Raw genomic sequence first — 72,089 nt, 5'->3', positions numbered from 1 at the left:
TAAAGTTTACAATTTATTTCAAATCAGGCGGAGCCCTCTGACCAAGCGACCTTTCAGCTGCGCGCCATAACCGGAACCCCCCTCAATTTTCTATATTTCTGCATAAATATGACCTAAAACAAAATCAGATTTTCACACAAGTCCTAAAAGTAGATAAAGAGAACCCAGTTAAACAAATGAGACAGAAATATTATACTTGGTCATTTATTTATTGACGAAAATGATCCAATATTATATATTTGTAAGTGGAAAAAGTATGTGAACCTCTAGGATTAGCAGTTAAATTGAAGGTGAAATTCGAGTCAGGTGTTTTCAATCAATGGGATGACAATCAGGTGTGAGTGGGCTCCCTGTTTTATTTAAAGAACAGGGATCTATCAAAGTCTGAGCTTCACAACACATGTTTGTGGAAGTGTATCATGGTATGAAGAAAGGAGATTTCTGAGGACCTCAGAAAAAGTGTTGTTGTTGATGCTCATCAGGCTGGAAAAGGTTACAAAACCATCTCTAAAGAGTTTGGACTCCACCAATCCACAGTCAGACAGATTGTGTACAAATGGAGGAAATTCAAGACCACTGTTACCCTCCCCATGAGTGGTCGACCAACAAAGATCACTCCAAGAGCAAGGCGTGTAATAGTCGGCGAGGTCACAAAGGACCCCAGGGTAACTTCTAAGCAACTGAAGGCCTCTCTCACATTGGCTTTGCTTTCAGTATCTGGTGTGACCCCCTTGTGCAGCAATAACCGCAACTAAAGGTTTCCGGTAACTGTTGATCAGTCCTGCACACCGGCTTGGAGGAATTTTAGCCCATTCCTCCATACAGAACAGCTTCAACTCTGGGATGTTGGTGGGTTTCCTCACATGAACTGCTCGCTTCAGGTCCTTCCACAACATTTCGGTTGGATTGTCAGGACTTTGATTTGGCCATTCCAAAACATTAACTTTATTCTTCTTTAACCATTCTTTGGTAGAACGACTTGTGTGCTTAGGGTAGTTGTCTTGCTGCATGACCCACCTTTGCTTGATATTCAGTTCATGGACAGATGTCCTGACATTTTCCTTTAGAATTCACTGGTATAATTCAGAATTCATTGTTCCATCAATGATGGCAAGCCGTCCTGGCCCAGATGCAGCAAAACAGGCCCAAACCATGATAGTACCACCACCATGTTTCATGGATGGGATAAGGTTCTTATGCTAGAATGCAGTGCTTTCCTTTCTCCAAACATAACACTTCTCATTTAAACCAAAAAGTTCTATTTTGGTCTCATCCATCCACAAAACATTTTTCCAATAGCCTTCTGGCTTGTCCATGTGATCTTTAGCAAACTGCAGATGAGCAGCAATGTTCTTTTTGGAAAGCAATGGTTTTCTCCTTGCAACCCTGCCATGCACACCATTGTTGTTCAGTGTCCTCCTGATGGTGGACTCATGAACATTAACATTAGCCAATGTGAGAGAGGCCTTCAGTTGCTTAGAAGTTACCCTGGGGTCCTTTGTGACCTCACTGACTATTACACGCCTTGCTCTTGGAGTGATCTTTGTTGGTCGACCACTCCTGGGGAGGGTAACAATGGTCTTGAATTTCCTCCATTTGTACACAACCTGTCTGACTGTGGATTGGTGGAGTCTAAACTCTTTAGAGATGGTTCTGTAACCTTTTCCAGCCTGATGAGCATCAACAACAACGCTTTTTCTGAGGTCCTCAGAAATCTCCTTTGTTCGTGCCATGATACACTGCCACAAACATGTGTTGTGAAGATCAGACTTTGATAGATCCTTGTTCTTTAAATAAAATAGGGTGCCCACTCACACCTGATTGTCATCCCATTGACTGAAAACACCTGACTCGAATTTCACCTTCAAATTAACTGCTAATCCTAGAGGTTCACATACTTTTGCCACTCACAGATAGGTAATATTGGATCATTTTCCTAAATAAGTAAATGACCAAGTATAATATTTTTGTCTCATTTATTTAACTGGGTTCTCTTTATCTACTTTAAGGACTTGTGTGAAAATCTGATGATGTTTTAGGTCATACTTATGCAGAAATATAGAAAATTCTAAAGCGTTCACAAACTTTCAAACACCACTGTATGTATATATATATATATATATATATATATATATATATATATTTTTTTTTTTTTTTTCTATTTTTTAAACATATATACAGAAGAGATCTAATTTCTTCATACAGCCAGCTGTGAATTCATACACTATCCAAATTAAATTAGATGTCATATGATAAAAAAAGTAGTTTTATGTACACGAGTGTTTTAACAATATACAAGAAGTGGTTTGTAAAACATTAAAAAGTAAAAGGCTATCGTAAGAAAAATGGCAGTGATTCATTCACACGTTCACCAGGCTTGTAGTACTTGAGTCTGACTCGTGTCCTAATTTTAAGGACTCATGACTTGACTTATGTGTTCCAAGATGGCGGCGCGTACACACGCAGTGGCTCCTCTCTGTCCTGACAGAACGGTGTTTTTGTGTTTTTTGTGTTTTAAAACAGTGTGTATTTGTTCGTCTTTGTTGTGTCCATCAGTCTTAAGGCGCACATACTCCCGTGAGTTTCTGCTCGACATCCGCAGAACTATATTCACGGATATAAATCCAGCGGACGCGGAAGTGCTATGCTCTGGAGGCCTGCTCAATCACCGACCCCCACTCCTGCATCCAGCCCACAGTGGAAGCACCACAGACGGAACATGCGGAAGCAGAAGAGGGTCAAGCGCGGAGGTATACTGGCTAGGCTAGCGGCTAGCCCTCACCGGCCAGCTATCCCTACCATCACTCTGGCCAACGTACGCTCGCTGGACAACAAGCTGGATTATGTCCACCTACTCAGCTCATCTTTTAAGTCTGTGAGTGAGTGTTATGTCCTCGTGTTTGTGGAAACATGGCTTAACGACAGCGTCCCAGACTGTGCCATTCAGCTAGCCTGGCTAACATGCTACCGGTCAGACAGAGTGCTAGTCGAGGGGGGGAAGACTCGTGGTGGAGGACTCTGTGTTTACATCAGTGATGCCTGGTGCCGCGATGCTGTTGTGGTCTGCAAACACTGCTCACCACTGGTGGAGTTTATAATTATTAAGTGCTGACCATTCTAACTGCCGAGGGAATTTACAGCCATATTGCTGGTAGCATTATACATCCCTCCCGGCTCCAATAACAACGGGAGTGAAGCACTGAATGAACTCTATCAGCACATCAATGAGCAGCAGACAGCCCACCCAGATGCTTTCCTCATCCTGGCTGGGGATTTCAACCATGTAAACCCCAAGAGTGTGTTTCCAAAACTCTATGGACATATCAACTTTCCCACACGTGGAAACAATACTCTGGACAATGTTTACACCATGCATAAAGATGCCTACAAAGCTCTATCCCTCCCCCACCTTGGGGCCTCAGATCACTCCACTGTTATGCTAATGCCAGCATACAGGCCGCTGGTTAAAGTCACCAAACCAGCTACAAAGCAGATACGTGTGTGGCCAGAGGGGTCCTCAGAGGCACTCCAGGACTGTTTTTCCACCACTGACTGGAGCATGTTCAGACAGGCGGCCACCTACAGCAACATCACAGATCTACAGGAGTGCACGGAGACCGTCACTGCCTACATGAGGAAGTGCATGGATGACGTTATGGTCACCAGAACCATCTCCATTCAGGCCAATCAGAAGCCATGGCTGACAGGGGAAGTCCACAGGCTCCTGTGGGCTCGGAACGCCGCCTTCAGAGCTGGGGACGAGGTGGACCTGAGGACAGCTAGGGCCAACCTGTCATGAGGCATCAGGGTGGCCAAGAGACAGTATTCCAGGTACATTGCTGACTATTTCAACGACAGCAGAGACACCAGGAACCTGTGGCGGGGGATTCAGACCATCACAGACTACAAGTCCTCGCCGCAGACCTGTGACAACTCCACATCTCTGCTGAATCAGTTGAACGACTTTTTCGCTCGCTTTGAGGCAGACAACAGCACCACAGCACAGAAGACCTCACCACCTCCCAGTGACCAGGTGTTGACGCTGTCCCCTGACAGCGTGAGGAGAGCTCTCAGGATGACAAATGCACGAAAAGCCCTGGGTCCTGATAACATTCCTGGTCGTGTCCTGAGAGACTGTGCCGAGGAGCTCACAGATGTCTTTACAGACATCTTCAACATCTCGTTGAGCCAGGCTGTTGTCCCCACATGCCTCAAAGCCACCACCATCATCCCGGTCCCGAAGAAGCCGTCTCCCTCCTGCTTCAATGACTACCACCCTGTTGCACTCACTCCCATCCTCATGAAGTGCTTTGAGCAGCTAGTCATGTGGCATATCAAGTCTCCCCCCACCCTGGACCCTTTCCAGTTTGCATATCAGTCCAACCGTTCGACCGATGACACCATCTCCACTGCCCTCCACTCAGCCCTCACCCACCTGGTGATAAAAGACTCGTATGTCAGAATGCTGTTCATAGACTTTAGCTCAGCATTCAACACAATCATTCCTCAGCAGCTCATTCATAAACTGGACCAGCTGGGACTCAACACCTCCCTGTGCAACTGGCTGCTGGACTTCCTGACAGGGAGACCACAGACTGTATGGGTCGGCAGCAACTCCTCCAGCACCATCACATTGAACACGGGGGCCCCCCAAGGATGTGTGCTGAGCCCCCTCCTCTTCACTCTGCTGACCCACAACTGCACACCAACATCCAACTCTAATCTCTTCATTAAGTTTGCGGATGACACGACTGTGGTGGGTCTCATCAACAATGGCGATGAGACAATCTACAGGAGTGAGGTGAGCCGCTTGGCCATGTGGTGCAAGGACAACAATCTCCGCCTGAACGTGGAGAAGACGAAGGAGATTGTTGTGGACTTCAGGAGAGCGCACACCCAGCATGCTCCACTATCTATCGACGGTGCTGCAGTGGAGAGGGTGAGCAGCACCAAGTTTCTGGGTGTGCACATCTCTGAAGACCTGTCCTGGAGCAACAACACTGCATCACTGGCCAAAAAAGCCCAACAGCATCTGTACTTCCTCTGCAAACTGAGGAGAGCAAGAGTCCCGGCCCCCATCATGCACACCTTCTACAGAGGCACCATCGAGAACATCCTGACCAGCTGCATCACCGTGTGGTACAGCGCCTGCACCGTGTCCTGCTGCAAGACTCTGCAGCGCATCGTGAGAGCAGCTGAAAGGATCATTGGTGTCTCTCTCCCTTCTCTAATGGATATTTATAACTCCCGCCTCACCCGCAAAGCCATCAGGATTGCAGGTGACCCCACCCACCCATCTCACAGCCTCTTCAGTCTGCTGCCGTCAGGGAGGAGACTGCGGAGTCTCCGGGCCAAAACCAGCAGGCTCAAGAACAGTTTCTTTCACCAGGCGGTCAGGAGGCTCAACTCCCTCCCTGTTCTGCCCCTCCTCCCCCCTCTGCCCCCGCCACAGATTCTGCTCGCACACCCCCCTGCCCCCTCTTCAGCATCTGACATGTCACCCTCACAGTTCCTCCCCCCAACACATACTTACACACACACACACACACACACACACACACACACACACACATACATACATGCATACTCTCAACGTTCATTAACACACTGAACTCAGGGACTGCACATTTCACTTTACCTCGCTCATTTGCACTATTCCGCACAACCTCACCTTAACAGCCATTAGTTTATTGTTTATACTGCTTACTTCATGTTTATCTGTTATACCTCAAGTGTCCTTGACTGTTTATTTGCACCAATTTACTTGTGTGTGTGTGTGTGTGTTTAGTCTGTCTAGTTCTTATCTAGAGTGTTTATACTGTTTATATTGTCTGTTTGAGTGTTTAGTCTATGTCTAGTTCTTATCTAGAGTGTTTATACTGTTTGTTTTTTTCAATTATTCTATTTTTATTTATTGCATTGTGTAGGTATCATGCCGCCATCTTGGTCTAAGAACTACAATTCCCAGCCAACTTCCGCGTTGACTACGTCACGCCTGGGCGGGATCACGTACACATTCCTCAGGTTTCAACAAAAGGACTTGGAACTCGGCCATCTTGGCTCTTTCGCGTCGGACTCCAACTGAGACTGACCAGAAGAAGGGTACTCACATCAGACGTCTGAACTGCACGTTTCCTCCTTTATCTAACTCTGATCAAGTTAGATTTCAGAAACACGCGATCATCAACTAAAGCGAGTTATTAACCGGTTTGCAAGTATTACTTGTCTTTTAACGCGTACGCGGCTGCGAGCAAAGGCAGTTTCCTAAAGAGCTCTTCTCTATTCTTTCTTTTAAATTCTTTCTTTTAAATTCTTTCTTTTAAATCTTTTAAAAGATTTTGTCTTATTAACTACGAAGATCACCAAGAAAGCTTCAGAACTCTTCTCCTCTTTCACCGAAGTGCAACCTTCCGCCTCAAATTCCTTCAGACAAAGGCGAGACTTTTTGCAGTAAGAAAAGGCACTGGGCGAAAGATTAGTCTTAGTAATTAATTCACTAAGTGTGAAGTTAGATTCAGGAATAAGTGTGCACACTGTGTATTATTGTTGATTTTCTATTATTTGGTACTATTGATTTTAATTTGGTTAATCAGTAAGTCTTGCATGTTCTCTCTCCTAACATTCTAATTTCATTACTCACACATATCCTGATCTCATTAAGATTTCAGTAACTCGGGTAATACTAGAAAGCTAAGAGGGTTTAGCTGTTTGAAAAGTCTCTGTCTCCAAGGAGGGCTTTCAACACGTGTTCACAGGCCCAAACAGGCCCTGACCGCATGTTTAAGCTAGCAGGGCAGAGCTAAACTCTTTGTTCTAGAAAGGAAACACGTGGTAAACCCCTCCTCCTTCCCCTTTGTTCCAAGAGGTCCTGTATCTCATCTTTGAATTAAATATCATAAGTCCTAAGTTTAATTCAACCTTGATAGCAATTCTCCTGTTTACATTTAAAGCCATATAAACTACAGATGACTGTTTGAATGTATTTTAACCATTAATTTCTGGTTTTGACACACATAGTTTACTAGGCCTGAAGAAAGCACATGGTGTAGCTAGCCTTTTCTTTGTCTAGTTAGCATACCTAGCTAATCACTTGGCTACACACACACACACACACACACACACACACACACGTGCTCACTAAACCTTGAGGATTCCCCTCCTCCAAGATTGCAGATAAGACACCCTGGTCCGTCCTGGCACGGACACACACACACACACACACACACATACCAAGATTGCAGATAGCACGTCCTGGTATGGCCACATTCCAACTTCGAGAGAGAGCCAAGGCCTCTCTCTCTCTTTTCTCTCTCTCTCTCTTTTCTCACACACACACACACACACACACACACACACACACACACACACTCTCTGTTTACAGAAGATTTCAATTCTGTTGCTATTAGATTGTTCAATTTTTCCTTTTCTTTTTATTAAAATTTTTATTATCTTTTTATAATAAACTCCATTATTATTGAAATTGCGTGGTGTCTACCTGCTGTTTTTAAATACTTTTGAAGTCGCCCACATCGAAAAAGAACTCCTAAGGTGTATGAATAATTAGACGCAGTTTGGTAAGTGATAAATTTGAATTATCAAATTTTAAACGGTTCTTCAATTGATTCTTTAAACGATTCACTAAATGATTCACTCGATTCACTAAATGATTCATTGAACGATTCACTAAATGATTCCCCGATTTGATTCACTGACTCGATTCATTGAATGATTCACTTCACACGATTCAAATGAGACTGATTCTATGGTATGATTCAATTCAAATGAGTCAAATTAAACGATTCAATAGGATTGATTCATTTTAACTATTAACCTTCAAATTTAATGAGACTGATTTCATGTAATTATTAAAGAGTGATCACTTACCCAATCTTAAATACACAAAATCATTAATTACACCTACAATTGCCTGTTTGCACCGTGGGTCAGAGAGGACTGAAATTTCATCTGTGCTGTATGTCGAGCATGTGTAGCATATTTGACAATAAAGTTGACTTGACTTGACTTGATTTGACTTGGACTTGAGCACCGATGACTTGGACTCAGACTCGTGCATTATCTGCATTCGGACTTGTAAATTGGAGATGAGGACTCTGATTTTTTCTTTATTTTTTGTAACATGCCATAATAATTCGGCATAAGATATTTATATCTACATTAATTTTTGTACTAATTTTGTGTAAGAGTGTCACACCCGCGTGCCTTGGCGCGTGCATCAGATAGACTCTCGGGCGCACTCCGGACAGTGCACATGCCAAGCGGACTCTTGCACTCGCACCATAAACGACTTGCACCTGCACAGGATTAAGGCACGATAAGTGGACCTATATAAAAACTGTGAAAACACACTTACTTTGCGAAGTATTGAGTTGCATTGCTGACACATTACCAAGCCTTATTTCCTTGCTTGGTTTCCTGATCCCTGATTTCTTGTTTCTCGTCTTTGATTCTGCCGAGTCTACGATAGCCTGTTTGTGTCTCGCTCGACCTATTGTCTGTTTCACCATTTTACGATTTTGCCTGCCGTTCTGCATTGTTTACCGTCTTCACTTGTATTAATAAACACACCTTCTGCATTTACATCCGTCTCCCAACCATCTCTGACAGAATACTTCACACTCCCTGAAAAAGAGAAACACATTCACCTGTTCATACGCCATGTTCAGGAACAAACTAACGTTAATGGTGCTAAAATGGCCACTATCAAATGGTGCAGTTGGAGTCTTGGACTCAGATCAATAGTGGACTCGAAATTTTTTAATGACTTGGACTTGAACACTGGGGACTTGATACTGGACTCGGACTCGAGGTTTAGTGACTCGACTACAACACTGACGTTCACACGCACACACACACACTAGCCAGCTGATTCATTCACTCACTGTCAGAGAACAGATACTGTTAGATGTCTATATCCAGCCTTCAGACAATCCACACTCAAAACCACAGGATTTAAAGTGACACTTGTATTGAACACAAAACAAACAAACAAACAAACAAACAAACAAACAATAACATTTACAGTTACATTCATTAAAAATCTTTTCTCTAACCCACCCAGACCGTAAAAGTGAAAGGGGGAAGAGAAGAGAAGAGCATGGCTGCAACTCCTTCTTGACACTGAAAAAAAGTCGACCTTTATTGCACTGAAAAACAGATCTTTATTGGAGTAGCAATGCAGCAACAACCTGGGCTGAAGTCAGACCTTCCTCAGCCGTCTTTTTACTTTTTTCTCTCAACCATTATCACTACTTTCAGCATTTTCCCTCTCTTATCTTTCAGGCCTAGTGTTTTTCTTTTCTACCAATCTCAGCATTCTTGAGTGCTCTTTTAATTCTTATACTATAAAGAAATATATTGTCTCTAGCCCTGCGATAACCTGGCGACTTGTCCAGGGTGTACCCCGCCTTTCGCCCGTAGTCAGCTGGGATAGGCTCCAGTTTGCCTGCGACCCTGTAGAAGGATAAAGCGGCTAGAGATAATGAGATGAGATTGTCTCTAGCCCTGCGATAACCTGGCGACTTGTCCAGGGTGTACCCCACCTCTCACCCATAGTCAGCTGGGATAGGCTCCAGCTTGCCTGTGACCCTGTAGAACAGGATAAACAGTTACAGATAATGGACGGATGGATGGATGATTGTCCCTTTCTGGAGGTCACTCAGAGGTACATGGTTCTTTACAATTTTCCACCACAGTATGTGCATGAAGCTTTGATAAAACTACTCTCTTCCAAGTTCGTGCCTGCTTGCATCTTTTTATTTAGATGTAAATCAGAAAGTTACTTCACAGTCCAACAAAGCAGCTGTGAGTATAGTATTATATCGGCTTACTGTGCATCTTACCCATAAGACCCAGCAAATAGTCACATTATTAACCCTTATTAGGGAACAGAATAGTGGGCCCATGAAGGGAACAGAGGATGGTAATCTACGTGGACAGAGCCCACCTCACTAGGGGTCTGAACATGGACTAACACAAATGGAGTTCATACAGAACCCATATTTTTATTGGCCCCATTTGGGTAGCTTGATCACTGGCCCATCAGTAACCCATATGGAGGCAAGAATGGGTGTGTTAGTTGGTATGTAGCTGCAGTAAAAATAAACTGGAAGTCAATGGACTACAGACAAACATTAAGCAAATACATTATTTGTTGATAAGTTGACGACTAGTAATTCTGAACATGAAGTACAACATGTAAAGTGTCCCAACCCCCCCAACAACACTTACACAGACAGTTTTGAAATTTCACTCATTTTAAATATATCCTTGCAGACAAACTTACTTCCTCCATCAATTGATTTTAGAGAAGTGAACATCCCTGCAAACTTAACTAAGGCTACTTTAAGGTTAGATACAGTCTTATTTCATTCTTGTATATCCATCAACTAATAAAAACAGATAATAAGGATTTTAAGATTTATTTGTTTATTTTAAGAACATTTAAATGAAGAAATATCATATCTTCATCTCTCTCTTTGAATGAAAACAAATCTTCGTTTCAGTCAGAGTCTACTTTATTTCTTTATTTGTGATTGACAGGTGCATCCAAGTGATAGAAATACAACCATGTGACCATCTTATGTTTTCCCAATTAACCATTTAGCATAGGAAACTGGAATGCAACCAGGACTGCAAACATTAACATTTTAATCAAGACCAATTAAATAATTATAGTTATGGTGATTATAAATGGTGTTAGAAAGTTATATATATAAGTACCATCAATGATTATTGGCACCCCTTGTAAAGATTAGTAAAAAAGGTTCGAAAAAAATCCACCTTTTGGTGAAGTCACTTCATCTCATACTGAAAAAATGAGAAAAATCCAACCTTTAAACATTGTCATGGAAGTCTGTACCTCAAAAGTAGCCAAAAAATATACTTACAATGAAGAAGATGCCTTGAAATGCCTTTATTGTATAAAACAACACAAGCACAAAGCGATACCCAGGATACACACTGATGTTTAAGTTTCTTCCATTACTTTTTAAGTTGTGTTCCTCTTTGGGAGACCCGCTCTAGGACCACCCCAAAACAAAATGGTGGCTCCTATTAAAATCATTGTAAAAGGACTTTCTTTGGGGGCGGCACGGTGGTGTAGTGGTTAGCGCTATCGCCTCACAGCAAGAAGGTCCGGGTTCAAGCCCCGTGGCTGATGAGGGCCTTTCTGTGCGGAGTTTGCATGTTCTCCCCGTGTCCGCGTGGGTTTCCTCCGGGTGCTCCGGTTTCCCCCACAGTCCAAAGACATGCAGGTTAGGTTAACTGGTGACTCTAAATTGACCGTAGGTGTGAATGTGAGTGTGAATGGTTGTCTGTGTCTATGGTGGGGTTTACATTAGACCGTATCAGCGGATCATCAGATTAACGTTTTTAAAAACGATTAGCGTGCACACAGCAACACCAATACACGATTCACGTGCACATAGCAACGCCAATACACGGATACGCTAATCACATGACTAATTCGGCACGTAAGTTGAAATGTGTCAGTGCGGCTCATCGCTTCCTCCTCAGCGGCTGCGCTCCAAATCACTCCGCCCTGAACAGCGAGTGCCCTCTGGAGGGTGCGCACTCCGGCCCTGCGCAGCTCACAGAGCGCGCGAGTGTAGTGCACGAACAGTGATTCGGGACTGAGCCGCTGTGCACAAGTCACTTACCACTTGCAAGTGGAAGGATGGCAAGCCTAAAGACCATCATAACTACACAATGGGCAGTATTTGCATCAGTATTTGCAGTATTTTCATACTTTTATACTCTTTAATGAAAGGTGATACAAGGCGGAAGTCCGCGCCGTTTTTCAGCAGTCGCGTCACATGACCAACGCCAGCGAATCAGGAAGGTGGATGTCACAGTGACGTTGTCCAATGACGACGCCAGCTAGAGCTCAGCACAGCGTATCCGCGTATTCTCAATGTTTACACAGCACCGGACCAGACACAATCTGGATTGAATACATGGACCCTGGCGGATTCCCGTTTCCCGGCGTTTCCAGGCGTTTTAATGTAAACGGACAGTGCATCCGTGAAGAAAACGAGACAGATATGGTCTAATGTAAACTTGGCCTATGTGTCAGCCCTGTGATGACCTGGCGACTTGTCCAGGGTGTACCCCGCCTTTCACCTGTAGTCAGCTGGGATAGGCTCCAGCTTGCCTGCGACCCTGTAGGACAGGATAAAGCGGCTACAGATAATGAGATGAGGACTTTCTTTGTCTGAACATAGACTTGTGATTGGCTGCACAATTCAAGCTTCTCATTGGCTAAAACATACTTTCTGCTATCTTCAAAAGAAAACCAGACCTACTCATTTCTTATCATATGGCATTTTAAGGGTTTTACTACTTAATGGGGCGGCACGGTGGTGTAGTGATTAGCACCGTCACCTCATAGCAAGAAGGTTCTGGGTTCAAGCCCAGCGGCCAATGAGAGCCTTTCTGTGTGGAGTTTGCATGTTCTCCCCGTGTCTGTGTGGGTTTCCTCCGGGTGCTCAGTTTCTCCCCAGTCCAAAGACATACAGGTTAGGCTAATTGGTGGCTCTAAATTGACCATAGGTGTGGATCGTTGTGTGTCTCTGTGTGTCAGCCCTGAGATGACATGGGAACTTGTCCAGGATGTACCCTGCCTCTTGCCCATAGTCAGCTGGGATAGGCTCCAGCTTGTCCATGACCCTGCACAGGATAAGCGGTTATGGATAATGGATGGATGCTCAATTCAGGATTCTCATTGGCTAAAACATATTTTCCGCTATTTTCAAAAGAAAACCAGACCTACTCATATTTCTTATCATCTGGCATTTTAAGGATTTTATTACTTAATGGGGTGGCATGGTGGTGCAATGGTTAACACTGCCAACTCACAGCAAGAAGGTTTTGTGTTCGAGCCAAGTAGCCAATAGGAGCCTTTCTATGTGGAGTTTGCATATTCTCCCCGTCTTTGCATGGGTTTCTCCAGGTGCTTCAGTTTCCCCCACAGTTCAAAGACATGCAGCCAGCTTAACTGGCTACTCTAATAAACAGTTACAGATAATGGATGGATGGATGGATGGATGGATGATTGTCCCTTTCTGGAGGTCACTCAGAGGTACAAGGTTCTTTACAATTTTCCACCACAGTATGTGCATGAAGCTTTGATAAAACTACTCTCTTCCAAGTTCGTGCCTGCTTGCATCTTTTTATTTAGATGTAAATCAGAAAGTTACTTCACAGTCCAACAAAGCAGCTGTGAGTATAGTATTATATCGGCTTACTGTGCATCTTACCCATAAGACCCAGCAAATAGTCACATTATTAACCCTTATTAGGGAACAGAATAGTGGGCCCATGAAGGGAACAGAGGATGGTAGTCTACGTGGACAGAGCCCACCTCACTAGGGGTCTGAACATGGACTAACACAAATGGAGTTCATACAGAACCCATATTTTTATTGGCCCCATTTGGGTAGCTTGATCACTGGCCCATCAGTAACCCATATGGAGGCAAGAATGGGTGTGTTAGTTGGTATGTAGCTGCAGTAAAAATAAACTGGAAGTCAATGGACTACAGACAAACATTAAGCAAATACATTATTTGTTGATAAGTTGACGACTAGTAATTCTGAACATGAAGTACAACATGTAAAGTGTCCCAACCCCCCCAACAACACTTACACAGACAGTTTTGAAATTTCACACATTTTAAATATATCCTTGCAGACAAACTTACTTCCTCCATCAACTGATTTTAGAGAAGTGAACATCCCTGCAAACTTAACTAAGGCTACTTTAAGGTTAGATACAGTCTTATTTCATTCTTGTATATCCATCAACTAATAAAAACAGATAATAAGGATTTTAAGATTTATTTGTTTATTTTAAGAACATTTAAATGAAGAAATATCATATCTTCATCTCTCTCTTTGAATGAAAACAAATCTTCGTTTCAGTCAGAGTCTACTTTATTTCTTTATTTGTGATTGACAGGTGCATCCAAGTGATAGAAATACAACCATGTGACCATCTTATGTTTTCCCAATTAACCATTTAGCATAGGAAACTGGAATGCAACCAGGACTGCAAACATTAACATTTTAATCAAGACCAATTAAATAATTATAGTTATGGTGATTATAAATGGTGTTAGAAAGTTATATATATAAGTACCATCAATGATTATTGGCACCCCTTGTAAAGATTAGTAAAAAAGGTTCGAAAAAAATCCACCTTTTGGTGAAGTCACTTCATCTCATACTGAAAAAATGAGAAAAATCCAACCTTTAAACATTGTCATGGAAGTCTGTACCTCAAAAGAAGCCAAAAAATATACTTACAATCAGGGCCGTAACCAGGATTTTTCAAATACCGAGGTCAAACATGGCTGACAGCACCGAAGGCCCCCCACGGCACAACTTAAATAAATAAATAACAAACCAAGGATAGATTTGGTGGTGGACACATTTATTTTAACAATTCTACAACTGTGGCACCATAACTGTGGTGTTTTATCTGACATAAAAGTAGAAAGGTAGTGAACTCTTGAACTGAGTATCCATACCTAAAGTACCAGTTACCTAAAGTATTGGCATTATTTACATTGCAGCATACACATGACAGAAAGGGTGTGAACTGCTGAATTGTAAGCTTTAGTATTACACCTTATAATAAGTGTGTGTGTGAGAGAGAGAGAGAGAGAGAGAGAGAGAGAGAGAGTTTGTGTGTTATTTGTGGGTGTCTGTATGTGTAGAGACATTCTGAGCAGTAATGTAAAGGCATCAGTCTATCTGGCTGTCTTGAATTGAGATCCATTTGCATGCATTCTCTGAAGCAGAGTGTTCTCACCATTGCCTGTAATGTAAGTTTGGCTCATAACACATTTACTTCAACAATTCTAAAACTGTGCCATCATAACTGTGGAGTTTTGTCTGACATACAAGTCAAAACTGAACTGAACTGAGTGTATTGCTCAGGGTCCGTGTATCATCCGATCATTCAAGTATTCCACCAATCCCTCATTTTTTGGTCATACAGAAAAACAGGAAAAAAGAAATATTGAGTGTTTTTTTTTTCATTTTCCAGATTGAATGAAATACAAACGAAAAAACAAAAAAACACTCAATATTTCGTTTTCCTGTTTTTCTCATCTCATCTCATCTCATTATCTCTAGCCGCTTTATCCTTCTACAGGGTCGCAGGCAAGCTGGAGCCTATCCCAGCTGACTACGGGCGAAAGGCGGGGTACACCCTGGACAAGTCGCCAGGTCATCACAGGGCTGACACATAGACACAGACAACCATTCACACTCACATTCACACCTACGGTCAATTTAGAGTCACCAGTTAACCTAACCTGCATGTCTTTGGACTGTGGGGGAAACCGGAGCACCCGGAGGAAACCCACGCGGACACGGGGAGAACATGCAAACTCCACACAGAAAGGCCCTCGCCGGCCACGGGGCTCGAACCCAGGACCTTCTTGCTGTGAGGCGACAGCGCTAACCACTACACCACCGTGCCGCCCACATTAACAACTTAATATATTAAATGAATAGGATGTACGTATAAATTACTTGATATATACATGCACATGCAATTTTTCTGTTTCATAGACGCAGAGATGATGATGGACTGTCGCTGAGGATCATGGGAAGGCTAATGTAGCGTGGGGAATAGAGAAAATCAATAATCGTAAATTAGAGTTATTATTTCGTTTTGGTTTCCCTGTTTATTATTTGTTCTGTTTTGAGTTGAAAAAAGGAAAACAAACACCAATCCCCCATTTTTTGGTCATACAGAAAAACAGGAAAATGAAATATTGAGTAGTTTTTTTTTTGTTTGTTTTTTCATTTTCCAGATTGAATGGAATACTTGAATGATCGGATGATACACGGACCGCTCAGCTACCTGAAGTATTGGCATTATTTACATTTCATTATCTTAAATTACATTAGAATGTAGGGCTATTAGTTCTGTGTGAAGACTCGTTTAGAGAGAGTGTGTGAGAGTGTATTGTTTGTGTGTCTGTGTGAGTGAGTGAGAGAGAAAGAGAGAGTTATGAGAGAACAAACAAACAAGCCCGTTTAGTCAGCCCTGCACAGGGCTGCCTGTGACAACGTAGTTTTGAATGTTTTTCGAAATGCTAACTAAAATGTAATAGGCAATGACAATGAAACGTTTCCCCTTGGAAAGTTGGCATGACACCGCTGAACGGTCTGCCACTGCACTGACAATATTTTCTCACCTTCCCTCCTTCTGTTGGCTGTCTGTTGCAACGTTTTCATTTTGCGCTCAGGTAAAGCTCTATAATGCGATGTGACTATTAGCCTACGTTAGGTTAGGTAGGCATATGTGATAGAGCGTAGACTACACCCTGCCCGTTTTATCCAAAACCCAACTTCCCCGGCCGACACGAGTATAGGCAACGTCGCGTGACGCTGCGTTAGACACGGCAACGATAGAGGTAGAGGCTGAGAGATTTCAGATGACATTAGACAAATGTGAATTTTATTGGGGGGAAATGCAGATGACATGTGGATGTGGACGTTGCGTTTTACATTGATCACTGCTCGAATTCAGCGTAGACCAATTTTAAATTTCTGAAAAAATACCGAGGACATGACCTCGGTGTCCTCAATGGTAGTTACGGCCATGCTTACAATGAAGAAGATGCCTTGAAATGCCTTTATTGTATAAAACAACACAAGCACAAAGCGATACCCAGGATACACACTGATGTCTAAGTTTCTTCCATTACTTTTTAAGTTGTGTTCCTCTTTGGGAGATCCGCTCTAGGACCACCCCAAAACAAAATGGCGGCTCCTATTAAAATCATTGTAAAAGGACTTTCTTTGGGGGCGGCACGGTGGTGTAGTGGTTAGCGCTATCGCCTCACAGCAAGAAGGTCCGGGTTCAAGCCCCGTGGCTGACGAGGGCCTTTCTGTGCGGAGTTTGCATGTTCTCCCCGTGTCCGCGTGGGTTTCCTCCGGGTGCTCCGGTTTCCCCCACAGTCCAAAGACATGCAGGTTAGGTTAACTGGTGACTCTAAATTGACCGTAGGTGTGAATGTGAGTGTGAATGGTTGTCTGTGTCTATGGTGGGGTTTACATTAGACCGTATCAGCGGATCATCAGATTAACGTTTTTAAAAACGATTAGCGTGCACACAGCAACGCCAATACATGATTCACGTGCACATAGCAACGCCAATACACGGATACGCTAATCACATGACTAATTCGGCACGTAAGTTGAAATGTGTCAGTGCGGCTCATCGCTTCCTCCTCAGCGGCTGCGCTCCAAATCACTCCGCCCTGAACAGCGAGTGCCCTCTGGAGGGTGCGCACTCCGGCCCTGCGCAGCTCACAGAGCGCGCGAGTGTAGTGCACAAGCAGTGATTCGGGACTGAGCCGCTGTGCGCAAGTCACTTACCACTTGCAAGTGGAAGGATGGCAAGCCTAAAGACCATCATAACTACACAATGGGCAGTATTTGCATCAGTATTTGCAGTATTTTCATACTTTTATACTCTTTAATGAAAGGTGATACAAGGCGGAAGTCCGCGCCGTTTTTCAGCAGTCGCGTCACATGACCAACGCCAGCGAATCAGGAAGGTGGATGTCACAGTGACGTTGTCCAATGACGACGCCAGCTAGAGCTCAGCACAGCGTATCCGCGTATTCTCAATGTTTACACAGCACCGGACCAGACACGATCTGGATTGAATACATGGACCCTGGCGGATTCCCGTTTCCCGGCGTTTCCAGGCGTTTTAATGTAAACGGACAGTGCATCCGTGAAGAAAACGAGACAGATACGGTCTAATGTAAACTTGGCCTATGTGTCAGCCCTGTGATGACCTGGCGACTTGTCCAGGGTGTACCCCGCCTTTCACCTGTAGTCAGCTGGGATAGGCTCCAGCTTGCCTGCGACCCTGTAGGACAGGATAAAGCGGCTACAGATAATGAGATGAGATGAGGACTTTCTTTGTCTGAACATAGACTTGTGATTGGCTGCACAATTCAAGCTTCTCATTGGCTAAAACATACTTTCTGCTATCTTCAAAAGAAAACCAGACCTACTCATTTCTTATCATATGGCATTTTAAGGGTTTTACTACTTAATGGGGTGGCACGGTGGTGTAGTGATTAGCACCGTCACCTCACAGCAAGAAGGTTCTGGGTTCAAGCCCAGCGGCCAATGAGAGCCTTTCTGTGTGGAGTTTGCATGTTCTCCCCGTGTCTGTGTGGGTTTCCTCCGGGTGCTCAGTTTCTCCCCAGTCCAAAGACATACAGGTTAGGCTAATTGGTGGCTCTAAATTGACCATAGGTGTGGATCGTTGTGTGTCTCTGTGTGTCAGCCCTGTGATGACATGGGAACTTGTCCAGGATGTACCCTGCCTCTTGCCCATAGTCAGCTGGGATAGGCTCCAGCTTGTCCATGACCCTGCACAGGATAAGCAGTTATGGATAATGGATGGATGCTCAATTCAGGCTTCTCATTGGCTAAAACATATTTTCCGCTATTTTCAAAAGAAAACCAGACCTACTCATATTTCTTATCATCTGGCATTTTAAGGATTTTATTACTTAATGGGGTGGCATGGTGGTGCAGTGGTTAACACTGCCAACTCACAGCAAGAAGGTTTTGTGTTCGAGCCAAGTGGCCAATAGGAGCCTTTCTATGTGGAGTTTGCATATTCTCCCCGTGTTTGCATGGGTTTCTCCAGGTGCTTCAGTTTCCCCCACAGTTCAAAGACATGCAGCCAGCTTAACTGGCTACTCTAATTTGTCCATTGCTTGATTTCATGTGACGTCACATCTGCCTCATTAGTTATTCAAAACTAGCTGGTGGTCTACCAAAGCTCAGTTGACAAAGCATTTGTACGGAGAAGGTGCATTGTTTGCATGAAAAATGCCTTACACTAGCGTTGTTTTAGGTTGTTCGAATCAATCAAACCGTGAAACTGAAAAGTTTCTTCAGGGTTCCCCGTGAACTAATAAAAAAGGGTGAATGAACAAAGAATTTCACAAAAAGAAGTCGAGAAAGGTGGCTTTTGAACCTCTCACTGAAATCGAAGGGAGCTGAGTCGAAGCGTGCTTGAGTTTGCAGTGATCACATGGTGAAAGGTTTGTATTTCCCGCTCAGCTCTGTCCTTAGTGTTTTCCAATTACTTTTCTTGCTACGTGTTGTTGTTTTACAGTACTTTTTTTAGTCACAAAGCGCTAAAGTCCCCAGTTGTTTCTTTGTTTACTCCTCACTCCTCACAAAGTCCATATGCATGAAGGTCGCAACAAAATTCTTCCCCAGCCGTACAGTTACAATGCGCTGTGATCACTTCTCTGTCTTGTTTAACTAAGATCCAGGTCTTTAAAGGGGTTTCTGATGATCTTTGTGAATTATTTACCTGAGAGATAAGAGCCAATACAAGTGAGAATCAAGTGAACTTCAACTTGCAGCGCTTCGTTGTAAAGACGCAACCGAAAAGCTTAAAAAAAACATACTTACACTAGCAAAATCAAAACAGGATTCATTCAGTAGTGACTTGATACTGAGGTCCTTTACCCAGCCACATACAAAAAGTTGTAAGCCTCCATACTCTTCCACACTTTCATCTGTTTTGTGGTGTAGAAGGACGTCTGCAACACCAGATAGTTCGAGATGTCGGGGAACTCGACTGAAGGGTAGTTTTCGAGATCATATGGCAAATCCTCCTTTCCCAGACTGTAGGGGTCGATTCCATTGCACATAGCAATCTTCTGAATATATCTAAATCCAGCAATGGCTTCTAGATTATGAGCGTACTCTGATAAGTTATCGCTAGTTGTTTGCACTATGGCAGCCATTTAGACCACCAGCTATTTCACTTCCAGTAAAACCGCTAAGAAAAGTCACGTGACTGAAACCCAGCAATAGGTGTGAATATATATGTGTGTGTGTGTGTGTGTACAGAATGAACTGGCTGGCTACCCTACTGCTGCAATTCTGGCAAAGTCAACCAAAACATGGTTCACCTCAAGCCCAGATCGGGTTCAGCAGTGAGGACGATGGTGACTACTTAAAGGAGATACGCAGAACTTTTATTTTTACATACATTTCTGAGTGGATAATATCTCCATTCTTGACTCTTGTATGCTGCATAAATGGGCATTTAAAAAATATTATATATATATATATATATATATATATATATATTTGAGAGTTAAAATTGGAGCTGCCCCGCTGAGCCAGCCAGCCCTGAGTGCATGACATCACTGTGGTAACCAGTTTTAAAGCCAAGGCCTTTGACAACTATAGACCAAAGTCAAAGTCATCTAAATAAAAATTTATAGTGAAAGTAAGAAATACCGTTACCGACTTGCTCAACTAAGACTGATTTGACTTCATTGATTGTGGGTTGATTCTCATTAAAACAGGATGGGTGTTATAACTTATGCAACATACATGTACATGCATGCATTTTCACTGATAAAATGTAAAAGGCTAATTAAATAATCAGATGAACTGAGACAATCACATTCTGAAGCAAATTAAGTAAATCTTATATTGGTAACTTAAATACACAATACAAGTTACATGTATTAAATCTAAACGCAGGTAAACAACGAGTGTTGTTGTTTTTGTTGTTTTGTATCCAAATGAGAGTCGCATCTTACCCGTCTGTGTTCTTGCTTCTTGAAGGCCGAGCTTGTGGCTGATTGTTCTGAAACAATCTGACTCAGTTGTTCTTTCAGTTCTCCCTTCATTCGCTTCTTCCACGTAAGGGCGAGATATTGCTGCTGAGGAAAGCATATCCAGCGGAGAAATCAGACGGCTGCTCCACTCATTCTCCATTTTCTCCAAACTGAGTACTCCGCCATTACTGCTCGGCTCAGGCAATTACTAAAACCTGGGACGGGACGTCACAGGTTTTAGCAACAACCCTCGGTTCACACTCCGGGAGAACTGTTGCAACTGAACTTACTTTCCTTTTCTTGTAGTTTTCTTTTCCTTTAATTGTTGGTACTGCACCCTCTTTCAATACGGGCTTTTAGCCAATGCTCCTCAACAGATCAGAGGTCTTGTACGAGTCTTCAGTAAAATGTGTGCCACTTCGTAGCCGCCCAATGTGCCTGTGAACTTCTCACAAAACGCGTGGCCATGAGGCCATGATTTTGCAGTTTGAACATTCTTGGGCCATGAATGCAATGTAAATCCACCTTCTGTTGTGTTGCTGCACCCACCAGCAACACATCTATGTGGCATGGCATAGCATTAGCTCAAAATGGAGGATCGGAGTTGCAGTCAGCTCTGTGTTTTAGTATAGCGGAAATGGTGATGAGACCGATAGACTTCCTGCAGTGACGTCACAGATGTCAAGGTCATTCACTCAGACCGCTACCTATATGAATAATTTTAATCGTAAAAATTACTGTATTAGATTTATTGTTAACGCCTAAAACTATTCCTGTGCCATTCTTGAGGTCTCAAGGCATTTATAAACAAAAAGTGAGGCCATGATTTTGCGTATCTGCTTTAAGGACAAGTCTGTGTTTGTCACATGAAATGCCCTTACAGTGATCACAATCAGTGGTGAAGAATACAAGATGATCTCACACACACAAGGTCATGTAATAAACATTTAAACTCAAAGTGTACCTAGCCTCAGCTTAAAGGAGCTTGGTGTTAAAATACCTCCTAAGTAGAACATGATCATAAATTCATGCTAAATAATACACCAATTTCAGCATGATCTCAGAAAAAAAAAATTGATCCAAGTAATTCAGTTGTGTGTGTGTGTGTGTGTGTGTGTGTGTGTGTGTGTGTGTGTGTGTGTGTGAGAGAGAGAGGACCATAAAATATTGAAATGAGAGAGTAGTCTTTCTAAACTAGCTAAAAAAGGATAAAAGCTTGACCTAACAAAAGGTATTTCACAGTCTGCTGCTCATGAAACATGGCGCTTTTTCATCAAGATAAGAAATAACTGTAACCACAAAGATGGGAATCCTCACACATTCTGATGCTCCAGAGACAGAAAGACTACAGGAGTCCTGACACATTCTGATGCTCTAAACAGCAAGCTGGAATCGTAAAATAATCTCACACCATCAAGAAAATTATTTTCAACGAAAACACATCTGCCACTATTATTGGCACCCCTGGAAATGATAGCGAACACAATGCAACTGAAGCATGTTTCCCGTTTAAAGGAACAGTCCACCGTACTTCCATAATGAAATATGCTCTTATCTGAATTGAGACGAGCTGCTCCGTACCTCTCCGAGCTTTGCGCGACCTCCCAGTCAGTCAGACGCAGTCAGACGCGCTGTCACTCCTGTTAGCAATGTAGCTAGGCTCAGCATGGCCAATGGTATTTTTTGGGGCTGTAGTTAGATGCGACCAAACTCTTCTGCGTTTTTCCTGTTTACATAGGTTTATATGACCAGTGATATGAAACAAGTTCAGTTACACAAATTGAAACGTAGCGATTTTCTATGCTATGGAAAGTCCGCACTATAATGACAGGCGTACTAACACCTTCTGCGCGCTTCGGCAGCACATTGATATCTGAGCTCCGTATCAGTGCGCTGCCGAAGCGCGCAGAAGGTGTTAGTACGCCTGTCATTATAGTGCGGACTTTTCATAGCATAGAAAATCGCTACGTTTCAATTTGTGTAACTGACCTTGTTTCATATCACTGGTCATATAAACCTATGTAAACAGGAAAAATGCGGAAGAGTTTGGTCACATCTAACTACAGCCCTAAAAAATACCATTGGCCATACTGAGCCTAGCTACATTGCTAACAGGAGTGACAGCACGTCTGACTGTGTCTGACTGACTGGGAGGTCGCGCAAAGCTCGGAGAGGTATGGAGCAGCTCGTCTCAATTCAGATAAGAGCATATTTCATTATGGAAGTACAGTGGACTGTTCCTTTAAATTGCACATTTTTGAGTTGATTGTAGTGTGTAGGAACTTTCAAGCTGTAATCCATGACTTCCTGATTAACTGGGATACAGATATGAGGTGACTCATCCAGAGGCTAAATTCTCTCAACATCAACATGGGAAAGATAAAAGAACATACAAACCAAACAAGGGAGAAGTGTGCTGATGATAATAGTGGTGCATGTGTATTTATTGAAAATAATTATTTCTTGATGAGGGATTTGTTTTTCTCTGAATAAATTTATTTCAATTAAAGGTTGGATTTTTCTCATTTTTTCAGTGTGAAATGAAGCGACTTCACCAAAAGATGGATTTTTTCTAACCCTTTTTATTAATCTTTACAAGGGGTGCCAATAATCGTGGAGGGACAGGCCTTTGGATTACATGAAACCTGCGACGGATAACATTGTAGGCGTCCAAATTAAAAAGGCACCCAAATTAAGGTCAAGCGCCCAAAATATGCTACCAAAAGTAAAAAAACCCGAAATGCTGATTAAATAAACTTGGCTGCATAAAACCCAATGTCTTGACTTTCTTCTTTAAAAACACCGAAATTGGCGAAAATTAGCATGTATTTCTCGTAATTGATGCGAAATCCACACCATTCCCATGTTGTTCCGGGTTTGTTGAACTAGACGTAAGTCTCGCGCAGAGCACGAATTCTCCATCAACGGCAATTGGCACGCCATGAATTCGTGGAGGAGCAAGACTTGCGTACCAATGACCAGAGCGGGATTTCCACATTAGGTAAATCAGGTAAAAGACTGAATAAAAGAGAGCTATTCAGGACACAACTGTGTGTATTTAAGATACATCTTGCATCTTAAATACACACAGTTGTGTAAGTGTGGGTGGAATCAGTGACTTGGAGCTTGGCCCCCTTGTTGATGATCGTCTTAGACACTGGCCTTTCATTTAAACTAAGATCTTTTACTTGACTACATGCTGTGAATTGCACTGCCGATTCTTGTGATGTGACTGAAAAACCTTGTGTGTCGCAGGTCTGCTACAGGTTTGTGTCTTTAATGGCAACAGTGCATAACTTGCTTTTTCATTCACGGGCTCCTTTCCTCCAGGTTCTCCTCAGGCCCCAACACATCTTTTAAATACTAACTAACTGTATTCTAATTATTTTTGTCATGTACATGTACATCGAGAGGGATTAACGCCGTAGACATTTTGCAATAAAGGTAAAAATAACATTCATAGATTTCTTTATTTATTCATAACTTTGTAGCTAAAAAAAAGCAGCAGCAGGAGCAGGTTTAAACACAGAGCACTGGGAAAACAACACTTTGCGCGTGCAGAAAAGCCCAAATTACCCTGTATCACGATGGAAAAAGCCCAAATTCAGAAATACAGGGTGTAGCCCAAATTATGTAATTGAAAGGCCTGAGGGAACTGTAACTATTATTGTCTTTACATCTGAACCTCCAACAATGGATCTAGTCATGGTGTGCTTGTGATTGTCAAATTAACCATTTAAAATCTGAAACTCTGCACTTTGCAGTAGCTCACCAACACATTTTATGAAAGTGACATATCAGCGTCAGATTGTTAGGCTTATATCTGATCTATCTCTGCTGATTCATCTGAAATCAAGATGCTGATTTGTCTCAGACAGTTGGGGAAATGCTTTTAACAAAATGGTGAATTGTCGCAATCAACAGCTTTGAGATAACACGAGTCAGGAACAAAATGAAAAAAAAATTGCTTTAATAGCAAAACAATCCATTTCTTGGTGGTAAAAGTAACTTTACTTTGCATTAGGTTACATCACACCACCCTGTCATAAATTATTTTACTCGACACCCCCCCCCCCCCCAATGTTATATTCCTTCCTTAACTGACTGATGACCTGTTTATATTGAGAATTTGTCAGGGACAAATCTTTCCTCAGTCCAGTCAAAAGCATATTAGAACATTGAGAGATTGAGTAGATTATGAACTGTGAGTGGGTTTTTTTCCCTTCACAAAATGCCTTCATTGAGGGAGTTAGGCGGGACACAGTCAGGCAGACACAGACCCCTGACACCCCTTGCACCATCACCAGCATGCTCATATTGAAAAGCTGGCATAGCTTCATGAAGCTAGAGCCAATTGTACCACCAACAAAACCCAAGCAATAGATGGTAGCAGGACACCACCAGCCCTCTGTCATTTGGAAAGCCCTTAACTGCCAAGCGTGACTGTGGAGAAGTCCAGACAATGGCCATCTGTTGACGTGTGATAGAGAAGAAGAGGAGTACACCGAGGATGACCTGCGTGAGGGGAGCGACGTGGCACTGGTTGTGGCAAGGTGATAGCGGGATGTCATCTAGGAGTCTAACACATGAACAAACGATGAGAGAGTTATGAACTGCACTCTGCTTTCTATCCACTTGATGAAGCTGGGTTAAATCTAATTCTATGTTTTAATCATTTTAAGTCTTTCTTTTTCTTTGACCCTTGTCCACTGTGTGTCGTGGAGACAAGATGGTGTGTCTGATGCACTCTTGCTCTTACTCTATGATTACGATCAATTCAATTATTTAATCAAATAATAAAAGTTAAACTATTTACTGAAACAAAAGTAAGGTGAAGTTTTCTTAGTGGCAGGAAAAAATAGCTTTATTGCCGCAGCCAGAATTCAAAGTACAAAAAAAAAAATACCCTCAATGAGGTTGGATCTCATACCGGCCAAGACGCCCATAAAATCATAACTATGATAGGTGGTGCCACCATCTTGACAACTTTTATGCACACCCACCTGAGGAACATTGTATGTGAGTTTGATCGAAAGCCAATTAATCCCGTAGGAGGAGTAGAGATTTTTGTAAATTGTGGATGGACAACAACGACGGATGACGATGGATGATGGATGGACGAAGCGTGCATTCATCTGGATGAAGGCTTGTGCTGAGAATTACCAAAAGCAGACAAAGACGAACAACAACAAAAACAAACTGCCTAACAGTGGCTGGTTGCCTTCTTTTTATACATTTTTAGGTGGCCCCTCCTATTTCCTGGGCGCTGTTTCAGCAGGTCCTAATCAACATCCCCTTTTCTGCTTCACTTGTTTCGCACCATTATCTAGCATTTTTATCTCTTGTCCCACGCTCGTGATTCAAGCTTTTTCGACTGTTACAATGTTCACAGAGGTATTTGCCATCACACCTGCTTGTATACATTTTTCCCCATGAGAAACAACTTTCCCCTCCTTCCATTATAACTCATTCCCATGTGAACTATGCTTCTTTTTCTTCCCTTATGATTTCTTGATATCTAATGCACAACCCCAGTTCCAAAAAACTTGGGACGCTGTGTAAACTGAAAATAAAAACAGAATGAGATAATTTGCAAATTATGGAAGCCCAATATTTCATTGAAAATAGTACAAAGACAACATATCAAATGTTGAAACTGAGAAATTTTGCTTTTTGAAAAATATATGCTCATTCTGAATTTGATGTCAGCAACACATTTCAAAAAAGTTAGGACAGGGGCATGTTTACCATTGTGTTGCATCATCTCTACTTTTAACAACATTCTACAACCCTGATTCCAAAAAAGTTGGGACAAAGTACAAATTGTAAATAAAAACGGAATGCAATAATTTACAAATCTCAAAAACTGATATTGTATTCACAACAGAACATAGACAACATATCAAATGTCGAAAGTGAGACTGTGGCAGCGGGGGCGTGGTCAAGCGTCGGTCTGTGACCGGAGGGCGGAGTCAGGGAAGGTAAGTGGCAGAATCACTGCACCTGATGTTAATTAATGTGTGTTTGTGTGTCTTCCCCAGTGACCGCGCCCTATTTAAGGAGAGAGCGAGAGCAGAGGAGAGCTCTCTCCCAAACCAGACACCAGATGTGTGTGCGTGCGCGAGTGTCTGTGTGTTACTGAAAGACCACTGAAAAGTGTATAAAATAAAAAGGGTTTCAAAACTGAGTTCTGTCCTGCCGTCTTCTGTGCTCCGCCCACTCTTATGAACTGCCACAGTGGTGCCAAAACCCAGGATGTGGAGCGCAGAAGAAGAACAGCCCCATGGAGTCCTCCCCTTTCGCCGACCTGGTCCATGCCCTCACCACGGCCCAGCAGAGCCAGTACCAGGCGCTAGTCGCCCTCCGGAAGGAGCAGGAGCAATGGTTCGAGGCCCTGGTGTTGGCTTAGCAGGAAGATCGACAGGCGTTCCGGCACCTCCTTGCGTCGGCGGGGCCCTTCCCACCTCACCCTAATGAAGATGGGCCCGCAGGACGACCCTGAGGCCTTCCTCACGCTCTTTGAGCAGGTAGCAGAGACCTCAGGATGGCCGGTGGAACAGCGTGCGGCGCGCCTCCTCCCCCTGCTAATGGGCGAGGCACAGCTGGCTGCGCTACAGCTCCCCGCCGACCGCCGGCTGGCCTACACGGACCTTCGCCGGGCCGTCCTCCAGTGTGTGGGGCGCACCCCTGAGCAACAACGACAGCGCTTCCGCGCTTTGTGCTTGGAGGAAGTCGGCCGGCCATTCGCATTTGGCCAGCAATTCCGGGATGCCTGCTGGCGGTGGTTGAGGGCCGACAACCGCGACGCCGAGGGAATCATCGATCAGGTGGTACTGGAGCAGTTCATTGCTTGCTTACCAGCAGGAACCACAGAGTGGGTCCAGTGCCACCGCCCGGCGTCACTGAATCAGCAATCGAGCTGGCGGAGGACCATTTGGCGGCTGTCCCGATGGCAGGACAGCAGACAACCTCTTCTCCCCTCTCCTCTCTCTCTCTCCTCCTGTGTCTCATCCTTGCCCCGTTCCCCCACCATGGAGGCAGGGGCCAGCGCCACCCCAGCCAGCCTGCTGCACCTGCGGTGCCCTCCCGTTTCTCCCTTCTGTGTCTGTCTCTCCCCCCTCCCTCAGGTGAGTGAGCCCCAGAGCACCAGTGCAGAGAAGAAGCCCGGGCCGGTTTGCTGGCGCTGCGGGGAGCCGGGCCACCTCCAACAGCAGTGCTCGGTAATGGAGGTGGGCGCGGTGGTTCGGATCCCTGATGCGCCAGGAGCCGCCCTCGATTGGGTCGGAGCGTATCGCATACCAGTGAGTGTCCAAGGGGATACATATCAGGCATTGGTGGATTCTGGCTGTAATCAGACCTCAATCCACCAAAGCCTGGTGCAAGACGAGGCATTGGGGGGAACACAATTGGTGAAGGTGTTGTGTGTGCACGGGGATGTTCACAACTACCCTTTGGTGTTGGTCCACATTCTTTTTTGAGGGGAAAAATTTAGAGTAAAGGCAGCGGTTAATCCTCGCCTTACCCACTCAATAATTTTGGGAACTGATTGGCCAAGATTTGGGGAATTAATGAGTCATTTAGTGAAGAGTGGGTCCTGCCGTAGTTTAGCAGGGGGAGGTCCTGGTGTCGCGTTGGTGGGAGCAGCTGTCACAGAGCCGTCTACGTCATCTCCACATCAGAGTGAGGAGCCGCCGGCTCCTCCTCTCTAGAGCAGTTGTGAGACGAGACAAGTGAAAGTAATCGATGGTCAAATGCTCCAGCCAAACGCCACCCCGTCCTTCCCCTACTACGCAATTATGAAGGATAGATTATACCGAGTGACGAAAGACACTCAGACTAAAGAGCAAGTCACGCAGCTTTTGATTCCGAAGAGCCGCCGGGAATTGGTATTCCAGGCGGCTCACTTTAATCCCATGGCTGGACACTTAGGGCAGGATAAGACACTAGTCCGAATAATGGCCCAGTTCTATTGGCCAGGGATTCGCGGCGATGTCCGTAGGTGGTGTATGGCGTGCCGCGAATGCCAGTTAGTAAATCCAGCAGCCATTCCAAAAGCACCTTTGCGCCCTCTCCCATTAATCGAGACCCCATTCGAAAGAATTGGGATGGATCTCGTCGGGCCATTAGATTGGTCAACGCGAGGGTACCGCTTTATTTTAGTTCTGGTGGACTATACAACGCGATACCCGGAAGCGGTGCCTCTTCGCAATATCTCAGCACGCAGTATTGCGGAAGCGCTCTTCCGCGTCATCTCCCGAATTGGAATCCCGAAAGAGATTCTGACTGACCGAGACACCTCGTTTATGTCACGTACACTGAACAAACTGTATGGGTTGTTGGGTATTAAGCCGATCCGCACCAGCGTGTATCACCCACAAACGGACGGTTTAGTTGAACGGTTCAATCGCACCCTCAAGAATATAATTTAAAAATTCATAAATGAGGACGCACGTAATTGGGATAAATGGCTCGAACCCTTGTTATTTGCAGTGCGAGAGGTCCCCCAAGCCTCCACGGGGTTCTCCCCATTTGAATTCTTATATGGGCGTAAGCCGCGCGGCATTCTAGATGTGCTGCGAGAAAATTGGGAGGAGGGACCTTCACCAAGTAAAAAATGAAATTCAATACGTTATTGACCTGCGTGCAAAACTCCACACACTCACACACCTAACCCAGGAGAATTTGCGGCAGGCCCAAGAACGGCAAACCCACCTGTACGACAGGGGTACACGCCTTAGGGAGTTCGCACTGGGAGATAAAGTACTCGTACTGTTGCCCACATCGAGCTCCAAATTGATCACCAAGTGGCAAGGACCCTTTGAGGTCACATGATGAGTCATGGACGTTGACTATGAGGTGAAGCAAATGGACGGGGGGGGCTACAGATTTACCACCTCAATCTGCTCAAACTCTGGAAAGAGGAGGTCCCTGCGGCGTTGGTGTCGGTGGTTCTGGAGAAGGCGGAGTTGGGGCTGGAGGTTCAAAAGGGAGCATTGGCATCACGTACCTCTCCGGTCCCCTGTGGAGACCACCTCTCCCCGACCCAACTCGCGGAGGTTGCCCAGTTGCAGACCGAGTTTTCGGACGTGTTCTCGCCCCTGCCCGGCCGCACCAACCTCATAGAGCACCACATTGAGACGCCCCCGGGGGTGGTAGTGCGTAGCCGCCCTTACAGGCTACCCGAACACAAGAAAAAAATGGTTCGGGAAGAACTCGAGGCCATGCTCGAAATGGGCATCGTTGAGGAGTCCCACAGTGACTGGAGCAGCCCGGTGGTCTTGGTACCCAAGGCCAACGGGTCGATCCGGTTCTGTGTAGACTATAGAAAAGTCAACGCGGCGTCTAAATTCAACGCCTACCCAATGCCTCGTATTGATGAGTTGCTCGATCGACTAGGCATGGCTCGCTTTTACTCGACACTGGATTTGACAAAGGGTTATTGGCAGATCCCCTTGACTCCATTATCCAGGGAAAAAATGGCCTTTTCCACACCGTTTGGCTTACACCAGTTTGTCACACTTCCTTTTGGGCTGTTTGGGGCACCCACTACGTTTCAGCGGCTGATGGATAGGGTCCTCCGCCCCCACGCCACCTATGCGGCCGCTTACCTCGACAACATCATTATTTATAGTAATGACTGGCCGCGGCACCTACAACACCTGAGGGCCATCCTTAGTTCGCTGAGGTGAGCGGGTCTCACAGCCAACCCGAAGAAGTGTGCGATTGGGCGGGTGGAAGTACAGTATCTGGGTTTCCACTTGGGCAATGGGCAGGTGCGTCCCCAAATTAACAAGGCAGCAGCAATTACGGCCTGCCCGAGGCCCAAGACCAAAAAGGGGGTGAGACAGTTCCTGGGGCTGGCTGGCTATTATCGTAGGTTTATACCTAATTATTCGGACGTCACCAGCCCGCTGACTGATCTGACTAAAAAGGGGGCACCAGATCTGGTCCAGTGGACAGAGCAATGCCAGCGGGCTTTTTCTGAGGTAAAGGCTGCACTGTGTGGGGGGCCACTGTTACACTCCCCTGACTTTTCTCTCCCCTTTATGTTACAGATGGATGCGTTGGACAGAGGGCTGGGGGCTGTTTTGTCCCAGGAGGGGGAGGGGGAGGACCGCCCCATGCTGTATATTAGTAGGAAGCTGTCGGTGCGTGAGGGGAGCTACAGCACTATTGAGAAGGAGTGCCTGGCAATCAAGTGGGCGGTCCTCGCCCTCCGTTACTACTTGCTGGGACGCCCTTTCACCCTCTGTTCGGACCACGCGCCCCTCCAGTGTGCTCCACCGCATGAAGGATGCCAACGCGCGGATCACCCATTGGTTTTTTATTTATTTATTTATATTTCAAACATGTATAAAAAAATGTATGTAACTATTTGTACATACAAAAGAAAGAAAACGAGAAATTAAAAAAAAAAAAATAAAATAAAATAACATAAAGAGCTAAGACATTACAAAACACCGCACATTGTATCTGGCACTCCAACCCTTTAACTTCAAGGTGATCCACAGGCCAGGGGCGCAGATGGTCATGGCGGACTTCCTCTCCTGTCGGGGGGGGGGGGAGTCGGCTGCAGGCCGGATAGCCGCCCGGCCTGAGTCGGGCGGTGGGGGTATGTGGCAGCTGGGGCGTGGTCAAGCGTCGGTCTGTGACCGGAGGGCGGAGTCAGGGAAGGTAAGTGGCAGAATCACTGCACCTGATGTTAATTAATGTGTTTGTGTGTCTTCCCTAGTGACCGCGCCCTATTTAAGGAGAGAGCGAGAGCAGAGGAGAGCTCTCTCCCGAACCAGACACCAGATGTGTGTGTGTGTGTGTGCGCGCGAGTGTCTGTGTGTTACTGAAAGACCACTGAAAAGTGTATAAAATAAAAAGGGTTTCAAAACTGAGTTCTGTCCTGCCGTCTTCTGTGCTCCGCCCACTCTTACGAACTGCCACAGAGACATTTTGAAATTTCATGCCAAATATTGGCTCATTTGAAATTTCATGACAGCAACACATCTCAAAAAAGTTGGGACAGGGGCAATAAGAGGCTGGAAAAGTTAAAGGTACAAAAATGGAACAGCTGGAGGACCAAATTGCAACTCATTAGGTCAATTGGCAATAGGTCATTAACATGTGCTAGGACCACTGCTATTTACTATATATATAAATTGTGTGTGGGAAAATGTTCAGAATGCAACTTTTCATTTTTATGCAGATGATACAGTCATCTACTGTTGTGCGGCTACTGTGAGGAAGGCCTTTGAGTATCTGCAAACTGCTTTTGATAGAGTGCAAGCACAGTTACATCAACTAAAGCTGGTTCTTAATGCTGATAAGACCAAATTAATGGTTTTCTCAAACTCAAGAAGGAAAGAGTCTGACCTTATTATTTCTACTACTCAGGGTCACTCAATTGAAGCAGTTACATCATACAAATATCTTGGATTTTTAATTGATGAATACCTTTCTTTTAAGTCTCACATACAGAACCTAGTTAAGAAGCTAAAACTAAAATTAGGGTTTTATTATAGGAATAAGTCCTGTTTTACTGCATGTGCCAGAAGAAGGCTAGTTGATGCAATGTTTTTACCCATCATCGATTATGGTGATCTGCTCTATATGAATGCCCCAACTCAGTCTCTCCATATGTTAGATGCGGTGTATCATGGTGCCTTAAGATTCATTACAAACTCCAGACCTCTCACTCATCGCTGCACACTTTATTCCAATGTAAACTTGCCCTCACTGTCAACTCGCAGGCTCTCTCACCTTTATATCTTTTTGTACAAGGCCTTAATTGGCAGACTCCCGTGTTACATTTCTGAGCTTCTTTCTTTTAAACAGAGCTCACGTTGTTTGAGGTCTCATGATTTTATTTTATTGAATGTACCTCGGCGGCACGGTGGTGTAGTGGTTAGCGCTGTCGCCTCACAGCAAGAAGGTCCTGGGTTCGAGCCCCGGGGCCGGCGAGGGCCTTTCTGTGTGGAGTTTGCATGTTCTCCCCGTGTCCGCGTGGGTTTCCTCCGGGTGCTCCGGTTTCCCCCACAGTCCAAAGACATGCAGGTTAGGTTAACTGGTGACTCTAAATTGAGCGTAGGTGTGAATGTGAGTGTGAATGGTTGTCTGTGTCTATGTGGCAGCCCTGTGATGACCTGGCAACTTGTCCAGGGTGTACCCCGCCTTTCGCCCGTAGTCAGCTGGGATAGGCTCCAGCTTGCCTGCGACCCTGTAGAACAGGATAAAGCGGCTAGAGATAATGAGATGAGATGAGATGAATGTACCTCAAGCCCGGACAGAGTTGTTCAAAAAAGCATTTATGTTTGCTGCACCCACCGCTTGGAATGATCTGCAAAAAGATCTGAAATTACAGCGTTTCATTCCCTTGCATGATTTTATAGGTTATGTAAAAGCCTTAGAGCACAAGTCCACTCATAATTGCACATGTTTTAATTAGATGTTTTAGGTGATGCCTTTTAATGTTTGTAATGTTCTTTATTTGTTTTATGTCTTTTGTGTTTTTTTTTTAGGGTTTGATTATTTTATGTTTTTATGTTTTTTATGAAAATATTTGTACTGCCATCTTGGCCAGGTCTCTCTTGGAAAAGAGATTTATATCTCAAGAGACTAACCTGGTAAAATAAAGGTTAAATAAAATAAAATAAAATAAAATGACTGGGTATAAAAAGAGCATCTTGGAGTGGCAGCGGCTCTCAGAAGTAAAGATGGGAAGAGGATCACCAATCCCCCCAATTCTGCGCCGACAAATAGTGGAGCAATATCAGAAAGGAGTTCGACAGTGTAAAATTGCAAAGAGTTTGAACATATCATCATCTACAGTGCATAATATCATCAAAAGATTCAGAGAATCTGGAAGAATCTCTGTGCGTAAGGGTCAAGGCCGGAAAACCATACTGGGTGCCCGTGATCTTCGGGCCCTTAGACGGCACTGCATCACATACAGGCATGCTTCTGTATTGGAAATCACAAAATGGGCTCAGGAATATTTCCAGAGAACATTATCTGTGAACACAATTCACCGTGCCATCCGCCGTTGCCAGCTAAAACTCTATAGTTCAAAGAAGAAGCCGTATCTAAACATGATCCAGAAGCGCAGACGTCTTCTCTGGGCCAAGGCTCATTTAAAATGGACTGTGGCAAAGTGGAAAACTGTTCTGTGGTCAGACGAATCAAAATTTGAAGTTCTTTATGGAAATCAGGGACGCCGTGTCATTCGGACTAAAGAGGAGAAGGACGACCCAAGTTGTTATCAGCGCTCAGTTCAGAAGCCTGCATCTCTGATGGTATGGGGTTGCATTAGTGCATGTGGCATGGGCAGCTTACACATCTGGAAAGACACCATCAATGCTGAAAGGTATATCCAGGTTCTAGAGCAACATATGCTCCCATCCAGACGACGTCTCTTTCAGGGAAGACCTTGCATTTTCCAACATGACAATGCCAAACCACATACTGCATCAATTACAGCATCATGGCTGCGTAGAAGAAGGGTCCGGGTACTGAACTGGCCAGCCTGCAGTCCAGATCTTTCACCCATAGAAAACATTTGGCGCATCACAAAACGGAAGATACGACAAAAAAAACCTAAGACAGTTGAGCAACTAGAATCCTACATTAGACAAGAATGGGTTAACATTCCTATCCCTAAACTTGAGCAACTTGTTTCCTCAGTCCCCAGACGTTTACAGACTGTTGTAAAGAGAAAAGGGGATGTCTCACAGTGGTAAACATGGCCTTGTCCCAACTTTTTTGAGATGTGTTGTTGTCATGAAATTTAAAATCACCTAATTTTTCTCTTTAAATTATACATTTTCTCAGTTTAAACATTTGATATGTCATCTATGTTCTATTCTAAATAAAATATGGAATTTTGAAACTTCCACATCATTGCATTCCGTTTTCATTTACAATTTGTACTTTGTCCCAACTTTTTTGGAATTGGGGTTGTATAAGCATTTGGGAACCGAGGAGACCGACTGGTGTAGTTTGGAAAGAGAAATATCGTTCCATTCTTGCCTGATATACGATTTCAGTTGCTCAACAGTTTGGGGTCTCCTTTGTCATATTTTGTGTTTCATAATGCGCCAAATGCTTTACATAGGAGACAGGTCTGGACTGCAGGCAGGCCAGTTTAGCACTCGGACTCTTTTACTACGGAGCCATGGAGTTTTAATATGTGCAGAATGTGGTTTGGCATTGTCTGCCTGAAAGAAGGAAGAACTTCCCTGAAAAAGATTTTGTCTGGATGGCAGCATATTGCTCTGAAACGTGTATATATCATTCAGCATTAATGATGCCTTCCCAGATGTACAAGCTACCCATGTCATGTGCACTAATGCCCCCTCATACTATCATAGATGCTGGGTTTTGAACTGTACACTGGTAACAAGCCGGATGGTCCCTCTCCTCTTTAGCCTGGAGAGCGTGGTGTCCATGATTTCTAAAAAGAATTTCTACTTTTGATTTGTCAGACCTCAGGACAATTTTCCACTTTGCCTCAGTCCATCGTAAAAGAGCTCGGGCCCAGAGAAGGTTGTGGTGTTTCTGGATATTGTTTATATCTGGTTTTAACTTGCATTTGTGGATGCAGTAATGAAGTGTTTTCACAGATGATGGTTTTCTGAAGTGTTCCTGAGCCCATACAGTGATTTCCACTACAGACACGTCTGCTTTTTAATGTAGTGTCGCCTGAGGGCCTGAAGCTCACAGGCATCCAATGTCAGTTTTCAGCCTTGTCTCTTGCATACAGAGATTTCTCCAGATTCTCTGAATCTTTTAATGATAATTATGGACCATACATGCTATGATCCCCAAACTCTTTGCAATTTTACATTGAGGAACATTATTCTTAAATTGTTGCACTGTTTGCCCATGCAGTCTTTCACAGAGTGGCAAACCTGTCCCCATCTTTGCTTCTCAAGAGACTCTGCCTCTCTGGTTATAAAAAGAGCATCTCAAGCATGTCACTGACCTGTTGCCAATTTATCAAATTAGTCTTTTTTAAAGCATTACATGACTTTTTCAGTCTTTTGTTGCCCGTCCCAACTTTTCTGAAATGTTTTGCCGACATCAAATTCAAAATGAACATATATTTTACATTTTTTTCTCAGTTTCAACATTTGATTTGTTGTCTTTGCACTATTTTCAATGAAATATAGGGCTTCCATGACTTACAAATCTTCACATTCTGTTTTTATTTGTTTTACAGTGTCCCAACAGTTTTGGAATTGGTGTTGTATATAATCTAAATGACCTGTAACAGGATTCTCATTGTGGTGTTGTATTCCTACCCAATTTCCTTAAACATGTGTATACATAGATGATTGTTTACACTTTCTGTACATGTTCATAATTTGTTCAAAACAATTGAAAGGTATCATAACTAATTTATTCAGTAACATGACATTTTCAAACAGATTTTCTTGGAAAAATTTCTACAAGAATACAGATAAGACACTGCAAAATGTCAAGAATATAAAAAAGATAAAAAAAAAAATTCTCAATGGCCATCAACAAAACCACGAAAAATTTGGTGAATTAAAATGGTAATACACAGTATAATATCAATTAGACAAAACAACCATTCCAAGTAGTTTATGTAACTGGAGTTGGAAATAAAATAAAAGAGAACCTTCTCTTTCACTTTCATCAAACAAATAAAAAGAAATGACCAGAGTCTGGATTCAGCACCGACATCAGCCATAAGATCAAATTTTACAATTTACCAGAAAGCAGTGAGTTACTTGACACTAAGAAGCATACAGTACAAGCTTACTTTCTAATCCAACATATTACTTAAGAACTGGTAGTTTGTGTTCGCATGCTTATAAGTTTTCATCACTAATGGTACACTTAAATTTTTTTTCTTCTTGTGGAGCAACAAAATCTTCCACATTTTGTTTACGCTTTGCACCATCTGTGAACTGCTTTTCTTTTATAGCTAATCTGTCTTTAACAAGGCATTTGAGTGCGTGTCCCCTGGATTTCAATTCTTTTTTCACATGCTTTGGACATTTCTTATGTGAAGAGGTACTCTTTTTTGTTTCCACAAATGTGCTACTCCACTGGCTATAGACCTTTTGCTTAGCTGAAAGTGCATCTGTGTAGCTGTTGGAAATTTCAGGTTTGTTTGAAACGGTGATGTAAACAGGAGCTGTGGACAACTTTGTCATGTTGTGGTCCTGGGACTGAATAACTCTGTTCCGGTTGGTATTATTGAATCCATACAATGCAAATTGCAGTTTTTTCATTTCTTTGTTTTGTCCAGTTTGTTTTGTTGTACCAAGCACCTTCTCTTTGTTCGTGTCAGAATTTGCCACAACAGCTGTTTTTTTCGGCTGAGGTGTAACAACTGGCGCTTGGAACTTAAGAGATGGCTTTGTCAATTTCCCACGTGGATGTGTTTTAGTTTGGCCAGAATGTTCATCAAGTTCAGTTTTCAACATGATTGGAGACTTGCTGTCTTCTACTGAAGATGGCCAGCAGACAGAAAGAGGAGAAGTAACATCGAGGTTATATGGATGTGGTTTTGTGGAGCTAGCCATTTTAACCACAATATCAGGGGTGAAAAGGTAATCTTCAGCAGGTATTGATGTAGCTTTGGTAACATTTACCTTTTTACGTGGTGGAGAAACTTTTTTTCTTAATGTTTTGCTCTGTGACAAAATAACTGGCTTCCTCTTTTCAACATTTTGTGTGAGCGATAAAGCCTTGGGTAACCCTGCCGCTGACAAAATATTAGCCTCACAAACTTGTTCTTCAATTGGCATAATGACTGTCATATTCTCTAAGCACACTTGTCCATGTGCTTCTTTATCTGTTGATTTACTAGACTGTGAACTACAGCTTGGTTCTGAATCACCTAGATTAGGGTCTGGTTCTGTGACAATCATATTAACTCCATAGGTTGAGGAATTTGAAAAGTCACTGCTACTCTCTGAGCATACGTTCATGGTTGGGTCTGGTTTGCCAGATTGTGAACATTGAGTATTAACTGGAATTTTCAGTCTGATTGGAGACTTACTTTCGTCTCCCCCTTCTGTTCTTTCATCTTTACAATTCTGGCCATATTCAGCTGGAGTAACGTTAAAGTCACTTGGATGTGGTTTTGTGGAGTTAGCTTTTTTGGTCACAAGATCAGTGGTAAAAAGGTCATCTTCTGCAGGCATTTCTGTAGTTTTGGTTAGTTTTAACTTTTTGCATGGTGGAGAAACTTCATCTTTTGGGGTTTTGGTCTGCTTTGGAATTTTGAGGTTTTCAATGTTTTGTGCACAAGATAGGGGTTTGGGTAACTCTGCTCCCATTGAACTGCTGGTCTCATAGACTTGTTTATCAACTGGCACAGTGAAGCTAACAGTTTCAGTGCGAATGGATGCCTGTGGTTCTTTAACTGGTGATTTTCCAGACAGTGATGTACAGCTCTCTACTGCATCACTTGCATAAGGATCTGGTTCTGAGATGGTCACTTCAAATACATCAACTACGGGAGTTGGTGAGTCAGCTATGCTGCTACTCTCTGACAATACAGTACAATTTGAGTCTGGTTTACCAAACTCAGGGCTACCCCCTGTTGGGCTGAGCAGAGCTTCTTCCAGATCTAGATGCAGTAAAGGTGTCTGTTCCCAGCATCTGGGGCAGAAATGGTCACCATCCCAGTTGATGCCAGTCACATGAGGGCAAGTGAATTTGATACGATTGGCTGATTTGCAGAAATTACTAGACTCATGGTCTCGGGTGGCTGAAGCCTTAGTTGCATCTTGGCACAACTGAGAAGGCTTTTTCTGCAAGTCACAACCAGAGTATTCCTTAAAAATGATTCTTGCATCATCAGATGACAGAAGTGAGAGTTCGATTAGTTGGGAATCATTGCTGGAATCATCATCATCATCATCATCAGTACAAAGATCTCTCTGCTCAACAAGTTCAACAGAAGAAATGATATCCTCACTTGCATCTCTGCAGACTTGTTCACATTCTGTTTTGCTTTTGCTCTCATTCAGTGTGTCCATTTCTTTTGAGTCTGCAGATTCTTCAGGATTCAAGTTTACATCTTGCTGCTGATGCTTCTCAAGGTTCTCATCTTCTTGCTTCTCTGATGCTTCTTGTGTGTTGGAGACTTGTTCAGTGGGTTTACTTTCACACACCTGCGAGTTTGCAAGCTCTTTGTTAATCATCTTGTCAATCTGGCAGTCAGTTTGTGCAGGGATTACCTTTGTAGAAGATTCAAACTCTGAATAAATGTTAGTGCTGAAATTTCTGTATAAAGTATAATCAGTGAAGTCCATATTTTGTTCTGCAAGAACTTTTTCTATATCAGCTGGCTGTTCATCAATGTTCAACCATGAGGATCTAAATTCCTCAGTTGGGAAGTCTGTGTCATTTTTCAGAATGCGGTAACCATCTTCCAGCATCTTTAAGTCTTTGGGTTGAATGTATTGAAAAATTGCTGTCTGTACTTCTTTTATTGACACTTTGGAAAAGAAGTCAGATATATATGCAGGGAATATATTCATTTGTTTTACTAAGTTTTCTGTGTTTCCATTCCAAAAGAGATCCAAGAGACACTTCTTAACATCTGCTACTGGCTCTTTTACACTTCCTTCTGGTGGGACTTCTAACAACTTCACCCAGTTATGAAACTTCTCCTGTGTAAATCTAAGCACTTGAACCTTGGACAAATCAACTACATTGCCATTTGATTTGCCAGTTTTGACTTTATGATCCTCTGGACATTTTGATGTCAAGACAGTAGAGCAAACAGGGCCCCGAGATGTGGTAGAGCCAGTTTTAGACTGAGGAATGTCAGTGCTTTGTGTATCCGATATTAGGCTGTCAACTATAGAGCCATCTTCATGTTTGTCAAGTTCCTGCATTTCAGGGTCTGGTACTGACAACTGCAGTAATTCCTCAATGGTTTCTTTGGGTAGACTCTGTGCATTTGACTCTTGCTCCACATTCTTGCCCTCTTTAACAAGAGTACAGACAGCACTGATCTTGAAGGGCAGGCTGTCATCAGGACTTGTGTTCTCATGATCATTCTTTTCTGGACTCGGGGTCTGCTGAGAAATGGGTGGAACTACAGCTACTGCCTTATGGGATTGTCGAAGTACTTTCTGCAGTGCCAATACCAGCTCTAGAGATTCAGCTACATCCTCACAGTACTGTACCTCTCCATATCTGTTATTGCCCTTACATTCATCTGTTCCCTTGGTGTTTGAATCTGTCTGCAATTTTCTGTTCTCCATCCCTTCAAAACTTTGAACATCTGGTGCTTTCAATTGATTACCAAGCACATGTTCATCTTCTGTTCTTCTGACAGCTGTCTGGTACTTGCTCACCCTTTGGAGTTCTTTACAGCGGAGGGCTGCAGGAACACTACAATATGGGGCAGATTCTGGTATCTGTTGTAGGTTCATCAGAGTAGAGTAGCTTGCCTTAGTGGTAATGTGGCTTGGTGTTTGCCCTTGTGTGGTAAAGCTGGTGTTGTGGCAAGACATAGGACTAGTGCCATGCCTTTGAGCAAGCACTTGTGTATTGCCCTTTGCTACCAGAAAATCCATTAGCTGGGAGTAGTTGCGAGTAGATTCTCTATAGCTGGGAGGTGGTGCTTCACTGATAGGAGTGCTAGAAGATTGCAAAATTTGTGGCTGTGTTTTTCCTTGAATGGCAGGTACAGTAGGGTGGCATGTCTTGCTGTGATTGCCAGAAACCAGTATAGTGTTGTATTGTTGCAGTGGAGTCTGGGGCTGGACATTGTCCTGAGGTAAACTTAATGATAAACTTTGATTTATCCTCTGATCTGGCTGTCTTTGAATGATAAAATTCTGCCTTGTGTATGATAGGGGATGAGGTAGGTTTGATAAACTTTGATGCTGATTTCTGCTGTGTTTTAAATCACTGGAACTATCAGAATTGCTCTCCATTCCGTAGGGTGAAGGTTGATGCTGGATTTGTGATGAAGGTTGACCAGTCTGATGACTGTAGTTTGAAGGCTGGGATGGCATGATGAGTCTTTGTGATGCAACAGGGAATTGGTTAACAGAGCTATATAAAGCACCATTTCCTTTTCCTCCACTGATCTGACATTGATTACCATGAATTTTCTGTGGTGCCTGATTAGGCAAACTCTGAACAGACAGATCTGGTTGTTGCAGCCGAGATGCAGGTTGATGGGCAATCTGCATTCTGTTATGAGGTCCATTCAAAGACTGGTACTGAGGTAGAACTGAATGATGTATCAGGTTATTCTGATCAGTTGCAGAACCTGCATTGCTATCAACCAAAGGGAAACAAGAACCAGTAGATGTACTACTGACACTGTGCAAGGGTGGCATATTATGGTTCTGCTGAGGAACAGTATTTCTATTCAAGGTCTGGGGATAATGACTGAGGTTTTGAGTGGGGGTCCCATGCGGAGCAGCTAGCAATGGTCCAAACTGTCTATTTGGTAAAATAGATCTCATCAAAGTGGAATTTCTGAGAAGCAACGGATTCTGCAAGTCAGAAAACGACACTTGAGGCATCTGTCTCGACTGCAAATTAGATGAACTTGAAACAGGCTGGGAGGACGACTGGCAGTTCCATAACCAATGAAACCGTTGATTATTTTGTTGATTTGACCTCCATTTTTGTGCAATATAATATTGCCCCTGTGCTGTAGGCCTAGGCATCCTGCTACAGGAAGTCTGTTGTGGAGCCTCCAGTTGAAGTCCATGAGGTGGCGTCCAAGTATTTGCTTGAATTGCGACCGATGACTGATGGTTCTTCAGTGATAATGTAGATTCTGACTGTTACAAAAGAAAAAAAAAAAAAAAAAAAGGTGTCTTAAAACATAATAGAACATAAATACATTGAGTAATAAACAGCAATAAGTTATGGATTAATGATCTATAACAGCAGTTCTGACAGTAGCCCCCAAAGGACAGAGATGTTTGCACATTCTGATTTCTTCATAATATGATAGCTGTGTACTTTTGTACTTTTCTTAAGATCAAGAGAGAGAGTGTAAGGGAACAACTGCTTACAGCTGCGATATCATAATTGGTAACAGGAACCAACTTGTCTAAAGGAAGTTCCACAACATTAAATGGCTTGTGTTTGGCCCCGTGGCCGGTGAGGGCCTTTCTGTGCGGAGTTTGCATGTTCTCCCCGTGTCCGTGTGGAAGTTTTATTTAACTAATTACTCATTTATAAGTGTTTTGATAAGACATTCTGAGATTTGATGCTGTTGTTGTACAACCCCGATTCCAAAAAAGTTGGGACAAAGTACAAATTGTAAATAAAAACGGAATGCAATGATGCGGAAGTTTCAGAATTCCATATTTTATTCAGAATAGAACATAGATGACATATCAAATGTTTAAACTGAGAAAATGTATCATTTAAAGAGAAAAATTAGGTGATTTTAAATTTCATGACAACAACACATCTCAAAAAAGTGGGGACAAGGCCATGTTTACCACTGTGAGACATCCCCTTTTCTCTTTACAACAGTCTGTAAACGTCTGGGGACTGAGGAGACAAGTTGCTCAAGTTTAGGGATAGGAATGTTAACCCATTCTTGTCTAATGTAGGATTCTAGTTGCTCAACTGTCTTAGGTCTTTTTTGTCATATCTTCCGTTTTATGATGCGCCAAATGTTTTCTATGGGTGAAAGATCTGGACTGCAGGCTGGCCAGTTCAGGACCCGGACCCTTCTTCTACGCAGCCATGATGCTGTAATTGATGCAGTATGTGGTTTGGCATTGTCATGTTGGAAAATGCAAGGTCTTCCTTGAAAGAGACGTCGTCTGAATGGGAGCATAGGTTGCTCTAGAACCTGGATATACCTTTCAGCATTGATGGTGTCTTTCCAGATGTGTAAGGTGCCCATGCCACACGCACTAATGCAACCCCATACCATCAGAGATGCAGGCTTCTGAACCGAGCACTGATAACTCGGGTCGTCCTTCTTCTCTTTAGTCCGAATGACACAGTGTCCCTGATTTCCATAAAGAACTTCAAATTTTGATTCGTCTGACCACAGAACAGTTTTCCACTTTGCCACAGTCAATTTAAATGAGCCTTGGCCCAGAGAAGACGTCTGCGCTTCTGGATCATGTTTAGATACAGCTTCTTCTTTGAACTATAGAGTTTTAGCTGGTAATAGTGGATGGCACGGTGAATTGTGTTCACAGATAATGTTCTCTGGAAATATTCCTGAGCCCATTTTGTGATTTCCAATACAGAAGCATGCCTGTATGTGATGCAGTGCCGTCTAAGGGCCTGAAGATCACGGGCACCCAGTATGGTTTTCCGGCCTTGACCCTTATGCACAGAGATTCTTCCAGATTCTCTGAATCTTTTGATGATATTATGTACTGTAGATGATATGTTCAAACTCTTTGCAATTTTACACTGTCGAACTCCTTTCTGATATTGCTCTGCTATTTGTCGGCGCAGAATTAGGGGGATTGGTGATCCTCTTCCCATCTTGACTTCTGAGAGCCGCTGCCACTCCAAGATACTCTTTTTATACCCAGTCATGTTAATGACTTATTGCCAATTGACCTAATTAGTTGCAATTTGGTCCTCCAGCTGTTCCTTTTTTTGTACCTTTAACTTTTCCAGCCTCTTATTGCCCCTGTCCCAACTTTTTTGAGATGTGTTACGGTCATGAAATTTCAAATGAGCCAATATTTGGCATGACATTTCAAAATGTCTCACTTTCGACATTTGATATGTTGTCTATGTTCTATTGTGAATACAATATCAGTTTTTGAGATTTGTAAATTATTGCATTCCGGTTTTATTTACAATTCGTACTTTGTCCCAACTTTTTTGGAATCGGGGTTGTACAGTGTGATAGACTCGGCCAATCTCTAGGTTGTACGAATTCTTGTCACTTATGTCTTACCTTCTCACCAAGCTTGATTTGGATTCAGATTTTCCTGCTGTAAACCCTCAACGTTATCCACCTATTTAAAATCACCAATTTCATTGTCTTCCATGATAGAGCACAGTAAAATTGCTCCTCTTACATCGGTCTCACATAAAATTAATCTAACATCCACTTCCCATGATTCATAGTGGCTGTTATGAACTTCAGCACCCACACACACCTCATCACTCAGTCACCCGAGTTTGAATTACACGTCCAAAGACACGCAGTTAGGTTAACATGGGACGGCCTCAGGCTGAAGTGCCCAAGAGTGGCGGTGCACATGTACGCAGCGGCTTTCCTCTCCTATGATGAGCTAAATTTCATTGTACATTTGTGCAGCGACAATAAAGGCATTCTATTCTTCTATACTGCACAGCTACCAACCCTGGCTATTCCCCATAATGCATTGCGATAAAAAAGTGATGACGTAGATATGCTTGGGGGGGCTATTGCAGCAGTAGGATGGCCAGCTCCTTTCTGAGCGTGCACACACACCCCTATGGACAATTTCAAATAGCCAGTTAACCTAACTGCACGTCTTTGGACTGTGGGGGGAAACCAGAGCACCCAGAGGAAACTCCACACAGAAAGGCCCCTGCCAACCACTTGGCTTGAGCCCAGAACCTTCTTGCTGTGAGGCGACAGTGCTAACCACTACATCACCGTGAAAACAAGGGTGCATGGTTAATGCTGTAGAATTAGCATGTGTGGGAATTGTAGGGTCATGCTTGTATGCTCGAGTGAGTGAGTGGATATGCGGCACGTGTGACTTTACCAAGCCTTTGTATTCTGCAAAGTTTATCTGGTTTTGACTTTGTTTGTATTTTGCGTCCGACTTTTATATCCTGTTTATGCCTTGTCTGAACCTTGCCTGCCTATCGATTCTGCTCTTATCACACACTTTGGATTTGTCTGCATCAATTCATGAATAAACTGTTTTTACATCCATCTCTCACCTGCATACCTGACAGATTACTTTGCCATCATCATGGATGTACTGAGTGAAGACAGCAGGCCTTTAAACATAGCCGCTGTGGACTACAGCACCCACACGCACCTCACCACTCACAATCACCTGAGTTCTACTCACATACACCTGCTCACTATTTAAGAACTTCAGTTCTCACAGTTCATCACAAAGTAAACATTCGGTTGGTTTAAGAGCCCACACAGGATCTTCTCTTAGGGGAAGAGCAGTGATATCTGGGTGAACTTGACACCATACCCAAGACTACTGATGCATTTTTAAAAAGCAAATGTTTTCACACCAAATATTAGCTTTGTCCATTTTTGAAATCACCTTTGCTTTACAGCATGCCTTGCATGTACCTAGGGCTTTTATACAGGAAAATTACGTAAAGATACACAAAGGTGGTTGTGTACCAGATGGATGGTAAGCACAGATTAAACAGAGGTGTGAATATTGTGTGACATAGATCATTACTGTATATACAGTACAAGTACAGCTCAGAGGAAGAGATTGGTAGTTTTGTTGATATTACAGTCAGGTCCAGTCACCTAACAATTATTTCAACAGACAGTTGTGTGGCAGCAATGCAAAAGATAAAATTATTCCAATATGAGCCAGCAGCTTCGGGTAAATGTTCATGTCAAGCATCCGAATGGGGGAAAATGTGATCTCAGTGATAAACAGTGCAGAATACAAAGGCTTGGTAAAAAGTCAGACCAACCGAATGTTTACTTTGTGATGAACTGTGAGAACTGAAGTTCTTAAATAGTGAGCAAGTGTATGTGAGTAGAACTCAGGTGATTGTGAGTGGTGAGGTGCGTGTGGGTGCTGTAGTCCACAGCGGCTATGTTTAAAGGCCGCTGTGAAAAGCGGTGCCTTGACAAACAGGTACAGACGTGATAATACGGAGGTTCCACCATGTAAGCAAAATTGTTACAAATAGCCTTTGCTTGAACAAAACAAATGTTCAGAAACAGGAAGATATGTGATACTGCTCGACTTGTGCCATGTTGCTAACTAGAAAATGTCTAAGCTTTTTAAACAACAACAATAACAAGGGGCCGTTCACAATTATCAACATTTTCATGAGCGTACAAAATGTACGCTGGGGGGAGGGGGTTAATCAGCCGTGTACACTTTTAAAATAGTTATAAAAATGTTGATCCCTCTTTGTATCAACGGCTATACCTCCTTGTATTGACGGCTCTTGATCCGTGGCTATCTCAAGAGAAGATCGTCAATACAGCCCTCTCTCACTCCAATGGCTCTAATTGCCGTGTTTGTACACAGCATGAATGCACAATACAGACGTTCCCTGGGCGTCCGACGGTGGCGCTGGCTGATACACACGTTCTGACGTTGCAGAACAATGGCGTCCCAGTGTGAGTGGTTCAATGAGCTGGAGATTTATGTGCAAAATAGGCCAGACACAATACATCGGTCCCCGAACAATGAATACTGCCACTTCATCAATGTGTTCCATTTCGTCAACCACAATTTAAAACGGTCTGAGGCAGTCAGCGCTGGGCAAAACCTTTGGAAAAGGTTGAAAACTGATGGTCTGAATGCCAGCCGATGTGCACTGTATCAACAAGGTCGTGAAAGGATGGAAAAACTCAAAGTGCGGCCAAAGAAAACTATTGTGGACCTATTTCAAAAGGTTAGTTTGACTTTTCTTGGCTTCTGAGGGTAATTTTGGAAGGCTGGCCACGTCAGTGTGGAAAGCTATGGCGTGTAGCTAGGCCGTAGCTAGTAGAGATGCGCGGATGGCGGTTGCAGCCGCGGAGTCCGCAGATAATCCGCGGATCGGGCGGGTGAACTAGCGAAAAATAAAAATTTAATTAAATTCGGGCGGGTGGCAGTTGAAGCACTGAAATAAATATAAATAATACATTTTTACATAGCAAAATAAATAATCTGTACAATGTCATGGACTATTCAAGCACTGTGTATTATGGGCAAACTGAAACAATAGTATCAGCCGAAATCTTGATGGCTACTTTCAGTCCACCCCTAGGCCTATGCCTGGCCCCATGCCTGGCCCCAGTTCAACTCCAGAGACTGAGAGTAGGCCTTCTCCAGTACTCAGCACTGATCCAGCAGAGGATATGGTGGTACTACAAGACAGACCAGCACAAGGAAGCTCAGGCTCTTCTGCAATGGATGGGAAGATCAGGATTACAGCATTTCTTTGTCAAAAACTTGGCATAGATTTGAAGGAGCTGCTTACTGCTGACATTGTATCTCATCCTGAGTTCATGACAGCACTTACCTCTATTGCAGCTTCATGCAAGGAGTACTATACTTTGTGCTCTACTCGTCAGACAATAGCATCATTTCTCAAAGGCGAACTCTCTGTTGTCACAAAAAGTACACTTTGCAGATGTGAAATTGGCAGACTTAAAACGTGATCTCATTGACCTTGCATCTCTGAAAATTGTTGCAGGGAACCTTTCAGTTGAAACTTAAATGCTCCTGTGGTTTCTATTTTTTTGTGAATAAACAAGATCTTTTTTTAATACAGAAAAATCAACATTTTATTTCGTACAATTTGGGGAGGGGGGGGGGAGGTTAAAAAGTGTACGTTTTGTACACTCATGAAAATGTTGACAATTGTGAATGGCCCCCAACAACAATGCACTTGCCACCTCACGAATTTTACACAATATCCAGTCTCACATGGTTCACACTCCATAGCATTCCGTTAAATACAGTTGGGAGGAAGGATACACAATATCCATGACTTTTCTATTATGGAAGACTGAGTGGGAATGAAAATTTCTTTTCCAGATTTTTTTTACCTCATGCAATTAACTGATTTCATATGTGAAAGGGGCTTGAGTTTCAAATAAACTCTCCTAGCACTTACATCTGTCCATCACCCATTCATGCGACACTACTTTCTCTCGAGAAACTTCCTCCAGCACTGTGCCTACCTTCTATCCAGAAAGATTTTTAAAAATTATTTAAGTAAATAAATGGTCACGAACAGCTTCCTAGTGAAACACAAGGGCTGCCATTTGCAATATGCACTGTGACCAATCGTGGGTGAGATGACAAAAATGGGAAATGAAATGCACCAAGCATGGTAATAAATATGTGGAACATGATTGTCTCTCTCACAATCTCATTCATAAATGTAGTTTATTTACACAAGCAAATGCTGTCTATATACACAAGGATAATTAATATCAAGATGCTTAATGTATATACACAATATTTAAAAACCACCCAACCCGTCCAGATGGGTTTGCAACTTGAAACTTCTGCTGGTCTAAGATTATTTTATACCTCAAGATTGCTGTTTGGAGCATCAGAATGTGTTAGGATTTCTGTTTCTCTGGCCACAGTTATCTTTGTGCCAGGCTTTGTTTTACAAGGGTCAGTAGATCAGACTGTGGAATGTACCTTTGTTAACCAGTTTAGAAAAAGTCTCTCATTTCAATATTTTATGCCCCCCACCACACACACACACGTTAGTTTGCTCCAATTACGTTTATCAGATCATGGAGAAATTGTGTTATACTATTTAGCCTGAATTTATATTATACTTAGGAGGTTTTCTGACACGAGGCTCCATTAAGCTGTCCAGGTACACCCTGGACAAGTCGCCAGGTCATCACAGGGCTGACACATAGACACAGACAACCATTCACACTCACATTCACACCTACGGTCAATTTTAGAGTCACCAGTTAACCTAACATGCATGTCTTTGGACTGTGGGGGAAACCGGAGCACCCGGAGGAAACCCACGCGGACACGGGGAGAACATGCAAACTCCACACAGAAGGGCCCTCGCCGGCCCCGGGGCTCGAACCCAGGACCTTCTTGCTGTGAGGCGACAGCGCTAACCACTACACCACCGTGCCGCCCTTTTATAAGTGGTAAGTTGTTTAAATAAACAATCGATTATGTCCAAGTTTGTTTTTGGAAACCAAAACATCGTGTAAACAATCTCTAGAGAATGCCTAACTGGAGCCGCTGAGTGTACGTTTACATTGTAATGTACACTAATATCGCTCACGCAAGGGTCATTTTTGAAAAACATTTTAGGTCTATTCTGTATGATTTGATTTGTGTTTAATCAACTTATTACGGTTGCATAACATTCAACAGTCTATTTAATGCTAGAATATATAAAGTTGTATATATCAGACAGCCTTTAAAGTTTGATGAAGTCAGTTTCAGGCTTTGGAGTTTGGTTAGGCTAAATCATATTAAACCATAGAGAAATATAGGCCTTCTACTCAGCCACCAGATGCAAAGTAATATTGCACAGTATTCATAATAGTAGTAAGACAGTTTCAGTAAGTAAAATACACGAGTGTGCCAAGTGATTGATAATTAAAAAAAAAAAAAAAAAAACATGGTCCGTTTTGTTTGCCCACCAAGATGGCGGCTGGGGGCGTTCCCCGGGATGCCGTGACGTCAGTGAAAACTATCTATAGAGGAAGTAGAATCAGCTCTAAAACTTACAAAGAACAACAAAGCCCCAGGGCTTGATGACATTCCTATTGAAACGGTAAAGGCAGGAGGAGAAACTATGAAATACATGTTACTAGACATCTTTAACCATGCATGGAAATCAGGAACAGTGCCGGCAGAATGGAACAGGTCTGTAATTTGTCCCATCTTTAAGAACAAAGGAGACCCCCTTGAGTGCAAAAACTACAGGGGTATATCCCTCATGAGCCACATTGGCAAACTATATGAAAGAATCCTCGAAAGAAGACTGAGACAAAAAGCAGAGAGCCTGCTCAGTGAAAGCCAGTGCGGTTTTAGACCTGGCAGGGGAACAGTAGATCATATAGCAGCACTGATGCCCCTTTTCCACCAAAGCAGTTCCAGGGCTGGTTCGGGGCCAGTGCCTAGTTTGGAACCGGGTTTTCTGTTTCCACTGACAAAGAACTGGCTCTGGGGCCAGAAAAACCGGTTCCAGGCTAGCACCAGCTCTCTGCTAGTCACCATATCACATATGGTCTGGAATCCGCCTATTGAATTTCTCGTAGGGGAGGTGTGGTTTACGATTGTCAACGGCCGTTTATTGGACATTGCGAATGTCTATCATTTGGCGTATACATAGCCCATGGCCAATCGTGGCAGTTGTACCCGGTGACGTAGTTAGAGCAACGAAGACGACAAGGAAATATGTCTTTTCAGATCGGAACGATTGTGCAAAGCAGCATGGGATTTCCCAGGCTAATTCAGAACAGTGTCTAAAGCTTGATTGAAAGTTTGGTTCGTATTGCTTGCCGCCATGTTAAATGTGATCCGTAAACAGTCCCAAATAAACTACAAGCTTCCGTTTGCCGAGTAGTACGCATCACCATCTTTCCACCCCTCCCCACTCTCTGATTGGCTCCCTAACTCAGGCGAACCTTTAGACCATAGTTTCCATGCTGTCTTTTCAGATCGGAACGATTGTGCAAAGCAGCATGGGATTTCCCAGGCTAGCTCTCTGCTGGGCCAGAGGAAAGAACTGCTTACGTCAGCGGGGGGGCGGGCGGGGGGGGGGGGGGGGGAGTTGTTAAGACCAACAACAATAACAAGACCTTGAAAGATCGCCATTTTTAAGCGACGAGAAGCAGCAGCTGTACAAACGCGAAGTCATCCATTATTATTATTGTTGCTGCTGCTTCTTCCATGCTGTTTTTGCTTCGATATTCGCACCAAGGTTTATGCAAACGCAGCGATGTAACTGACGTATACAACGACGTAATGACATGACTTCCCTTAGCACCGCGAGCTATGGAAAAGCAAACTGGTTCTCAGCTGGCTCGCAAGTTGAACGAGTTGTGAACCAGCACCAGCCCCGAACCAGCCCTGGAACCGATTTGGTGGAAAAGGGGTATGAGACTTTTCCTAGAGAAGAGCTGGGAATACTCCATTGAACAGCATGTTTCTTTGACTTGGAAAAAGCGTTCGATCGCATACCGAGAGGAAAAATGTGGAAAGTGATAGGAGAAACCGGCATTAGTAATAGACTCCTTAAAGCTATAAGAAGCACATATGAGAACCAGTGCAGTACTGTACTGGACTACTTACTTTGAAACCAACACCGGTGTACGCCAAGGAAGGTGTTCTCTCTCTACTTCTGTTCATTATCTACTTTAACCGTACTATACAAAATATAGAACGGAAAGACTTCGAAATCAAACGCTTTGGGTATGCAGATGACATTGCACAAACCGGAAACAGCACACGAAAGCTACAAAGAGTTATGACCCAGTGGGACCAAGAGCTGACTACAGCAGGATTAAAACTTAGCTACGAGAAGACGGAGTATATGAGAGTGGGTCGAAAACAAGGTGGAGGTAGCATTTCCATAAATAACCACATCCTCAAAAAAAAAAAACGACTAGTTTTAACTACCTAGGTAGCAAAATGACTTCGGATCACTTGACCGAGGAAGAAATTAACAGGATCACAAAATTCACGAAAAATTTGTGTGCCCTGTATCCCTCTCCTGAAGGAGAAGAGTATACCCAAAGACGTGAAAATTTGTATATACACAACCATTTTAAGACCAGTCCTTCTGTACGGGAGCGAAGTCTGGACTCTAATAGGGCTGCACGATATCAGAAAAATATGCGATATTCGATAACATGACTGAATATCTCGATATCGATATGTATCACGATAATTAAATATATACTGTTTTTCTTACCTCTACTCGCCGTTCTGCCCTGTATCTAGCATTTAAAAAAAACACCCAATGCATCGCTTCCATTCCAACATTATTTTTTATTGGAAAAACATGGCTACACCTGCAATGGTGTCCATCAATCATCTTTAAATCTCTTAATTTTTGTGAACGCAGCAGAAAATGTCTTAAGTTGAAATAAACAAAAAACTGAAAACTACATTACATTAACATAAAGCATTCAAAATGGCAATTTCAGCGGCTCCCGGGAGATAAAGGTGAGCGACACAGATTCACCATAAACTCAAACACAATCTGTTAATAACACATGCGGGTGAGAGAGCGGTAGTGTGTGTGTGAGAGTGAGAGGTAGTGTGTGTGTGTGAGAGAGAGAGAGCACGGTTTTATGCTGCTGTACATCAGTGTTTGTCCCAGTGAGCCACCCCACCACTGTTTTACATGTCTTGCAAAGTACCTGAGTTTGCAGTACGTCACCCCTCCTGAATCCAAAGTACTTCCAAATAGCAGACGTGCATTTTTTTTTTGGAAACCAGTTCCTCCTCACACAAGTTTGTCTCACCACACTTGCTACCGCCTTCCGCCATCACCACGAGGCTTCTACTTGTTTTGCAATAGGGGGCGGAGTTATCCCGCGGCGCTTGTTGACATTCAAATGTGATTGTACGGCACAGAAAAATGCGCCTTTTATCGAAATTTAAGTAATTTTTGCGGTATGTGTATTGCAAACTATGATATCGCGATATCGATACTTTTTCGATATACTGTGCAGCCCTAGACTCTAACTAAAAAAAACGAAAAGTAGGGTACAAGCCACCGAGATGAGAGTGCTGCGACTCATCTTTGGGGTTACCAGAAAAGACAGAATCAGAAATGAAGTCATCCGCCAAACGCTGTCTGTTGAGTCCATACTGGCATTAGTTGAAAGAAATCAATTGAGGTGGTTTGGACACCTGCACAGGATGCCAGAGGACAGAGATGTAAAGAGAATCTTTAACTGGACACCCAAAAAGAAAAGGCCAGCAGGTAGACCAAGAAAAAGATGGCTGGATCAGATCACGGAGATAACCAGAAGAGAGGAACCAGACTTCCAAGCAGTCAAGAAAATGGCTGAGGATAGAACAGTATGGAGAGCATTCATAAAGAGGCTGACAACTTACAGGCCGTTGGCCTAAAGGCGTCAGGGTGAGGTGAGGTGTGATTATTTCTGCAATATCTAAAAAGTAAATAAAAATAAATCAGACCATTCTGTGTCTGGGAAGTTATTTAATTTGATTGGCTTCCCTAGCAAATAATGTGCATGAAATCGCTGGCTTTGCACAGTCAAGCAGACAGAGGAAGTCCGTGTGTGCAAATTTATCTGCTTCTTTTTCTTTTGGATTTTACGGCAGCTGGCATCCACAGTGTTGCATTACTGCCATCTACAGGTTTACCTTTGAGCGTGCACTGACAGTTCCATCATTCTGTCACTAAACGAACAGCTGATCACACCGAGGTGCTCGCTGAGCGCCGATATTTGTTAGTTTGGTCCTGCGCTTCCTTTCTTTTGCAACATAATGTCTTTTCTTCTCGCTTTCCGTTACTGTAGTCGGTCTTTCACATTTCATTTGCACACTCATGTCCTCCATTTTTCTCTCCTGTTTCAAATTTGTATCCCACAATGCCTCACGCGAACAAGGAAAGCCCACCATGTGATTCAAGACGTAGTATCTTGAATTGGGTCATGGTGAAGCAGGAAAAAATAGCAGAGAATTTAGGGCCACACAGAGATCCATGCGTTATCTGTAGCCGCTTATCCTGTTCTACAGGGTCGCAGGCAAGCTGGAGCCTATCCCAGCTGACTATGGGCGAGAGGCGGGGTACACCCTGGACAAGTCGCCTGATCATTGCAGGGCTGACACAGACAGCCATTCACACTCACATTCGCACCTACGGTCAATTTGGAGCCACCAATTAGCCTAACCTGCATGTCCTTGGACTGTGGGGGAAACCGAAGCACCCAGAGGAAACCCACATGGACAACATGCAAACTCCGCACAGAAAGGCCCTTGTCCGCCGCTGGGCTCGAACCCAGGACCTTCTTGCTGTGAGGCGACAGTGCTAACCACTACACCACTGCCACACGGAGATAAATTCATTAATTGTTCTCTTTAAAAAAAACGAATAAAATTGGAAGTCTGTGATTTGAATTCAGTAGCTTTCGGGCCACTAAACAAAAATGACTGGGTGTCGGGGAAAATTCTTTTTATGACTTACACTACCGTTCAAAAGTTTGGGGTCACTTTGAAATTTCCTTATTTTTGAAAGAAAAGCACTGTTCTTTTCAATGAAGATCACTTTAAACTAATCAGAAATACACTCTATACATTGCTAATGTGGTAAATGACTATTCTAGCTAAATTCTACTAAATGTCTGGTTTTTGGTGCAATATCTACATAGGTGTATAGAGGCCCATTTCCAGCAACTATCACTCCAGTGTTCTAATGGTACAATGTGTTTGCTCATTGCCTCAGAAGGCTAATGGATGATTAGAAAACCCTTGTACAATCATGTTAGCACAGCTGAAAACAGTTGAGCTCTTTAGAGAAGCTATAAAACTGACCTTCCTTTGAGAAGACTGAGTTTCTGGAGCATCACATTTGTGGGGTCGATTAAATGCTCAAAATGGCCAGAAAAATGTCTTGACTATATTTTCTATTCATTTTACAACTTATGGTGGTAAATAAAAGTGTGACTTTTCATGGAAAACACAAAATTGTCTGGGTGACCCTAAACTTTTGAACGGTAGTGTACACTTGAAAAATCTAAAAGGCAGTCTAGCTTTAAAGTGCATATCCTGGACCAAATTCGGGGTTTTTTTTTTTTATATGAAAGTATGTCCCTTTACACGCTCACCAGAAGGGTAATTTTGCACAAGGCCATCTGTCTACAGCAGAAAAAAATAAAATAACAAAACGCAATAACTGGGTGTCAGGGAAAATTCTTTTTATGACTTACACTACCGTTCAAAAGTTTGGGGTCACTTTGAAATTTCCTTATTTTTGAAAGAAAAGCACTGTTCTTTTCAATGAAGATCACTTTACTAATCACTGTACTAATCCCATCAAGATTGGTGTTGCTACACCCTCCTACGATACATCTGTTAACCATTTTAATAATTACGTGATTATTCACGTTGAAGAAATTTGCAGAAAACCACTAGGTCGTTTTCTCAAACAAACCAGCGCTGACGTAGGATTCAGAAGGAGGCGTCCCGCCAAGGGCGTAAAAACGGTGTTGATATTGGTGGGGACATAATTTGGCCAAGCGCCCCAGTGCGCCACGGTTGTTGCACGAAATGTGGCCTACACTGTACAAATGATTGGTTGTCCATTCCTTTGTGTTATTTTGATTTTTAGCACCAGGTACACTTATGGCCCTTTTCCACTACCCTTTTTCAGCTCACTTCAGCTCGCTTCAGCTCACTTCAGCCCGACACGGCTCGCGTTTCGACTACCAAAAAACAGCACGACTCAGCTCGTTTCAGCCCTGCTTAGCCCCTAAAACTCGCACCGTTTTGGAGTGGGGCTGAAGCGAGCCAAGCCGTGCCGAGTGAGGCTGGGGGCGTGAGCAGACACTCCCCTGTGCACTGATTGGTGAGGAGGAGTGTCCTCACATGCCCACACACGCCCCGCGAGCGCGCTGGGATCTGTAAACACTGTAAACCCGGAAGAAGAAGAATTACGAATTACGAGAATTTCTGAAGCCTTATGCGCCTCGCCTCATCTATACGCTCTTGCCAGTATCTGTTGGCGTTGTCGGTGACAACAAGCCACAGCACCAAGACCAGCAACACTAACGACTCCATGTCCTCCATGTTTATTGTTTACTATTCGGGTCGTGAGACTACTGCTTAAAAGATCACTGAATCAGTGACATACAGAGCATCGTGGACGAGTTCGCGGAGCGCAAGGCTCGTCGTATGCCCTTCAAATAATGCGCGCAGTAGGCTATTGATGTTTTATTATGAGCCATGTACAGTATGTCGCCTAATGTTTTTTTGTTTCTGAGTTACATGTTCGTTTGAAGGACTTAATGTACAAAATAACATAGTTGCACCCCGTAGTGTTGAAATTGGTAAACACAGTGCATTCAGTGAGGTTTGCACCGCCCTCCTTTTATTTCTGACTCTTCCTGTCACCGTTGCAACCTCTGAGCGCTCATTCGTATGCCCTTCAAATAATGTGCGCAGTATAGGCTATTGATGTTTTATTATGAGCCATGTACAGTATCCTAATGTTTTTTGTTTCTGAGTTACATGTTCGTTTGAAGGACTTGATGTACTAAATAACATAGTTGCACCCGGTAGTGTTGAAATTGGTAAACACCGCAGTTGCGGACATTTTGTAGCCTAAAATGATGTTATGATAAGCTTTAATAAAGGGCCCGGTCATTTGCCCCGCCCCCGGCCCGGCTCTGACTTGTTCCGCCACTGTCACTGATGTCACTGTTTGCGCTGCTTAACGACATCACGTGATGTCCACCCACTTTCGCTAACTCCACCCAATGTGTCCACCCACTTCCAGCCAGCACGGTTCAGCGCGGTTGTAGTCGAAATGCAACTCCAACAGCCCCACTCAGCTCGACTCGGCACGGCTCAGCCGCGTTTGTAGTGGAAAAGCGGCATTAGTCTTAGGCCAACATCTGCATGTATACGGGCAATACATTATCACACAGAGAAAGTGGACATTGAAGTTGCTGTGAATTTCGCTGTAGTGGATGACCTACCCAAAATACAACAACACAATCAATCAAAATTATGTGCTGCTGCTTCATTTTCACACAACTTTTACTATTCTCACACATTTGAAACATCATGTGCTTCCTTTTGAGTTACTGCAATTTCAGAATCTGGAAGTAATGTAGGTATGGGTGGTAGAAGTGTGAAGAGTTTTGGTAGTTGTAGTGCATTTTGCAAAAATGTTTATTCATTAAGTTAAAAGGGTTAAGTGACAATTGTTTCACATTTTTGTATTTTCACATTTTATTGCAGAGGTTACATACATACGCATATACACACGCATATACATGCAAACAATGAGCAAGAAAAAAGTAAATATAAGTAAACATTTAGCATTACCTACAAGCATTTATTTGTGTGTGTGTGTGTGTGTGTGTGTGTGAGTGAGAGAGAGAGAGAGAGATTGCAAACAGAAACTCCTTGCTGTTACAGTAAATATAAGTAAACATTTAGCATTACCTACAAGCAGTGGTGTAGTGGGGATTTTTAAAGTGGGGGTACGCGATTCGTGACGTCATCGATTTGATATCATGTCAGAAGCGGTAGCCTTTGTTTGGTCTGAATGATTTGTATAAATGTTACGTTCTTTTAACAACACAAGAGGGCACAAGAAGACACTTTTTTTCAGACATTTTTATGTGTGCAATTTTCATTCGTGTTTGTCAGTACAGCCCAACTGTTATGGCGAAAAGCCGCGGTTTATTTTGTCTCCAATAAATATGCCGAAATGGCTAAAGAGGAACAAATTCGCCTTCTCCTTCCGAATGCATCGTCGTAGACAGCACCACTCTGCTGCTGGAACTCAACATAAACCTTGCATAGGTTTAACATGGACTATCAGGAGTGAAGCCAAAATATTGGAAATTATGATACACAAACACCTTTGTTCATGTTCGATTCATGTTCATTTGAGCCGAGCTGCATTCGGAATTCGATATTTTTACTAGCCTACTTACTGCCGTGGCAACAGCTGCAACATGTGTCCAGAAGTTCAAAAAAAAAAGTCACGTCACTCACTCACATCGCATACAAACCAGCAATGGGCTGAAATTTATTATAAAAGGCACCAATCGAATAAATCAAGCATTTAGTCTGGCGCGATCGAGGCACCTGCGTATACAAAATACATGACATGCAGCCATTGGGTTAAGCCCTACCATGCACTCCTTCTTAAAGACTTGAGTATTTCTTTAAATTTATTGTCATTTCACATTTTTGGATGTACAACTAAACAGGAAGGCCACAAAGATTATGAATTTAAAATCATATATATAATACAGTATGTGGTGAAATTATCCGCGTAAGGATGACCAGGCAGGCGATTATATCAGTTCTGTTGCCCTCTCGGTGCTGCTACCATGAACGCCCGAAAATCACACACACAACTTTTTTTTTTTTTGAATCTCACCTCGGGAGAAGTGGGTGGACGGCGTACCCCCGCGTACCACGCCCACTACACCCCTGCCTACAAGCATTTATTGGTGGGTGTGTGTGTGTGTGTGTGTGTATATACAACTGCTAGATGTTAAGGTGTTTTAGCCTTCTGAGGCAGAAGCTAAACAATTGGAGTCGAGCGCTTGGCAGAAGAAAACGTCACTATCTGAAGAGGTTCTCTAACAAGGCTATTTTGTTTTGAATAGCTTACCGTTGACTGGATAAAATAATGTCTCATGTCCTCCTTACGTTTTCTTTTATTGCCCGACATTACTGCCTGTGTGCTGTTTTGCTGTAGCAGCGAGCTGAATGCTGATTTTACCGCTTGCTACTGCTTACAGCCAATGACAACAAAAAACCATAGCAACGTCAAGGCAACAGGAGGTGGGCCAATCAAAAACCATAGCAACGTCAAGGCAACGGGAGGTGGGCCAATCAAAAACCATAGCAACGTCAAGGCAACGGGAGGTGGGCCAATCAAAAACCATAGCAACGTCAAGGCAACGGGAGGTGGGCCAATCAAAAACCATAGCAACGTCAAGGCAACGGTGGGCCAATCAAAAACCATAGCAACGTCAAGGCAACGGTGGGCCAATCAAAACTTCATAAAGCTTTTTTACCTGCTGTCCCCACCAATAGTCAGCCGTCTTTGAGAGGTCTGTTCACAACTGAAAATCAGCTGGAAGCGATACCGCGTTTGGTGTTTTTATTCAACGTTTCCCGCATCGCGGCTTCTCCATTCAAAAATGGTATGGACATTTTAAACTCAGCTGAGTATTGGTATGGACGCGTCCCGCACGCGATGTCATGAAAATCAATGTTTGCTGGGAAATCCAAATGGCAAGTTTCTTCAGAGGCGGACCAATTCGCCTCAAATGGCTTGATTTCAACTGAATTTTTCTGGTATTGCGCAAGGAAAAAAATTGCACAAAATGCAACAGATATTTGACCAAAGTTTAATATAAAATAGAAGAATTACATTGATCTTGCTCCTGAATTTACCCGTGATATGCACTTTAAAGGTTGATATCTGGGCCACTGAACTAAATCTGCTATTGATTGGGGGTGCTGAAGGGGCGGGAGGAGGAGCGCTGCGGGGAAATATGCATAACGATTAACTCACAGACTCGAAATAGGCGGATCTCTGAGTTACACGCATGCGCTGTATTCCTCTTGGCTGCATTGTCTCTGTGCTGGCATTAATTGGGACGTGATGATGAGAACGTGAATATAAAAGTATTTCGATTTACTTGTGCACGGGAGAAAAAAAAGGGGACTCAGACAGCTTTATAGAAATTAACCGGTAATAATAAGTGGGAATGTATCCATATCAGGAGAAATGCAAATGAAGCACAGACAGCAGGAAGCAATGGCAAACTGCTTATTGTAGATGTTCATACACATTTCTATAGACATGCTGGTTTTAATATGATTTAAATCTATTTTAAAATAATGCAATGCAAAGTAATATTTTGTTAACAAGAAGGTCGAGGAAGACTTTGTGAAATAAAATCCGCCAAAGAAAATAGATTTTTTTTTTAAATTAGGTCTAAATCGCAAAATAGCAATGAGCAGTTTATGAACAGGAAGAGTCGACTCTTATTGGTGAGCCGAGTCACATGATCTCTCACTGAAGCGAACCAGAAAAACGCTTCGATATTTTATTTCACTTTATTCAGAAGCAAATTAATTCCATTGCAAGTGTATATACAGATATAAAATTAGAGTAGGTAGGTCTTTTCTTTAAAATAGGACCAGAATGTATGCAACCGTGTCGTTCATTCAGAATGAATCGAGTGACTCGCGTGAATCTGATTCTTTCCAGATCTCCAGAACGGAGCAAACAAATCCTTACGTCATTGCGAGCAAAAAAAAAAAAAAAACCCAAACCCTACACCTTAAATAAGATGCTCGAAAAACAGGCAATTATTTTATAATGTTGCGAAAAAACAAGATGTGAAATATATTCCATGGCTTTCTACAGTTTGTCCAGATGTTGGAATGGACTCCTTCTGGGGTACTGTGCAGGATCTCAGTGAAGAAACTCCTTTCAGCTAGTTTCCAAGTAAGAGCTGCTGTGCATAAGCATTGATCCACTTACTAACACTAAACACAAACCCACTAACTTCATAACGAGCTGGGATATGGCAAGAAAAGCATTTCACTGTGCTATAATATATACGAGACAAATAAAGGATTCTTCTTCACCCCCCACCCCCATTCAAATGGCTTGCATAGAAACAAAAGGCTTGAGCAAAATATATAAATATAGCTCTAAGTACAAAAATCTCCATGCTGCATAAAGACGTGATATAAATTAACCCACAAGTTAATCAAGAGATCAACTATAAGAGTTGACACTGCATCCAGAAACCAAAACAACATTATTTTCTGGCACAAAATGCATACTTACAGATGGCTGCAAAGGCTCCATAGTTCAGTTGGCTAATATTAAATCCAGTTTATATGATCCATAGATGTATACACACATGTGCACAAGAGCACTCATGACTTTGGAATTTAAACCAACTCCTTTAAGTTCCACCCATTTCAAAACCTCAGACAACGATTCTGTACCTTGAGGTAACGCCCCCTCCCCTCCCCTCGCGCTTTTAAATTTTTTTTTTTTTGTGAGGGGGTGGGGAAAGGAGAGTATCACTATCGCCCGTGAATTTAAGACAGCGCTCTCATTTTCATATAAGCCTTGATAAAAATAGAGAAATGACTACACACGTGATATAGTATAGAAAATAAACCTCTAGATTTGCATTTCCTGAAAAAAAAAGCGTACAAGATGAGGAAGTTAAAAAGATATTTAATGCATGTACAAAAAGAGAGAGGTAAAAGCAGTTTGTCTATATTAGGATTAATAAGATAATCTCATCTCATTATCTCTAGCTGCTTTATCCTGTGCTACAGGGTCGCAGGCAAGCTGGAGCCTATCCCAGCTGACTACGGGCGAAAGGCGGGGTACACCCTGGACAAGTCGCCAGGTCATCACAAAGGCTGACACACAGGCCGAATCCCATTTCACCCCTTGGACCAACCCCTTAGCCCTTCCCCTCCATTTTGCACGTTCACGTGAAGGGGTAGGGGTATCCCAATCCCAGTTAACGCGGAGGGGTAGGGGAAGGGGTAGGGCTTCTGTACCCCTCCAAACGGAGATTTTCCTGGAGCTGACTCCGAACGAAGGGGTTTGAGTGATTTCCCACAATGCCATGTGGATTTCAGCGAGATTTCATGCGGATTTCAGAAAGATGGCGGTTCCCGCGGCGAAAGATTGTCATAAATGTATTTTCTCCATTATTTACGTGTTTTAAGTTGTTATCCAGAGGAAACACGCCGCTTGATTCGCTTTCGAGCTGAGAATGAGCAGCGATTTCTGAAATCCAAGCTGCTGCTAAAAAGCTTTGGGAGTGAGTATTGTTTTCGGTTGCTTGACTGCGTACGTTTTGTTCTGTTATTCTCGCTTTTATTGTTTACATGAGTGTTCTGACACCTCATTCTGTCGGATGTGGTGCACGAAGTGCCAAAGATATCCCATTCAGTGGTGTTAGTTAACAAATCACACCCTGCCAGCAGAGATTTCTGGTTCTGCCTCTGGCTCTGACTGTAGCGGCTGGTCGCAGCCAATGACGCATTTGGTCGCGTTTTGCTAACGTAAACGCTGACGGAGGTACGCGATGACGTATGCGATCGTTGAAGGGCTATCCCAATACGTAAGGGTTGAATTTCAAGCCCTATCCCTTGTAGCTCAGTTTCAAGGGGAAGGGCCAAGGGGAAGGCGGAGGGGAAGGCGGAGGGGTAGGGGTAGAAATTAGAATTGGGATTGGGCCATAGACACACGCAACCATTCACACTCACATTCACACCTACGGTCAATTTAGAGTCACCAGTTAACCTAACCTACATGTCTTTGGACTGTGGGGAAACCGGAGCACCTGGAGGAAACCCACATGGACACGGGGAGAACATGCAAACTCCACACAGAAAGGCCCTCGCCAGCCACGAGGCTCGAACCCAGACCTTCTTGCTGTGAGGCAACAGCGCTAACCACTACACCACTGTGCCGCCCGCTTTTCATCCATGAGAGGATAAATACCTGATACTCCCTATTATACCCTGTCCACACTAGGGATTTTGTAACGATACGAAACTACTTTCGTACCACAACACTTGTCCACACTAGCAACTATACCGGTACTGTAGCGGTATAACTGTATCGGTACGAAACCCACAAATGTATGGGTTTCGTACCGTTACAGTATCGGTACTGTAGTGCTTCGCTGTAGTGTGGACAGATGAAGCGGCTCTGCATCGATACAAATATAATGTGCATGCGCAAAGTCACACACCTCAATCGATGTCTTCGCTGAATAAAATAGTGAAGAATGGAGATTCGCTTGTTTCTTTCTCAACTGCCTCGCGCGTTTTATACGATTCGCCTGAATAAATGACCACCAGAAATACAGACTGTACATTGACAACAAAAAGCACACACATTGTTTCATGGGCGGCACGGTGGTGTAGTGGTTAGTGCTGTCGCCTCACAGCAAGAAGGTCTGGGTTTGAGCCCTGTGGCCGGCGAGGGCCTTTCTGTGCAGAGTTTGCATGTTGTCCACGTGGGTTTTCTCCGGGTGCTCCGGTTTCCCCACAGTCCAAAGACATGCAGGTTAGGTTAACTGGTGACTCTAAATTGACTGTAGGTGTGAGTGTGAATGGTTGTCTGTGTCTATGTGTCAGCCCTGTGATGACCTGGCGACTTGTCCAGGGTGTACCCCGCCTTTCGCCCGTAGTCAGCTGGGATAGGCTCCAGCTTGCCTGCGACCCTGTAGAACAGGATAAAGCGGCTAGAAATAATGAGATGAGATGAGACGTTGGTTTATCCGTACAGAAGCCGAGAGAGGCCCTTCATATAATCCTTTTTTTTAATTCACCTTGTTATCCTGAGATAACAGCATAATTAATTCAGGATCTCGAGAAAACAACACAACTAATTCGAGATCTCGAGAAAACAAAACCGTTATTTCGAGATCTCTAGAAAACAAAACAATTATTCCGTGATCTTGAGAAAACAAAACAATTATTTCATGATCTCGAGTAAACAGCTGAGAAATGGTTCATTCAGGTGCGCCAAGAGACTTGTGATATGCTGACTTTGGGGCTATTTCTCATTCTGTATAGATGCAACTTTGGTCATTAGAATGTCTGGAATAATCGATCACCTAATAAGGCAATATTTTGATCAGGGGTTGACACAGGGAGAGATTGCATTAAGTCTTTTAATAAGGGATAATTTCAAAATTAGTCCGTGGCACCTCCGCAGAAGACTGGCCCAGCTTCATCTCTACCGACGGAGATACAGTGATCCAGCTGAGATCATGGAATAATTGTTTTCTCGAGATCTCGAAATAATGGATGCCATATATTCTCAGAAGGAAGTTACTCGGTAACCACGGAAACATTTCGCGCACGCACATTTCAACTACCGTGAAAGAAAACCGCAAACATTTCTCGCTAGTGTGGACAGATGCACTAAACTGTACCGGTATACTTTGTATCGATACAGTTATACCACTTTCGTACCGGTATAAGTGTGAACACAGCATTAGTCAGACAGAACTGAAGAAGCCTTTCGGATGAGAGGTGAAACGTCTTCAAGAATCTGTACTTGAATTTTTTTTGGGCAACTTATGACTTTAACTTCATTACATTTGAAAGACAAATATCATACTTTTCACTCCACTACATTTCTATCAAGGTCCTTGTTACTCGTTACTATGAAGCAGCTTTGAAAGTATATGTTTTTTTTTAATTATTATTTTCTAAAACGTGATGGTTTTTTTGCAGGCGACACTGAGACAGCCTATCAGTAATCACTAGGGTCACATCATATCCACAGACTGTATAAAATTAAGTTCAGTGATTTCTCAGCAGCATTATTTGAACATGATGAGTTGATGGCAGAATGGAAGGAGGCAGTACTTCTGGGGGATGCATGCACCCATGACTATAGCTAGAACCCATGTTTCAGTTTTCTGAAAGGATTAAAGATTCATTTTGTTTTAAATGTTTGCTTTGTTTGCCTAAAACAAACCACATCACGGCTTACAAAAACTCACCATCCAACCTGTAGAAGCATATTGAGGGATGTAAATGGTTTATTCCAAGAGAAAGCTTGCAATGAAGTTGTCTGTGCTTTTAGAGCTACGGTAGCAATAATGTTGCAATAGCTATGCAGTCTGGTTAGTCAAATGACTTTCTATGGATTTGCCCGCTAAGTTGCCGTAGCCTTGTCCATGGCTAATGTTAACACATAGCTAGTTAACTTGGACACTGTTAGTTAGTATGTAAAAACGGAGCTTTGCTAACATGAATAACGTTAACTTATCTGAAGTCCTTTCAGAAATGTTTTAGCATAATCTTGCCAAATAAACAATGTAGAAATCTTTCTTTTCTAGTAAGGTTAGCTACCCAATATGATTTCGAGTATGAAAAGAGTTTGCTAGCATGTCAGGTGGTGCTCCACTGACTAGCTAGCTTAAAGTTAAACCACCATGATGGCACAGCATGCGTTCATTTTGTGAATCCAGTTGGTTGCTTCAGAGGCATGAGGTGTTGTAAGTGTTGTGGCAATAATACAGCAATGTGTTGACAGAAAATGTACTTTTAATATTTAAGCATTTTTAAAAGCGAATACTTCAGTACTTTAACTTAAGTAAAAATTTGACTGGACAACTTTCACTTGTATCGGAGTAACATTTGACCAGCAGGATCTGTACTTTGGCTTAAGTAATGAAGTTGGATACTTTGTCCACCTCTGCAAATATGTATCCAAACAAGACTTGATTCTGGTTTAACACATTCTTCAGGGTTCCATTAACAGTATAAAGTTTTGACCAATCTATTTGTAATATCAACTTCATTAACTCTTTCCTGAAAATCAACATGACTGGTTTTGAATCAAAATGCAATCATCATGAACCACATTATTGCTTATGTGATTACATCAAGGTATGTGTGTGTGGTTACATATGAATCAAAATACATTCAACCATCCATTATCTGTAACCACTTATCCTGTGCAGGGTCACGGGCAAGCTGGAGCCTATCCCAGCTGACTATGGGCAAGAGGCGGGGTACACCCTGGAAAAGTTGCCAGGTTATCACATGGCTGACACATAGAAATAAACAACAATTCACACTTACAGTCAATTTAGAGCCACCAAGTAGCTTAACCTGCATGTCTTTGGACTGTGGGGGAAACCAGAGCACCCGGAGAAACCCATGCAGACATGGGGAGAACATGCAAACTCCACACAGAAAGGCCCCTGTCGGCCACTAGGCTCAAACCCAGAACCTTCTTGCTGTGAGGCGACAGTGCTAACCACGACACCACCATGCCGCCAAAATACATTCATCATAAACCAAATTATTGCTTATATGATGACATCAAGGCATGTGTGCATGGTTATGTATGTGTGTGGCTACATTAACGATATAAAATCACCACATTCTCCCCTTTCTGACTGTAAAGTCAGACTCTAGTGACTAAAACAAAAATCACAGCTAGAGATTGGGACATTCTTCAAGTGACAAAACAAACAGTTAATCCCCCCCCCAAAAAAAAATTAAATCATAATTTGACTATATGGATTTCATAATGTTTACTGTTATGATCCCCCTAATTTGGTTAACATACTGATTTGAGTAAATAAAACAAAAGAATCACAAAGTGACAAAGGTTCACTTGTTCCCCAGGAGTGGGCGAAAAAAGCTCTTTTTATGGCCTGATGTTATGAGGCAAAAAATTCCCACTCTACTTGCTTTTTAGCATGATAATGCACTTGGCACCTGGGTTCAACAGCTTTACATCATGCTGATTAAAAATCAAAATAACTGTTTATCATTAAAATCATCGATCAGTTTTTCAATCTGTTAATTTTTCATTTGTACAGTTTCGGTTTTGGCTTCAATAACTGATTCCTTTGAATTCTCGGTGTTACTGCTACTGTTACTACTACGATCATCTTTCATATAATCTGGTACAGGATTTAGATCTGGCGAATCAATCTCATAGCTAGGGTTTTTCACGTTGTTCTTCCGGTTCTGGTTTTCTAGGGGGTCTCTCTTGTTGTTCACTAGGGAGAACTCCAGATGGCCCTTCATCTCCAGAGTCTGAGGGTCGCTCCTCATCTGCTTCACCTGCTTTATCTTTAGGTGTTCCTTCATCTTCAGGTTGATCTCTTGGTAAGGCCTGTCTAGAAACTCTAGTACAATGGTTAAGATGATACCATGTAGTGCTTCCCTGCACCTGAACAGCCGTTGGAGTTACTCTTACCACCATGTAGGGACCGTCCCTTCTCGGCTCATTCCACTTTCTTCTGAACACACTGAGGTACACCTTGCCTCCAGGCACAATTGGATTTTCTGGTTCTGCCACTGATACTAGTGCTCTGCTTTGTTCCTGTGAATATATAACTTTATGTATTTTAGTTAATTGCCTCATGTACAGTGGTGCTTGAAAGTCTGTGAACCCTTTAGAATTTTCTACATTTATGGATAAATATGACCTAAAACATCATCAGATTTTCACACAAGTCCTAAAAGTAGATAAAGAGAACCCAGTTAAACAAATGAGACAAAAAATATTATACTTGGTCATTTATTTATTGAGGAAAATGATCCAATATTACATATCTGTGAGTGGCAAAAGTATGTGAACCTTGAAAGTATGTGCTTTCAGTATCTGGTGTGACCCCCTTGTGCAGCAATAACTGCAACTAAACATTTCCGGTAACTGTTGATCAGTCCTGCACACCGGCTTGGAGGAATTTTAGCCCATTCCTCCATACAGAATAGCTTCAACTCTGGGATGTTGGTAGGTTTCCTCACATGAACTGCTCACTTCAGGTCCTTCCACAACATTTCGATTGGATTAAGGTCAGGACTTTGACTTGGTCATTCCAAAACATTAACTTTATTCTTCTTTAACCATTCTTTGGTAGAATGACTTGTGTGCTTAGGGTCATTGTCTTGCTGCATGACCCACCTTCTCTTGAGATTCAGTTCATGGACAAATGTCCTGACATTTTCCTTTAGAATTCGCTGGTATAATTCAGAATTCATTGTTCCATCAATGATGGCAAGCCATCCTGGCCCAGATGCAGCAAAACAGGCCCAAACCATGATACTACCACCACCATGTTTCACAGATGGGATAAGGTTCTTATGCTGGAATGCAGTGCTTTCCTTTCTCCAAACATAACACTTCTCATTTAAACCAAAAAGTTCTATTTTGGTCTCTTCCGTCCACAAAACATTTTTCCAATAGCCTTCTGGCTTGTCCACGTGATCTTTAGCAAACTGCAGATGAGCAGCAATGTTCTTTTTGGAGAGCAGTGGCTTTCTCCTTGCAACCCTGCCATGCACACCATTGTTGTTCAGTGTCCTCCTGATGGTGGACTCATGAACATTAACATTAGCCAATGTGAGAGAGGCCTTCAGTTGCTTAGAAGTTACCCTGGGGTCCTTTGTGACCTCGCCGACTATTACATGCCTTGCTCTTGGAGTGATCTTTGTTGGTCGACCACTCCTGAGGAGGGCAACAATGGTCCTGAATTTCCTCCATTTGTACACAATCTGTCTGACTGTGGATTAGTGGAGTCCAAACTCTTTAGAGATGGTTTTGTAACCTTTTCCAGCCTGATGAGCATCAACAACGCTTTTTCTGAGGTCCTCAGAAATCTCCTTTGTTCGTGCCATGATCACAACACATGTTTGTGGAAGTGTAAGATCAGACTTTGATAGATCCCTGTTCTTTAAATAAAACAGGGTGCCCACTCACACCTGATTGTCATCCCATTGATTGAAAACACCTGACTCTAAATTCACCTTCATATTAACTGCTAATCCTAGAGGTTCACATACTTTTGCCACTCACAGATATGTAATATTGGATCATTTTCCTCAATAAATAAATGACCAAGTATAATATTTTTGTCTCATTTGCTTAACTGGGTTCTCTTTATCTACTTTTAGGACTTGTATGAAAATCTGATGATGTTTTAGATCATATTTATGCAGAAATATAGAAAATTCTAAAGGGTTCACAAACTTTCAAGCACCACTGTATTCTCTCAATTCCATCTGCAGTTGTTCAAGAGGTGGACCTTTGTAAGGTCCCCTCAAATGCAGAACTGGCATAGGTCGTCCAGTAAGCATTTCATGTGGGGTTAAGTGTGTGTTTCTATTTTCTTGGATACGATAACTCATAAGTGCCAATGGTAATGCGTCTACCCAGTTTAATTTAGTACTAGCACAGATCTTATTCAGTTTAGCTTTAAAGTGCATATCATGGGTAAATTCAGGAGCAAGATCAATGTAATTCTCCTGTTTTATATTAAGCTTTGTTCAAATATCTGTCACATTTTTGCATTTTGTACAATTTTTTTTACCTTGCGCAATACCAGAAAAATTCAGTTGAAATCAAGCCGTTTGAGGCAAATTGGTCCGCCTCTGAAAAAACTTGCCATTTGGATTTCCCGGGAAACATTGATTTGCGTGATGTCATGTGCGGGACGCCTCTCTCTGAATCCTACGTCAGTGCTGGTTTGTTTATGAGAAAACGACCTGGTGGTGTAGGTATCATGCCGCCATCTTGTGTCAGAACTACAACTCCCAGGCAACTTCCGCGTTGACTACGTCACGCCTGGGCGGGATCACGTACAACATTCCTCAGGTTTCTCAGGTTTCACATAAGAGACTTGGACAACTCCATTTTTCCTTTGTCTCAAGTCTGATCCCGAACGGAACGGACTAAGAAGAGACACTCACCATCAGACGTCTAAACAGCACGTTTTCTTCTTACTCTACTCCTGATCAAAGTAGATATCGGAAACACGCGATCATCAACTCAAGCGAGTTATTAAACCGGTTTGCAAGTATTACTTTCTTTTAAAGGCGTACGCAACGGCAAGTGAAAGCAATGTTATTTTTACTTAGAAAAGTGGCTGGCCCCCCTTTTCTCTTCTTAAATCCGCGCGCGCGGCACTGCTAAAAAGACTTTCGTCATCATCCACGAAGATCTTCACAGCAATCTCTCTCTTCCTCACTGAAGCGCAAACTTCCTCTCCAAGATCTACTTCTCCAGTGAGACGGTGCTTCCTACAAAGGCGAGACTTTTTGCAGTAAGAAAAGGCACTGGGCGAAAGTTTAAGTCTTAGGAATTATTCACTTAATGTGAAGATTGTATGAAGTTAAATGAAGTGTATACACTGAATCTAGGTTCTCTATCATTTGTTTATTGATTTAAAATTGGTTAATCCATAAGTTTTGCATGTACTCTCTCTAACATTCTATTTTATTACTCACACATATCCTGATCTCATTAAGATTTCAGTAACTCGGGTAATACTAGAAAGCTAAGAGGGTTTTAGCTGTTTGAAAAGTCTCTGTCTCCAAAGAGGGCTTTCAACACGTGTTCACAGGCCCAAACAGGCCCTGACCGCATGCTCAAGCTAGCAAGGCAGAGCTAAACTCTTTGTTCTAGAAAGGAAACACGTGGCAAACCCCTCCTCCTTCCCCTTTGTTCCAAGAGGTCCTGTATCTCATCTTTGAATTAAATATCATAAGTCCTAAGTTTAATTCAACCTTGATAATAATTCTCCTGTTTACATTTAAAGCCATATAAACTACAGATGACTGTTTGAATGTTTAATTTTAATTAAAGCCTTCAGCTTTTACACACTAGGCCTGGAAGCACATGGCTAGTTAGAAATTCTTTTGTTCAGTCAGCTCACAAGCTAAAACTGCTTATACACACACGTGCTCACTAAACTTTGAGGATTCCCCTCCTCCAAGATTGCAGATAGCACGTCCTGGTACGGACACATTCCAACTTTGAGAGAGAGCCAAGGTCTCTCTCTCTCTCTTTTCTCTCTCTCTCTCACACACACACACACACACACACACACACACACACTCTCTGTTTACAGAAGATTTCAATTCTGTTGCTATTAGATTGTTCAAATTTTTCCTTTTCTTTTTATTAAAATTTTTATTATCTTTTTAATAATAAACTCCATTATTGTTGAAATTGTGTCATTGTTTGTTTACAGTACTTTGAAGTCGCCCATATCGTTAAAGAATTCTTAAGGTGTATGAATAATTAATTAGATGCAGTTTGGTAAGTGATAAACTTTCTCATCTCATCTCATTATCTCTAGCCGCTTTATCCTTCTACAGGGTCGCAGGCAAGCTGGAGCCTATCCCAGCTGACTACGGGCGAAAGGCAGGGTACACCCTGGACAAGTCGCCAGGTCATCACAGGGCTGACACATAGATACAGACAACCATTCACACTCACATTCACACCTACGCTCAATTTAGAGTCACCAGTTAACCTAACCTGCATATCTTTGGACTGTGGGGGAAACCGGAGCACCCGGAGGAAACCCACGCGGACACGGGGAGAACATGCAAACTCCACACAGAAAGGCCCTCGCCGGACCCGGGGTTCGAACCCAGGACCTTCTTGCTGTGAGGCGACAGCGCTAACCACTACACCACCGTGCTGCCCGTGATAAACTTTGAATTATCACATTTTAAACGATTCTTCAATTGATTCTTTAAATGATTCACTAAATGATTCACTCGATTCACCAAATGATTCATTGAACGATTCACTAAATGATTCACTGATTCGATTCACTGACTCGATTCATTGAATGATTCATTCAAACGATTCAAATGAGACTGATTCTATGGTATGATTCAATTCAAATGAGTCAAATTAAATGATTCAATAGGATTGAGTCATTTTAACTATTAACCTTCAAATTTAATGAGACTGATTTCATTTAATTATTAAAGATTGATCATTTGATACCAATCTACATATCCATAATCATTAATTACACCTACAGTGGTTTTCTGCAAATTTCTTTAACGTTATCACGTAATTATTAAAATGATTAACAGATTGTGGCAGCGGGGGTGTGGTCAAGCGTCAGTCTCTGAATGGAGGGCGGAGTCACTGCACCTGATGGGAATTAACCTGTGTTTGTATGTCTTCCCCAGTGACCACACCCTATAAGAGGGAGAGCAAAGGAAGAGAGCTCTTTCCCGAACCAGAATGCGCGCGTGTGTGACTGGGAGAGCAAAAGCTGAAAAGCTAAAATAAAAAGTTTTTTTGAGAACTCAGTTCTGGCCTGCCATGCTTCTGTGCTCCACCCACCTTAACATTGCAACAGTGGTGCCGAAACCTGGGACCGAGTACAGGAGAGAACAGCCCCATGGAGTCCTCCCCCTACCAGGACCTGGTCCATGCCCTCTCCACGGCCCAACAGAGCCAGCACCAGGCACTGGTCGCCCTCCGGAAGGAGCAGGAACAATGGTTTAAAGCCCTGGTGCTGGCGCAGCAGGAAGATCGCCAAGCGTTCTGGCACCTGCTCGCATCGGTGGGGTCCACCGTCACCACTGCCGCGGACCCTCCCCACCTCACCCTAACAAAGATGGGCCCGCATGATGACCCCGAGGCCTTCCTTGCTCTTTTTGAGCAGGCAGCAGAGGCATGGGGTTGGCTGGTGGAACAGTGCGTGGCACACCTCCTGCCCCTGCTAACAGGCGAGGCGCAGCTGGCTGCACTACAGCTCCCCGCCGACAGCCGGCTGGTCTACGCCAACCTCCGCAGAGCCGTCCTCCAACATGTGGGGCACACCCCGGAGCAGCAGCGGCAGCGCTTCCACGCGCTGTGCCTGGAGGAGGTTGGCCAGCCGTTCGCGTTTGGCCAGCAACTCCGGGACGCCTGTCGGCGGTGGCTGAGGGCCGACAACCGCGACGCCGAGGGAATCATCGACCTGGTAGCGCTGGAACAATTCATCGCCCGACTTCTGGAAGGAACAGCGGAGTGGGTCCGGTGCCATCGCCCGGCGTCGCTGGATCATGCCATTGAGCTGGCAGAGGACCATATGGTGGCTGTTCCGATGGCAGGACAGCATGTCTCCTCTTCTCTCCTCTTTCTCTCTCTCTCTCTCTCTCTCTCTCTCTCTCTCTCTCCCCCCTTCTGTTCCCCGTCCTCGCCCCATTCCCCCACCGTGGAGGCGGGGGCCGGCTCCACCCCAGCTGGCCCGCCGCACCTGTGGTGCCCTACCATTTCCTACTTCCGTGTCTGTGTCTTCCCCCCCCCCGAGGTGAGTGAGCTCTGGAACACCGGTGCAGAGGGAAAGCCTGGGCCAGTATGCTGGCACTGCGGGGAGCCGGGGCACCTCCAGCATCAGTGCTCGGCAATGGAGGTGGGTGTGGTGGTCCGGATCTCTGACACGCCAGGGACCGCCCTCGATTGGGCTAGAGTGTATCACATACCGGTGAGTATCCAAGGAGATACGTGTCAGGTTTTGGTGGACTCTGGCTGTAATCAGACCTCAATCCACCAAAGCCTGGTGCAAGATGAGGCATTGGGGAGAGCACATGTGGTGAAGGTGTTGTGTGTGCATGGGGATGTTCACAACTACCCTTTAGTGTCAGTCCACATTCTATTTCGAGGGGAGAAATTTAGAGTAAAGGCGGCGGTTAATCCTCGCCTTACCCACTTGATAATTTTGGGGACTGATTGGCCAGGATCTAGGGAATTAATGACACATTTAGTGAAGAGTGGGGCT

General features: G+C 43.3%; 1 protein-coding gene across 2 annotated transcripts; it reads right to left on the bottom strand.

Annotated features, from left to right (window-relative positions):
* Positions 1-36,216: 36,216 nt before the first annotated feature.
* On the bottom strand, positions 36,217-59,926 carry LOC132869891 (uncharacterized). 2 transcript variants are annotated; one of them, XM_060903408.1, is made up of 2 exons: positions 59,843-59,926; positions 36,217-41,445 (listed from the first exon to the last, which is right to left on the bottom strand). In XM_060903408.1, exons 1-2 carry the CDS (start codon positions 59,861-59,863, stop codon positions 36,484-36,486), a joined length of 4,983 nt encoding a protein of 1,660 aa, XP_060759391.1. In that variant the 5' UTR covers positions 59,864-59,926; the 3' UTR covers positions 36,217-36,483. The 2 variants fall into 2 exon arrangements, with proteins under 2 accessions (XP_060759391.1, XP_060759392.1); XM_060903409.1 differs by lacking the exon at positions 59,843-59,926 and adding an exon at positions 51,672-51,778.
* Positions 59,927-72,089: the final 12,163 nt, after the last annotated feature.

Source organism: Neoarius graeffei, chromosome 21 (genome assembly GCF_027579695.1).
Source record: "Neoarius graeffei isolate fNeoGra1 chromosome 21, fNeoGra1.pri, whole genome shotgun sequence".
NCBI lineage: Eukaryota > Metazoa > Chordata > Actinopteri > Siluriformes > Ariidae > Neoarius > Neoarius graeffei.
This window is presented reverse-complemented; position numbering and strand designations above follow the sequence as displayed.

Bases quoted from the DNA above. Each gene is read 5' to 3' on its own strand.
- LOC132869891 (XM_060903408.1), bottom strand. From the start codon at position 59,863: ATGGAGCCTTTGCAGCCATCT. The intron at 41,446-59,842 runs GTAAGTATGCAT...CTTTTGTAACAG, and splicing joins TGGAGCCTTTGCAGCCATCT to TCAGAATCTACATTATCACT.